This window comes from Hibiscus syriacus, unplaced genomic scaffold, assembly GCF_006381635.1.
Source record: "Hibiscus syriacus cultivar Baekdansim isolate YM2019G1 unplaced genomic scaffold, ASM638163v2 tig00110940_pilon, whole genome shotgun sequence".
Classification (NCBI taxonomy): Eukaryota; Viridiplantae; Streptophyta; class Magnoliopsida; order Malvales; family Malvaceae; genus Hibiscus; species Hibiscus syriacus.
This window is the reverse complement of record NW_024062923.1, coordinates 3,452,491-3,524,579: the sequence shown is the minus strand read 5'-3', so window position 1 is coordinate 3,524,579 and position 72,089 is coordinate 3,452,491. Positions and strand designations below refer to the sequence as shown.

The 72,089-nt window shown below is 36.2% G+C and overlaps 3 protein-coding genes and 1 pseudogene across 6 annotated transcripts; 3 read left to right on the top strand and 1 right to left on the bottom strand.

Moving 5' to 3' along the window:
* The first annotated feature begins 11,627 nt into the window (after positions 1-11,627).
* On the top strand, positions 11,628-20,244 carry LOC120147744 (glyceraldehyde-3-phosphate dehydrogenase A, chloroplastic-like). Of its 2 annotated transcripts, XM_039161052.1 has the most exons (6): positions 11,628-11,646; positions 18,423-18,492; positions 18,568-18,681; positions 18,756-19,060; positions 19,174-19,418; positions 19,604-20,244. In XM_039161052.1, exons 2-6 carry the CDS (start codon positions 18,451-18,453, stop codon positions 20,104-20,106), a joined length of 1,209 nt encoding a protein of 402 aa, XP_039016983.1. In that variant the 5' UTR covers positions 11,628-11,646; positions 18,423-18,450; the 3' UTR covers positions 20,107-20,244. The 2 variants fall into 2 exon arrangements, with proteins under 2 accessions (XP_039016983.1, XP_039016982.1); XM_039161051.1 differs by lacking the exon at positions 11,628-11,646 and having other exon boundaries at positions 18,361-18,492.
* A 465-nt stretch (positions 20,245-20,709) lies between these two features.
* Positions 20,710-32,988, bottom strand: LOC120147746 (OVARIAN TUMOR DOMAIN-containing deubiquitinating enzyme 12-like). 3 transcript variants are annotated; one of them, XM_039161053.1, is made up of 10 exons: positions 32,909-32,987; positions 32,108-32,344; positions 31,669-31,742; positions 30,404-30,458; positions 30,218-30,292; positions 22,503-22,576; positions 22,310-22,358; positions 21,640-21,724; positions 20,946-21,002; positions 20,710-20,859 (listed from the first exon to the last, which is right to left on the bottom strand). In XM_039161053.1, the coding sequence occupies exons 2-10, from the start codon at positions 32,270-32,272 to the stop codon at positions 20,816-20,818; spliced, it is 678 nt and encodes a 225-aa protein (XP_039016984.1). In that variant the 5' UTR covers positions 32,273-32,344; positions 32,909-32,987; the 3' UTR covers positions 20,710-20,815. The 3 variants fall into 3 exon arrangements, with proteins under 3 accessions (XP_039016984.1, XP_039016985.1, XP_039016986.1); XM_039161054.1 differs by lacking the exon at positions 32,909-32,987 and having other exon boundaries at positions 32,108-32,279; positions 32,317-32,338; XM_039161055.1 differs by lacking the exon at positions 21,640-21,724 and having other exon boundaries at positions 20,715-20,859; positions 32,909-32,988.
* Positions 32,989-35,689: 2,701 nt separating this feature from the next.
* LOC120147745 lies at positions 35,690-37,173 on the top strand (annotated as a pseudogene).
* Positions 37,174-42,314: 5,141 nt separating this feature from the next.
* Positions 42,315-60,897, top strand: LOC120147747 (N-alpha-acetyltransferase MAK3-like). Its single transcript, XM_039161057.1, has 4 exons — positions 42,315-42,561; positions 42,652-42,772; positions 59,553-59,608; positions 60,563-60,897. Exons 1-4 carry the CDS (start codon positions 42,328-42,330, stop codon positions 60,716-60,718), a joined length of 567 nt encoding a protein of 188 aa, XP_039016988.1. The 5' UTR covers positions 42,315-42,327; the 3' UTR covers positions 60,719-60,897.
* The last annotated feature ends 11,192 nt before the right edge of the window (positions 60,898-72,089 follow it).

Below are 72,089 nucleotides of genomic sequence, written 5' to 3'. Positions count from 1 at the left end.
GTAGAAGAGGGCAATGGTCCGAACCCACTGTATTAAGATGTAACACCATCTTACCAGGTAATACACTAGCCCAACAACTATTCATAAGGCAATGATCTAAATGTTTATAAAGATTCCCTCTTCTCCACGTAAATTTTGACCCTCGATAATCGACCTCATTTAAACCTATCTCAAAAAGAAAATCAACAAATAATTGGCTTACCCCTGAACCATGACTTGAACCACCTTCCCTCTCATCTGGGCGTAGGATGAAATTAAAACTACCTCCCAGAATCCACGCTTCATTTCCCCTGGCATAAGGTTCATCAAGTGTTTCCAAACCATTTTCCACTTCTCCACTTGAGGGATAGCATAAATAACAGTAAAATACAACCATCGCTCTTCATTATCCGACCAGCATCTGCCATGAAAAACTGATTTGAGATGGTTATAATCTCCACATTTAATCCTTCTTGCCAAAGAATCCAAATCACCACTAAACCCGTGCACTTCAACTCTGAATGAGTTATAAAAACCTAAATTCCGGATGACTTTATCCGCAACAACTCCACTAATCCGAGTTTCCAACAACACAAAAATTTCAGGACGACTCTCCCAACAGTGTTCCCATAAATAACGTCGAAAGTTAGGGCTCCAGCATCCTGGCAATTCCAAAAAAGAACTTTAACCATTAAGAGATATATGTGAGAAAACACCATTACTGAGGAATGTTCGGATTGACATTCTCCCTCTCGAGAGTACTGTCTTCTTCAAGTGCTGTAATTGACGATTCTACTGCATGCATGGATGTTTCCTCCTTTCTGTTTTCGCGTGGGACTGATGAGGCATCTCCATGCAACGTTACCCTATTTGTATTCTTCAGCCAATCCGTGAACACTGTCAGATAGAATCTAAACTCTTTTTTTCCTCACTTTGAGACCTTTATTCTCTTCCCCACATCTCTTATAAGTCCCTTATTACGATTACTCCTTTTAATGATATTATCCCGACTATCATCCGAGATATTAACAACCAAGTGACCCCCACAAGCTGTAACTTGTCGATTTTTCGTGACTTGAGGAATCACGCCTTCCTCCATTGCTATCACATTAATTTGTTTTAGTGCCCGACTTTCTTTAACATCATCCTTTCGAACACTTTGTCAGCCTGTAGTTGTTCGCCTGCTAGTGCCAGCCCCCTTTTGAACACTTTCCATTCTCTCTTTTCCTTTGGCAATATTCTGCACCCGAAGAGCATAAACCTGAGCATTCCTCTTGTTAATAGCTACTGCTGGAACCTCTGGAACTACTGTAGTATCTTCCTCATGATCATTATTCATAGCATTTAATACAGCAAAGCGAGACCCTTAAGCTTCATCCCGACTACCCTTAGGATTCTGATCAGCAATTTTCTTCGATCTTTTACGTGTTTCATCTATCATCCATGGTCCAAAGCCAGCTTCCACGCTGCCTACCGTTTCATCTAGCACCACGCTAGGTTCAGTAACTAAGCCTTCTTGTCCTGTATTCCCTTCAATAGAACCGCAATTTCCTTCGAATGTCCATACACTCCACATTGGAAATAGATTTGTTGCAAACCTTCATACTCAATTTTTTGCCAAAAGCCATCAATCTTAAGACATGGGATTAGTGGCTTATTTAAATTCACCAATACTACCAAGCGAGCAAATCGGCCTCTCTTTCCCGAATTTGTGCTATAATCAATTTTCACAACTTGACCAATAACCATAGCAATACGACGAAATATCGCTTTAGAATAGTATCTATATGAAAGACCCGATAATCTCACCCATACAATAACTTGTGATGGATGTTTTTTCATTGTGGAGAACGTACGGCTCCATGGTTGCATCGTAAGATAGCTCCCGAATATTGTCCACAACCCTTCCATCAAAACATGAATATAATCCTGCTCGCTCTCAAACTTCACCAGAAAATAGTCCTTCTCTAAATCAATAAGTTGATATTGTCATTGCGGTTGTCATAGAACTCTAATACGATTCAAAAATGTTTTATAACCAATGGCACGTCCGAGAAGTCGAACTATTATCGAACGTCGCATGCTATAATCAATTCTGTCGTGAGCATGCTATAATCCATTGTTGTCCACAACACACTCACCATCTAGAACCTCCACATTGTCCATAACTTTGAGCGTCACCACATCAACCATCCCCTTTGAGTGACCCATTACTGCACTGGCATAGGACTGTTTATCCTGATTCCAACAACCTTATCAACGCTGTCAGTATTTGACTGATCTTCCATAACAGCATGATCTTCCTCCATACGATCTACCTCCGCCTTATTACGTACTTTTTTGGTCACACGTTGATCTTCATCCGGGAAGGGATACCCCGGTCTTTCCAAGTGCGGCGATGCCAGCACTTCAGGCCCAAGGAAAATTTCATATTATTTTAAAAATATTTTAACTTTTTATATCTTTTTTTTAAATTAATGATAATGTTAATATGTCAACATAAAATAACACCACGTTGTCATTAAAAAAATCACATCAATAGTTTTGTTATTTTAATGGTGATGGTAATGCTATTGAGAAATAATAAGAGATTTTTATAGTGAAAGTATTTAAAATTTTAAAATTTAGTATTTTTTAATATATCTTATTTAATTTTTATGATATCAAATATTTTAATATAGTTTATTATATTTTTTTTAATTTTTAATATTTTAAATGTAATAAATGTTAAAATTTTAAAAAAAATTTTATAAATATAATTTTAGTTATCTTTTTTCTTAAAGGTTAAACAAGCCTTCAAACTCTTTTTTTAAAAATTATGTTATCAAACTTTCTAAATTTCTTTTGATAAATCTAGGTGAATATAAGGTAATATCTATTCAAAAATAACTTTAAATCATTTAACAATGAACACTCATATCCTTGACATATGTAGTGATAAACCCGAGACCTCAAGAGATAATAATAAATCCCTCAACCACTGAAGTTGTTTGGTTCATGCAAACTCTCTAAAAATTAATTAAACTCATTTGTCATGTAATTCATATGCCGACTACCACTTAAGTATTGTGAATTGTCATATCAATAATGGTATATTACTATTGTAACAATTAAATAATTTTTTCTAGTTAAAGGAGAACATAATGAAAATTTGAAGTTTTAAGGCTCAATTGGATAAATTTTTGGGGATGGGATAAATTGATAATTTAATAAAAATACGAGGGCTAAAATACTCCTTAAGCCTTTATAATTTTGTTTTGAATGTGTGACACCATTTATAATATTACTTATTTATATAAATATTATTGTTTAATGATTGTAAACTATATATAAATGTAATTAAATATTAATCATATTCAAATATTTTTCAATTATTTATATTGATAATAAATTATTTATTCTTTAGAAACAAGGGAAATGCCAGCAATTTATTTAGAGAAAACAAACGGTCCAGCTATGAAGCAACAATACCAAAGCAATTAAAGAATAACAAAAGAGAAAATAACCTCAGTGACTAAAAATCCCATATAATATACGATTTTAACCAACTTTTTCCGGATTTGCCAAAATGACCAACAAAATCGCAATGCGATCGCTAATTCGCAACGCGATCTCCATTATCGCAAATTCGCGTTGCATTTTCGCAATGCGATAGTTGAAAATCGCGTTGCGATGATCTACAGTATCGTTGCGATTTTCCCAATTCGCAATGCGAATAAGTAAATCGCAACGCGAATTGGGAAAATCGCAATGCGAATAAGTAAATCGCAACGCGAATTGGGAAAATCGCAATGCGATACTTACTATCGCAATGCGGTAATAAAAAATCGCAAACGAGATACTTACTTTCGCAACGCGATACTGACTTTCGCAACGCGATTTACATAGCGCCATTCGTATTAACGCGTATTTTTTTTTCAAATTCCAAACACGTATTTTTTCTTAATAAATCGGAAAATGAACCGTCCACAATAATCGCAACTCATAACCTCAAACCCAAAAACACAACACTCAGTCCCATCTCCATCTCTCACTCTCTACGGCGAAATCCGTACCCATCTCCGAAGATTTCCGTCCCATCGCCGGCGAAATCCCTCACAACCATTCACAGTCAAAATCCCTCACAATCATTCAGAAATGGAAAATCAACCTCCGAGGGTTAGTTTTTTTATTTTATTTTGAAAATTTTGCATTATTTTAGGTTTTTCATATTGAGATTGATGATAAGTTTACTGGTAATTTCAATAATAGATTAACCATTTCACTTAGATTTCTTATTAAATTCATTCGATTGCTGCCAATACTGCTAAACTGTTTAGCCTGTGAAGTTAGTATTTGTCTTTGCTTTGTCTTTTGGTTGAAGTAATGCAGAAGAAGAATAGTTTCGAGAATGAAAATCGCAACGCGGAAATAACTATCGCAACGCGAAATAAAAATCGCAACGCGAAACCAAAATCGCATTGCGATTTTCATTTCGCGTTGCGATTTTCATTTCGCGTTGTGATTTTCATTTCGCGTTGCGATTTTTATTTCGCGGTTGCGATTTTCATTTCGCGTTGCGATTGTCTGGTCGCGATAGTCATTTCGCGTTGCGATTCTCTCGTTGCGATAGTCATTTCCGCGTTGCGATTCTCATTATCTCGTTGCGATTTTCATTTCAACCAAAAGACAAAAACAGTGTTGCAAATTTTAGTTTCAAGAATAAACTACTATTTATGTTTATTGTTTTGTTTTTGGTATATCTTGACAGTGTAATTTTTGGTATATCTAACTTGGTATGTTTATTGTTTTTTTGTAGAAATTTTTTTCGGCTTCATTGACATTAAGGAATAAAGTTAGCCTAGCCACTACAATTGCTTCGAAGCTTTCACCTGCACAAAGAAAATTGTTTGAAGAAACCTGCTTCTGGCCATGGCTGAGAGTACAGCATCCGGGTGGAGATGCTAGTTTGACCCATTTGTGGCTTCAGACCATGACTAGCGATCTACCCGATAGTATACAACGTGGTGAGGAAGAGATATGGTTTCATTTTCCACCGGCGTATACTTGTTTTGGGCGGAAGGAGTTCTGCTTAATCACTGGTCTATGATTCGGACACGATGATGTAGGCCGGTACACTCGTCATATCACCCGCCCATCATGGTTATCCAGGAATTTTCCTGATGAGTCAATAGAGAAGCCGAACTTACACGTCGACGACATGAAGAAATTGTTTAATAAGAAAGATGGTTTTACTCGGATGAATGACGTCGATGTTGTCCGAGTATGCCTTCTACTACTTTTGTATGCCGGCTTTCTAGGCAGAGAGGCCAGACAACCTATTCCTCAGGAGCTAATATTATTGGTAGAGGACCTAAATGCATGGAATCTATTTCCGTGGGGTTCGTATATATGGAAAGCTACCTGGACTAAGTTGTCGTCTGCCTTTGATGACCGCAAAAGTTTGCGGGGCGATGGGTCGAAATACACTTTGTCAGGCTTTGTTTGGGCCTTTAAGGTAAGAATTTCTATATAATGTTTTCAAAATTATAATTAATTATTTAACAATTACTAATGTTTGTTATTATATTGTTTGTAGATTTGGATATTCGAGGCTTTCCCCAGCATGCGGACATATGCATTAAAATCCTCAGATGATATTCCTAGGGCTATTTCCTGGAAGAGGAAACGTATGTTGGATTGGGAAGACTTAATACCATATGCGACAATAAATAATGTAAGTTAACACAAATACTATCATATATAAACAAGTTATTAATAGTAGACGTTTAACTTTGTTTAGTTTTTATATTTTTAGGAGGCCAACACTCCATTAATGAGACTGACACCCACGGAGGCTGAGCTTGCCACTGATTGGTGGCAAGCTAGTCAGCATTTTTTGATGGCACGAATGATGAGCAGCCTCCACTTCCTCCACTTCGAGAGCCATCACCTCACCCAGAGCCATCACCTGATCGACCCGACTATACACCTCTACAACGAGAGCCATCACCTATCCCGTCACATCATCGAGTCTCTTCTCCACCATCACCTCATGATAGGCGACCGACAAAGATGCCACGACTTCTATCTCCCTGTTCTCCACCTCCACGGGATGAGTCAAGGGAGTTACGTGATGAGGTCAATGTCTTGCGTGAGGAGATCGGTACTCTACGCGATAACGATGGTGCATGGCGTGTGGAGGTGTCTACTTTACGTGGTGAGGTTGCCGCTCTACGTGAGATGGTAGTATCGTTGCAGAATGAGGTTCATACTCTACGCAACGAGGTAAGTTTAAGATTTTCCATATTTAACTTGATGATAAATTTACTCGTAATTTCACTTAAATTAACCATTTCACTTAGATTGCTTAGTAAATTTATTCGGTTGCTGCCAAAACTGCTAAACTTTTTACTTTAACACTGTGAAGTTAGTATTTGTCTTTGTTTTGTCTTTTGGTTGAAAGTTTGAAATATATTTATCTTTGTTTTCACTGTTTAAATATCATGTCTGTTTATTTACTGATATTTGTATTTTTATTTAGCGGACCGATAAGGTGGATGCTTTACGTCGGGTTTTTCTTGCACGACAGAGTTCACGCATCAGACGGCGTGCACGTGCTATTAAGTCTCCATATACCCCAATAGTGCGAAGACACCGCAAGAAGAAGCCCGACTCGCCTATCATCCCTCAAGAGTCCACTCCTATCGTTGAAGAGGCCCCTATCATTCCTCGAGAGTCCCCTCCCACCGTTCAAGAGGCCACTGTCATCGTTGAAGAGGTCCCTCCCACCATTCAAGAGCCCGATTCACATGGCGTCATATATAGGATTCTTGAGAAACCCTCTGACGTGCCGGACATGATGGATTCAAGTTGGCTCTCGTATGAGTTACCGGCCAGTACCATACCGGTATCTGAAGAGGAGAGGAAACAACTACCAGACACAATTCTGGATAACACCCTTTGGGCTAAGACCGCAGTTGATTTTATCTACATGAGCGAAGCCAGGGGTGTTTCACTGACATATGCAAGCTCAATGATGATATCTATTGTTGCTTGATCGGTCTTGGTGGGGCGTATTATTAGGGGTCGAAGACAATGGCTATTTCGATGGAGGGTAAGTCTTATATTTTTCTTATATTTTCATTTGATTAATTTGTTTAAAAATTAATTCACTATATATGTTTTTGAAACAGCATATCGATGCGTGGTGTCACGTCTACTAATAATTAGGAAACTTAAGGAAAATAAAAGAAATACACGGTATACAATAATGCCGACGGCTTTTAACGCAGTTCACTTGAAGAATCAATGAGATGAATCATTTGCGTTGGGCAATGGACAAGCTAAACTTTATCCTGCATGGTGGGAGGTCGATAAGGTTAGTGTTTATTTTAGATTGAGTTTAAAGGTATTCATAAATAAGTGCGCAATGAATGAATTATTACTTATGATTGCAGGTGTTTATCCCTGTTTTGGAACGTAACCATTGGCTTCTCGTCGAGCTTCAGATCCCATCCCTTAAGGCAATAGTATATGACAGCATGATAAATTACATATCATTGGCTGATTTAAGAGATATTATTAAGGGATGGAGCTCTTATTTGGGTAAATACTTGGATGCGATAAATTATTGGACTCGTTCTGGAAACAAGAAGCCAAAGAAGCTCAATATTACAGTTAGCAGAGACGAGACCGCACCACAACAAACGAAAGGACCCAGAGGGGATTGTGGTCCTCTCGTATGCTTGGCGTTGGACCGTTTGATCATAGGAAGTATAAAGTATCTACCTCCCACCGATATAGATAGAGCTGCAGTAGGCTTGTGGTTTCGACATTATATGGCTAGATCGATATATACGAGACGCTGCCTACCTGCATCCGCGTTATAAAATGTCCATAAACAATTGGTATGTTTATAGGCTTGTGGTTTGAAAATGTTTGGTTAAGTACCTAGAATTCAATAATTTGCTGTTTGTAGGTTTTAGATGTGTAGAAAGTGTTGTTTGAGCAAATGTTTGGTTTATGCAGGTTAATCTCAGAAGTGAGCTGCGTGAAAATGATGTATGGCTGCAAAAGTTGATTCAATAGTATAAGTGTTATTTCTCTAATAATTATTGCTTATTTTTTTATTGTTTAATTGATTTGTAAAAGGTGATTTGTAAAAGTTGATTTGTTTAATTGATGTTAACATAATTCTTATTTGTGCTTGTTTAATTGATTGAAATGTAATGGTTGTTTTTTGATTTCAATCTGCATTATGTTTGAAGGCAAAAAGTACTATCGCAATGCGAAATGAAAATCGCAACGAGAGAATCGCAACGCGAAATTAAATTCGCGTTGCGATTTCATTTCGCATTGCGATTCCCTCGTTGCGATTTTTATTTCGCATTGCGAAATTAGCGTTGCGATTTTCATTTCGCATTGCGATTCTCTCGTTGCGATTTTCATTTCGCATTGCGATAGTAATTTCCGCGTTGCGATGGACATTAAGATGATTGCCTATTAAGTGATAACAAGGAATAGATCATAGCAATTTTCAAACTCAAGTTACTAATACATGCCTAATTGAAAATGTTAAAAGTTCACACATAAAATCTACATAATACAACGTTTGCATTTAAAAATCACCTAAGTTAACAGTCCCAAAAGGTGAAGCCAGTTGTGATTGGGATTTTAAAGATGATTGTGATTTTGATTGCCTTTTTCTTGACACCATATGAGCTTTGGATTTTGATGATGATCCATATTTTGGTAGAGGAAAAGATGATTGTGATGGCACTGGTGATCTACATATCAACCTTGTATGACCACTTTCCTTGCACCGACTACATGTCGATCTCTTATTCTCTTCACCCTTAGACGGTATACGATCGTGACTTTTTGGTCGGCCAGGTAGCCTTCTGTCCATGGCTGGTGGCAAAACTGTTTGTAAGTCATCTGGTATGTCCCACTCAGAAGGATGTGAAATAGGGTAGACAATCTCGGCATAAGTCTGTCGATATACTTCTGTAGTGTAGCAATCCATAGCGTATGTGCTTGAATCATCTTGGTTTAGATGAAGAGCAACTTTTATAACATGGCCACATGGATAACCAGATGTTTGTCATTTCATACAACTACACGTCATTGCATTTAGATCGACAAGCCCATTTAAGTTATTATCCAGTACTTCAAACAAAGTGTTTGAACATGGTTCAACTCTCCATGACGTTGATTTCACAACACGTTTCGTTATCTTTTTTTCAGTCCATGGTGTAACACGATGTTCCAATGTTCCTGTAAATTTAAATAAATAATACTTAGTAAAATATATGATAAGTTACGAATTCAAAGAAATAATACCTGCATGGTTTCTTTTCTTGTAGTACCACTGTTGAATAGAGGCTCGAAAAAACTCCATTAACATAGTAATGGGTAATTTCCGGGAATGACGACTTAGAGCGTTAATTGATTCTGCACTATTAGACGTCATGAAACCATATCTTGCTCCAAGTTGATGTACTCTTAACCATCTTTCAAACCCGACATCTTCTAGTGTTTGAGCACACTGAGGCAAAACACGTCTTAAACAGTTTATATGCTTATTGAAATCCACTTCCCGATAAGCCTTTACAGCCTTCCAGTATGTCCATTTGTGCTTTTTTATACCAGCAGACCTTCATTTTAGATTTCTATACAAATGAACACCACAAAGTCCATGAAAAGCATCTGGGAAACACCTTCTAACAGCGTTGTCAATTGAGTTTGCCCTATCGGATATGATTGTCAGATTGCTAATAGGACCTATGCAATCCCTAAGATGCCCCATAAACCATGTCCATGAATCAGAGGTTTCAGATTTGCCAACCCGTAAGCTTGGCAATATCCCATTGTTAGCATCCATGACTACTGCTATAAGTTTACTCCAAGGTATCGACCTTTCAAATGTGCTCCGTCAACTATAATAACTGGGCGCATGCAAGTAATAAACGAACGAATCTACAAAATATACACAAGAAATATAATCATTTAAATGTGAAATGCATGTAACTAACAGAAATGAGTCAACAGAATTATATTGATTTACTAACCGCAGCACCAATGGTGATAAACAGCAACTCAAAGCGTCCATCTCTATCTGTTTTGATATGAGTTACCGACCCAGGATTTTTCAGCTTTAAATTGTGACAATAAGCCGGCAGTTGGGCAAACGATGCTTCTGGCGACCCCCTCAACAATTCCAAGGCATAACATTTGGCTCTCCAAGCTTGAGAATATGATATACTAATCTTGAACCGAGCATTCATGTCAGTCATAATTTCATGTCCCCGATATACCCTGCCATTCAAAAACATTAACTCAGCCAGAAAACCACCCAACACCTTTTTGTTTGCCTGTCTATGGTGAGGAAAAACTTGGGTTCTTGAACATGTATGTTTATCAATAAAAGTCCTAACTTGAAACATTGCGCAATCTTTTATCCTCTTTGCAATCATACGCCACGTACAGTTTTTGTCAATCGTACACCTTGTTTCGAAACGATCTTTGCTTGATTTGTTAACTTTTAGTTGATAGCCATCTTCCACACATTTCGTATACAAAGCTATCTTCAAGTCTTCCTTTGTATCAAAACAATCATCTTTCTTGATACGAATAACTTTTGTGTAACAATCAACTGCTTTCTTTGCCAACTCTTCTTCCGGTAACTGAAGTAATTGGCATATTACAGTTATACTCCCGTGGCATTTTCTTTTCTTCGGGGAATTTTTCTTCTTCTTTTTCTTCTTCAGGATTATATGAATTACAGAATGGATGTTCAACATGTTCATTCACAGTCGTAACTTTCTCCTCATTATCATCAACAACATCTTCCTCGGCAACGGGTGTTTCATCATTAAAATTCGGGTATTGACCAATATCAAAATCATTACACGCAGGGTCTGTTTCTTCTTCTGAAACATCATCAAAATCCGTGTATTGACCAATATCAAAGTCCGGGTATTGACCAAGATCAAATTTCGAATACTGACTAGTACTCACAATTTTTCTCTTGGCTCATCATCGTCTAATTGGTCAAAATGAAAACCGGAATTTGGTGCTGAAAGTTGATTTGGATTTGGATTAGAGAAAGGCTGTGGGTTTTTTGACCCACTTAGTTGATTACTACCCGCTACTGACCCAACAATACTACTTCTAGGTTCAACAACATACAATGTAACATCATCACTTGAAACATTAATATAAGCAATGAATCGTTCAACATCTTCATTGTCGGTTAACAAATAAACTTTACCATTTCACTGATAAGATAGCCTAAATCCACTTAGGGGCTCTAAATTCAATTTCTTTGAAACACGTAACATTAGGGTTTCATAAGTTAACTTCTTTAATGACAGTTTTAGTTGAAGATTCATGGGTAAAGGCATATATTGTAAACACCATGAACATTCTCCCATGACCCTCCAAACACAAATCTATCCAAACATGATCAACATTAGATGATTTCATGGTTGTAACTAAACAAACGAGATGCGAAACTAAGACCTGTTGTCGGATGGGGAAGGATGTCGTTGGATATTTGAACGAATGTCCCGGAGAGAGTGATAGATGGAGATGGAATGAGTTGCGATTTAGGGATTTAGGTTATGAGTTGTTGCTGCTGCGTATATATATACACTCAAAATTTGGCTTGCGAAACTAAAACCTGTTGCGAACTTTGAAACTCGCATTGCGATTCTGTATTATCTCGTTGCGAAAGTCAGAATCGCGTTGCGAAAGGCAATCATTTGACCATTGCAATGCGAAATGCAAATCGCAACGATAGAATCGCAATGCGAATGAAAAAGGCAACGAGGATTAACATGCATAAACTTTTAACAATTATTATTGAATTCTAGGTACTTAACCAAACATTTTCAAACCAAAAGGAGTATATATGTTAACAAAACTTGCATTATGTGTATTTTATGTGTGCACTTTTTAACATTTTCAGTTAGGCATGTATTAGTAACTTGAGTTTGAACATTGCTATGATCTGTTCAGTTGTCATCACTTATTAGACATTCATTTGACTATCGCAACGCGAAAATGGCTATCGCAACGCGAAAATGGTTATCGCAACGAGAAAATCGCAATGCGAAATGAAAATCGCATTGCGATTTTCTCGTTGCGATTTTCATTTCGCATTGCGATTTTCATTTCGCATTGCGATTTTCATTTCGCATTGCGATTTCCATTTCGCGTTGCGATAGTCTGTTTTGCCTTCAACATAAAGCAGATTGAAAATCACAAATCAACTATACATTTCAACACAAATTATGTACACATCAATTACAAATCAAGATTTACAAATCATCTTTTACAAATCAATTAAACAATCAAAAAATAATAATTATTCTTATTTCTTCATCAATTATTGAATCAATGAATCAACAACTTTGTGACCCCGTACATCCATTTCACGCAGCTCACTTAAGGATTAACCTGCAGAAACCAAACATTTGCTCAAACAAGACTTCCTACACATCTAAAACCTACAAACAGCAAATTATTGAATTCTAGGTACTTAACCAACCATTTTCAAACCAAAGGAGTATATATGTTAACAAAACTTGCATTTGACTTACCAATTAACAATGGACACTTTCATAAGGCGGATGCAGGTAGGCAACGTCTCGAATATATTGCTCTAGCCATATAATGCCGAAACCACAAGCCTACTGCAGCTTTATCTCTATCGGTGGGAGGTAAAAACTCTGTGCTTCCCGTCGTCAAACGCGCCAAGCAAAGGCATACGAGAGGACCACAATCCCCTCTGGCTCCCGGCGATTGCTGTGGCGCGGTCTCGTCTCTGACAACTGTGACATTGAACTTCTTTGGCTTCTTGTGTCCAGAATGACTCCAATACTTAATCCATCCAAGAATTTAGCCAAATGAGAGCTCCATCCCTTGAAAATATCTCTCAAATCAGACAGTGATATGTAATTGATCATGCTGTCATACACTATTATCTTCAGGGATGAGAGCTGAAGTTGGACGAGAAGCCAGTGACGACGTTCCAAAACAGGGATAAACACCTGCGATCATAAGTAATAATTCATTTATTTGCGCACTTATTTATTAACACCTTTAAAAAATTTAAAAAATAAACACTAACCTTATCGACCTCCCACCATGCAGGATAAAGTTTAGCTTGTCCATTGCCCAACAAAAATGATTCATCTCGTTGATTCTTCAAGTGAACTGCGTGAAAAGCCGTCGGCATTATTGTATATAGCGAATTTTTTTATTTTTCCTAAGCTTCCTTATTATTAGTAGACGTGACACCCACGCATCGATATGCTGTTTTACAAAAAAATACATATATTAGTGAATTACATTAATTTTTAAACAAATTAATCAAAATCATATATAAGACAAATATAGTCTTACCTCCCCATCCAAATAGCCACTGTCTTCAACCCCTAATAGCACACCCCACCAAGACCGATCAAGCAACAAAAATATTTCATCGTTGAGTTTACTGATGTCAGTGTAACACCCTTGGCTCCGCTCATGTAGATAAAAATCAACTGCGGTCTTAGCCCAAAGGGTATTATCCACAATTGTTTCCGGTAGTTGTCTCCTCTCCACTTCAGATACCGGAAGGGTACTAGCCGGTAACTCATACGAGAGCCAACTCTCATCCATCATGTCCGGAACTGGTGGGGGTTTCTTAATACTTCGATATATTACCCCATGTGAATCGGGCTCTGGAATGGTGGGAGGGACCTCTTCAACGATGACAATGGCCTCTTGAACGGTGGGGGGGAATCTTGAGTGAGAATAGGGGCCTCTTGAACGATTGGAGGGGACTCTTGAGGGATGACCGGTGAGTCGGGCTTCTTCTTGCGGAGTCTTCGCACCATTGGGGTGAACGGAGACGTAATAGCACGTCCACGCCGTCTAATGCATGAACTCCGTTGTGCAAGGAAAACCCGACGTAAAGCATCCACCTTATCGGGCCGCTAAAAAAAATTAATACATAAATCAGTAAATAAACAGACATGATATTAAACAAAGACAAATATGTTTCAAACTAGCATTGTATTCACCCAAATCATTATTCTATCATAGTTCACAAAATGCTCAGATAACATTCCAGAAGTAAGCACTTATATAAACATTTAAAAGGACAACATATATAAACATTCCAGAAGAAGAATAGTTTACTTTCGCACAAAACTTAAAATCGCAACGCGAAATGACTATCGCAACGCGGAAATGGCTATCGCAATGCGAAATGAAAATCGCAACGCGAAATGAAATCGCAACGACAAAATCGCAACACGAAACACAAATCGCATTGCGATTTTTTTCGCGTTGCGATTTTGTCGTTGCGATTTCATTTCGCGTTGCGATTTTGTCGTTGCGATTTTCATTTCGCATTGCGATAGCCATTTCCGCGTTGCGATAGTCATTTCGTGTTGCGAAAGTAAACTATTCTTCTTCTGCAAATTGAAACTTGAATGGATTGCATTACTTCAACCAAAAGACAAAAACAAAACCAAAACAAATACTAACAAAAACAGATTGGCAACAACCGAATGAATTACGAGTATGAAAAATCTTAAACTTACCTCGTTGCGTAGAGTATGAACCTCATTCTGCAACGATGCTACCATCTCACGTAGAGCGGCTACCTCACCGCGTAATGTAGACACCTCAACACGCCATGCACCATCTTCTTTGCGTAAAGTACCGACCTCCTCACGCAAGGCATTGACCTCATCACGTAACTCCCCTAACTCATCCCGTTGAGGTGGAGGTGGAGAACAGGGAGATAAACGTCGTGGCATCTTTGCCGGTCGCCTATCTTGCGGTGATGGTGGAGAAGAGGCTCGATGATGTGACAGAATAGGTGATGGCTGTCGTTGTGGAGGTGTATAGCCGGTCGATCAGATGATGGCTCTGGGTGGGGTGATAGCTCTGGGCGAGGTGATGGCTCCCGAAGTGGAGGCTGCTCATCAACCGTTCCATCAAAAAAAACGCTTACTAGCTTGCCACCAATCAGTGGCAAGCTCAGCTTCGTGGGTGTCAGCCTCTGTAGAGGAGTGTTGGCCTCCTAACAATATAAAAGCTCAAACAAAGTTAAATGTGTACTAGTAATAACTTGTTTATAAACATGGTAGTATTTATGTTAACTTACATTATTTATTGTCGTATACCGTAGTAATAATTGCAAGGTTCGTTTCCTCTTCCAGGAAATAGCCCTGAGAATATTATTTGAAGTTTTTATTGCATATGTCTTCATGGCGGGAAAGGCCTCAAATATCCAAATCTACAAACAATATAATAACAAACATTAGTAATTGTTAAATAATTACTTATAATTTTGGAAACATTATAAAAATTCTTACCTTAAAGGCCCAAATAAGCCTGTCAAAGTGTATTTGGAACCATCGCCATGCAAACTTTTTCGATCATCCAAGGCAGACGATAACTTATTCCATGTAGCTTTCCATAAATACGAGCCCCACGGAAACAGGTTCCCGCATTTAGGTCTTCTACCAATTTGATTAGATCATTTGGAATAGGTTGTCTGGCCTCTCTGCCTAAAACGCCGGCATGCAAAAGAATTAGAAGGCATACTCGGACAACGTCGACGTCATCCATCCGAGTAAAACCATCTTTATTATTAAAAAATCTTGTCAGGTCTTCTACGTGTAGACTCGGCCTCTCCAGCTCAGGAAAAACCTGGGATAGCCATGATGGGCGGGTAATGTGTCTAGTGTACCGACCTACATCATCGTGTCCGAAGCGTAGACCGGTGATTAAGCAAAACTCCTCCCGCCCAAAACACGTATACGCCGGTGGAAAATCAAACCATATCTCTTCATCACGACGTTGTATAGTCTCTGGTAGATCTCTAGTCATGGTTTGAAGAAACAGGTGTGTCAACATCGCATCTCCACCGGGATGTTGTACTTTCAGCCATGGCCCGAAGCATGTATCCTCAAACATTTTTCTTTGTGCAGGTGAAAGCTTCGACGCAATTGTTTTGGCCAGGCTGACTTTATTTCTCAAGGTCAATTGAGCCGAATAAAAGTTCTACAAAAAAAATAAACATAAATTAGATATACCAAAAACTACACTGTGAAGATATACCAAAAACAATAATAAACATAAATAGTAGTAGTTTATTCTTCAAACTTAAATATGCAACACTGTGAATTTCGTATTTGTCTTTGTTTTTTGGTTGAAGTAATGCAATTCATTCAAGTTTCAATTTGCAGAAGAAGAATAGTTTCTGAAAATGAAAATCGCAACACGAAAATGACTATCGCAACGAGAGAATCGCAACGCGAAACTAAAATCGCGTTGCGATTTGCATTTCGCGTTGCGATTCTTGGTTGATTAATAAGCAATCTAAGTGAAATGGTTAATCTATTATTGAAATTACCAGTAAACTTATCATCAATTTCAATATGAAAAACCTAATAATAATGCAAAAATTTCAAAAAGAAAATAATTAAAAAAACTAACCCTCGTTGGTTGATTTGGTTGATTTTCCATTTCTGATTGTGAGGGTGGCTTTGAGAGATTTAGATAGACGGATTTCGCCGGAGATGGGGACGGATTTCGTCGGAGATGGGTGAGAGAGTGAGAGATGGAGATGGGACTGAGTTGTGATTTTAGGTTTTAGGTTATGAGTTGCGATTACGGGATATACTGTGGACAGTTCAGTGTTCCAATATATTAATATTCATGTTTGGAATTTAAAAATAAAATACTTGGCCAGGATACTAATGGCGCTTTGAAAATCGCATTGCGATTATGTAAATCGCGTTGCGAAAGTCAGTATCGCGTTGCGAAAGTAAGTATCTCGTTGCGATTTTGTATTATCGCATTGCGATAGTAAGTATCGCATTGCGATTTTCCCAATTCGCGTTGCGATTTACTTATTCGCATTGCGATTTTCCCAATTCGCGTTGCGATTTACTTATTCGCATTGCGAATTGTGAAAATCGCAACGATACTGTAGACCATCGCAACGCGATTTTCAACTATCGCATTGCGAAAATACAACGCGAATTTGCGATAATGGAGATCGCGTTGCGAATTAGCGATCGCATTGCGATTTTGTTGGTCATTTTGGCAAATCCGGAAAAAGTTGGTTAAAATCGTATATTATATGGGATTTTTGATCACTGAGGTTATTTTCTCTACTTTAAATATCTATTTTGACCAAAAAAAATACTTTAGGTATCTAGTTTGGCCAAAAAGATAGGCTTAAGTTCTTAATTTGACTAAAAAATACTTTAGATAAAATAGATGAAAAAATAATATACTTTAGGTGCTAATTTAAAATAATATACTTTAGGTGCTAATTTGTAATATTAGCCTTTTAAAAAAACCCTGGGTTTTAATTTATTCAAGGTATTGTGATAAGAGTATACATAGATTGAAATTAAATTAATTATTAAAAATATTTAATTAACATTAATATTTATAATAACTACAAATAAATAATATATACATTAGATAAGTTAGATCCTAGATAATTATTGTAATTATAAAAAAATTGATGAAATTTATTAAAGATGGAATCTCTATTTAATGGAGGTTAATTCAAGTGGTAAACAACTTGATATTACTTAGGTAAATCTCAAATTCAAGTCCTTGTATTTTTTTTTACCTCACCGTTAATTCCTTACATTAGATTGCACTAATTTATAGCCACATGGGACAGAATTAGAAGTTACCAATTTATAGTCAAAGGTAGGGATGGCAACGGGCCGGGTTCGGGTCGGGTATTGGTCCCCCCGTCCCCGTTTAAAAAATCGGTACCCGTCCCCGTTTAAAAAACCGCGGGGATTTAAACGGGGATCCCCGTCGGGTAATCGGGGAAAACCGCGGGGAAACGGGTATCCCCGTTTAGCATAAACGGTTATTTAAACGGGTATTGGGCCGGGTATTGGGTCGGGTATTGGGCCGAGAATCGGGCTGGGTATATATATATATTTAAATTAAATATATAAATATATTTTTTATTTAAATTAAATTTATTAATATTATATATATATATATATAAATAATTATTTTTAATATTTATCGGGTCGGGTATCGGGGCGGGTAATTGGGGCGGGGATTACCAAACCCGTCCCCATTTAAAATAAATGGGTTTTCTCCGTCCCCGTCCCCGTCCCCATTTATCATCTCCGAACTCAACCCATTTAATTCGATTTTTAATTTTTTCTGTCAGATTCAGATTTTTTTGCCATCCCTAGTCACAGGGAGCAAAATGCACCCTGAAAGCCCCATACACCACACGTTTGAAAATATATCAAAGAAAATTAGGCTGGATTGAAGTGTAACACATAAGCACAAACGTCAAATCACATCCATACATTGAATGAGATCCTATCCATAATCTCACCCTCTCCTTTCACTCATCCACCTCCTCAATTCTACATTTGTTCTTATTATTCATAATCAAAACCTTTGCCTCGGCTTCCTTCCTCGTTCATCATGGCGTCGGTTACTCTTTCTGTAGCCAAACCAACCCTTCAGGTTCAATGCTGCTCAGTCTTATTATCAGTACTTCACTTTTTTACTAATCAAATCAACCTTTCCTTTTTCTTTCAGGCAAATGGAAAGGGTTTTGCTGAATTCTCAGGCCTACGCAACTCTGGTAGCCTTCCCTTTTCCAGGAAAACCTCGGATGACTTTCACTCAGTCATTGCTTTTCAAACATCTGCTGTGAGTTTGATGCTCCTTTGTACTGACTTTCTGGTTAAGTTTGTTCCTTTAACTTGTGTGCATCTTGTTTGTAGTTGGGAAGCAATGGTGGATACCGGAATGGGGTGGTGGAGGCAAAGCTGAAGGTGGCTATAAATGGGTTTGGTAGGATTGGAAGGAACTTCTTAAGGTGCTGGCATGGACGTAAGGACTCACCACTTGATGTCATTGCAATCAATGACACTGGTGGTGTTAAGCAGGCTTCTCACCTTCTCAAATATGACTCTATCCTTGGCATATTTGAAGCCGATGTCAAGCCTGTTGGTGACAATGCCATCTCTGTTGATGGCAAGGTCATCAAGGTCGTTTCGGATCGCAACCCCCGCAACCTCCCATGGAAGTAAAAATTTATTATTCTCATATCTCTAGTTCTACATTAAAATGCATCGTATTTGCATATAAATTAACAATTGCTTGTAATCAACGTGTCATTGTAACTGAATGTTGATGCAGAGACTTGGGGATTGATCTGGTGATCGAAGGAACCGGTGTGTTTGTCGACAGAGATGGTGCAGGAAAGCACATTCAAGCAGGAGCCAAGAAAGTGCTCATAACTGCCCCTGGAAAAGGCGACATCCAAACCTATGTTGTTGGAGTTAATGCTGATGCATACAACCCAGATGAGTCCATTATCAGCAATGCTTCTTGCACCACCAATTGCCTTGCTCCCTTTGTCAAGGTTCTGGACCAGAAGTTTGGTAACTCCCTGTGCATAAAATTTCTTAATATGCCTCAGCTTTTAATCCGCGCTTCTTTAGATGGTTGGACTCAAGTAGTACGTATGACAGCAGATATTGTGCTGATGTGCCAATTACAGTAGATATAGTTCAGAGGCAGAAAATGTAGACGAGCAATAATGGGGAACTAACATAATACATGGCAGGTATCATCAAGGGGACCATGACTACAACTCACTCATACACTGGTGACCAACGGTTACTTGATGCTAGCCACCGTGACCTCAGGCGTGCTAGAGCTGCTGCTCTGAACATTGTCCCAACTTCAACTGGTGCAGCCAAGGCTGTGGCACTTGTACTCCCTACTCTCAAAGGCAAACTAAATGGCATTGCTTTGCGTGTACCAACACCAAATGTCTCGGTTGTTGACCTAGTCGTCCAGGTTTCGAAGAAGACCTTGGCTGAAGAGGTGAATGCTGCTTTCAGAGAAAGTGCAGAGAAAGAGCTTAATGGTATCCTTTCTGTATGTGATGAACCCCTTGTTTCAGTCGACTTTAGGTGTTCTGATGTGTCCTCCACCATCGACGCATCACTCACCATGGTCATGGGAGAAGACATGGTTAAGGTGATCGCTTGGTACGACAACGAGTGGGGTTACTCTCAAAGGGTCGTAGACTTGGCTGATATTGTTGCCAACAACTGGAAGTGATCGGAAATACTTGTATGCAACATGATGGTTAATTTTTGCTCATCTTATTTCTTTTCGGCTTTCATCAAGAATGTATAAATTTAATGTTGGACTATATCTGACATGTTTATGCAATAAAAATCTTGCTTTGACATTGAAGGCCTGCCTCCGTTCTATTTATGCCATTGCTTGGTTGAAGGAAGCATGTAATATTGTCAAAAGTGCAATCTTTTTTAGGGTAAACTACGAATAGTTAATCGTCGACAACATTTTTTTTTAATAGTTTAGAGTGATTACAAAGAATGTATTATATGTTTAGAATTTTTTAACCTATAATAACGTGTGCACACCGCTGCAAACACTGCTACTCGAATCCAATTCTTAACATTCCCTTTTACCAATGAGGTTACTCAATGGATTCACATTGACAAACATGTTTAACGTTATTTTTTAGGCTAAAAATTGTTTCACTGCAATTCATTGTGGAATGAATAAAATTTGCTCTTACAGAAAATAAACCCCTAACAGAAAACAATGATATATATATATTATTTCAAAAAGGAAAGAAAAGAAAAATAACATGGTGCATCTCAATCTCAAAAGCACCATAGATCTTTACAGTGATAAAGACCAAAAAGAACTATCACCTGTTACAACAATTAGCATAGTGTAAGTTGTACTATTTTTTTCAGCTGCAAAGACTGCAATAACCTCCCCACCATTCTGCTCGTTAAAACAACCAATGTTTCTTCTTTGGCTTCTGAACCGGGGCACCTGGAAAAGATGGGAAACATTTTATCCTTTGAATATCCAAAATGCAGACAGGCCAATTCTAAAATCATGTCTTCACCATAACAAACCTTGAATCGCATATAGTGAGTTGTAGTGCACCTCAGACCAGAAACTCAACCACAATTCTGCATTAATAAACATAACAGATCAAAACCATAAGAATATATTCTTGAATATCCAGATTTTTGAACCGATATCCAGAAGATATTGATAGTTTGAATGATAACAAGCTTAAAAATATCAGTGTAACACATGTTACTTGTTTATGCATAAATGCTGGGAGGATTCTCCAAGTCGGGTTAAAAAACGAGAAACAAAGTCAAGTTAACCAATAACCAAACAGTCTCGATGAAAAAAATGCTTTACATTGCATGGATTAGGAAATAAAAAAAGCTGTTGCACAAGGATGCTATCGGGATGGAAGAATAAAAAGCCACTCTTACAAGTCAGGAAGTTTGTTGAGCATTCTCAAGTTGAGACAAAAAGTATTTGGAAAGTAAGAGTTTATGTGCAAGCATGATTATTTATTGGAAAATAGGCAGACCGCTGCAGGCTGCATATTTGGGACCTTGATCTTCAAGCATACTAAAGTGCACCCATGAAAAGCACACACAGAGTGATAAGGACAGGGAGAGCATGATGAATAACTACTTGAAAAGAAATAAAATAATAATAACAAAACAGTAACATGTATGAAAACAGAGGGTTTTTTTTTTTTTTTTTCCAAAAAGAAGAAAAAAGAAAATCTATTTCCATTCTCACCATATTTAGGAGCCTGGCCTTGTGGCATTATTTCAATAAAGCAAGTATCTCTGAATGATGTCAAAAGGCATATTTTTACTCCAAACTGCAAATACACAGATACCACATATTACACACTGATATGATGGACTAGGATCAAGCTCAACTGAGTATCGAGGCATTTTACTTGGAGTACTGCAAACTCAGAACACATTCACAATACTTGGAAGAATTGATTTTTTTTAAAAGGGATTATCACTTCAGATGCTTCTAACAATATTTTCACAACTGCATCATCATTATCAGATATTTCTACAAATCAAAAAAGAAGTCAACATCTAAGACATCTTCAAACATGTTGGATATATTAAAGGCTAAATTATAAAATATAGACGAAACTTATCAAAGAAACACAAATTTGACTGGAGAAGTCACAATTAATGCTTTTCACTGAAATCTGAGAAATTTGCATAACAAAAAACTTCAGCTGGAATAGTATTCACACCATATCTGTATGTTGATTTCCAATTCATTAGATTGTGCATGGAGGGTTAAAGATAGAGATACAACAAAGACTGTCAGCTTGATTATATGATACGGAATTTAAACTGTTAAACATCATGACTACCTTATAGAAGAGTAAGTTAAAAGAGGCAGCAAATATGATAGTTTTTTATGATGGAAGACAAACCTTATCAGAAGCTGCTTGTAAGGTAACATGGTCACCCCATTCTCCAGATCTACACAAAAGGTTAATTAGATTTGCAAATTCTTCAATGTGAGAAAAAAATCAAGTTCAACTAAACTCTAAAATAGAAGCATCAGTTCAAATAACACTTTCACATCAAAGGAGCAAGTCTAAGACCCTTAATGATTAAACATACTTCGCCATTTTCTTGCAATATTTCTTGTACTTCATTGGAACATATCCTTCATACAAGTTACGGTTGTCTTTAAGCTGGAATAGGAAAGAGTTAACACAAATAAGAAAAAAGAAGTAATCATTTAAAACTAATTACTTAGCATTTCTTTTCATCCCATCTCTGGGATATCTTTCACAAATATAAAACTCCAGAAATTTATTTTTCATAGAATTCATAGTGAACTTCAAACAGTTGACCAAATAAGTTCAAGAAAAAAAAAATAAGGATAAGATTGATTGTAATGTATGGAAAGACAGGAATGTTAGTATGTATGCTGTAAGTGGCTAAATGTCTTTATACTGGGATGGAGAAGGTTCCATCACTATGTTATGAATTAGGTACAGGAGGAGGAGCCAGAAGAAGTTGCAGCAGAATCTTTTCCATAATTCTCGAGGAGACAGACACTACTGAAGTAGATATTTAGGGGAGCACTAGGAAGAAAAGTGCTGCTCTTGATGGAGAGAACAATTAAATGAAACAATATGGAGATATATACAACTGATAACAAGATGTTGAAATTTCTACCGGGTTTTATACTATTTTTTCTCTAGGACTATAGATACAAAGGTTATGAAGTTAATATCTCATCTCCTATTGTGAACTCACACCAACAACTTAGGTGAAAATTTTCAATCCCTACAATGTTGCAACATGATCAAAACACTAAGCGATTAAGGGCCTGATATTTGGTTTCACATAAAATATCTGTTGGAAATCCTTAAATTAAGGAGATTCTCTACCTTAGTTCTAGGAATTTCCTTGTAAATATTAGGCATGATCTAATTACTGATTTTTAGGGATAGGCATATTATTAGAGATTATTTCCTTGTAAATATTAGAGATTATTTCATTTTTTATTTTTTTCTGCTATGTTAAAAAGGGTGTACTCATATTCGAAGAAATAAGAGACTTTTCTTCTTCCTAAATTTGTTCATGGTATCGAGAGCCATAGGATTCATTCGATCCTACTCATTTGTCTCTCATCTCTCTTCCTAAACATTTTTTTTTCTTTTTTTCTTCTCTCATGGGTGATATCAATGAAACCCTCTCTAATTGTAACATCCTCAATATCAGGCTAGTGACCTAAAGGTGAATTTTGAAAGCATTGTGTTCAATTTCGAAATAAGTTAAAAGTTCAGAATTTTAATTGGAGAATTTTGAGGTTGGATTTAATAGTAAAGTTTGAAAGTAATAAGGGTATTATGGTCTTTTCTAAGAGAAGATTTTTATTTCTCTTTTAGGGGATATAAAAACGTGGGAAATGAGGGAAATGAGTTTCCAGAGTTTTCTTCTTCTCCTTTCTTCTTCAAGCGTGGAAGCCAAGAGCAAAGGTGAGAATTTTTATTAGTTGATTATTATTTGAATTCTAAGTTGGTTTTGATTCTTTGGAAAGTAAGAAAGCTTAAAGAAGTCTAAATATAAGTGAAAACTCAAAGATGAAGAGGTTAGAAGAGATTAAAGAAAATGGGTTTTTAAGTGAAATTTTGAATAAGAAGGTTTAAATGAATTTGGAGGATGAATTTGACTTGTCATCTATAAGAATAAGAAGTTAGAAGTGTTAAAATTAAGTTTGGATAACATGGAAAATTGGATATGATTATTGATTTCCATATGAAAGATGGAATTTAGAGGTTAAAGATGAGATAAATGAATATTAATGAGTTTAAGTATGTATATGTAAGTTAGGAATATGAAAGGGATTGAAATATGAAGGATTTAATCCAAAAAGAATGAATTTTCGGGTTCAAAAAGAGGATTCTGGGCAGAGTGCATCGATGCATATTCATAGTGCACCGATGCATCAAGGTTAAAACCCATAAATTGTTTGAAGGTGTATCGATGCACAAGTAGTGCATCGATACACTCTTTTAATCTAAAAACATCGAATGCAATTGGTGCATCGATGCATAAGGCATGCATCGATGCATCCTAGTAATAAACAAACATCGAATGTATTTTATGCACCGATGCACAAGTAGTGCATTGATGCACCGATAGGGAATGCATCGATACACTGTGCAGTGCATCGATGCATACCTTCATTAAAAGATGAAATGAGCTTTTCTTTTAGCCTAAGAAGTGACAATTTAGAAGATATCAATTAGTATACTGATATGTATCAATGTATTATTATGATGTAGATATAGAATAAAGCTTGTTCCGGAACAATCTAAGGATTAAGATTGATTTAAAGCAAACAAGGCTCAGGTGAGTGTAAATTATTTAGTATATGAGGTTCAATGGAAAATAAGACTTGCGATAAGTCTATTTCCAATAGTGAAAAACATGAATTCATAGAAGTATGTATTGGTTATAATTTATATGTGTGCATGAGTATATGTGTTATTGATATGAATATGGTAAGTAAAAGGGATTAATGGTGATGATAAGAATAATAATAAGGATAATGAAATGATAGGTATATGTGAATATAGGTATTGATGTGTTTTTGTATGTATTGTAAGATGATATGTTTATATGATAACATGATAAGATGACAATGATTTACATGTCATATGAACTCATATGAGAATTGACATGAACTACGTGATTACATGTATATATGAATGAAACCATGAGCTTATATGAATATATTATATGGTTACATGAATATGTAAAAGGACATAAAAGATAATGCCCATGTTATGTGTCATGAGAGCTAGGGGTATAGTTGGCATGCCAAGAGTCGAGGGTCTATGTGGTCCTTCGGGACATATATTTTTTGGAACATGTGTGAAATCTGGTGAGATACATACTTGATCCTTGGCATATGTATATTATTCTTAAGGAATGATATGTGGTCCTTCAGGACATATATGTATTCTTTGGAACATGTGTGAAGTCTGGTGAGACACATTCTTGATCCCTAGTATATGTATATGATTCTTAAGGAATGATATGTGGTCCTTATGGACATTATTATATGGCACTACGGTGCAATTCTACGCGGCACTCCGGTGCAATTATACGTGGCACTTCGGTGCAATTATATGAGCTGTGATGACAGCATTAGTGCACAACCTCTATGTACTAACATATCTTTAGTTCTCACATGTGTATCATGGGCTATTAAATAGATAATATTAATAAAGTGATATGATAATATGTTTGTTTCCTTGTAGAATTTCATGTGTGATATTGATTGTACAAATGGTAACTTATAAGACCATATGATGAAAGGAATCAATGATAGTAATAAAATAAGAAAGAAATGAAGATGATAATATAGTTGCTTGGGTGTACGTGTTTTATGATAGTATATATATATATGGTTTACATGACATGATATGTATATGTGCAATTGGTTATGGTATATGTTATATGATATGGACATAAGAGATCATAGGAACATGAGATAAGAGATATGAATGATAATGACATATATGTATGCATATATTCGTTACATGTAAAAGTATGAGTGGTATGAAATGATAGTAGTAATTGTTTAGGTATGATTATTAGTTACCGTTTACCTTATATGTTTATATGCCTCACTAAGTCTTTGACTTAGCGTGTAAGTGATTTACACGTAGGTTTCGAGAAGAGTAAAGAGCAATGTGGAGCAAGACAGGTCAGTTCTCCTTACTAAAAGTCAGATCAGAAAAGAGGTGAATAATATGTATTTTAGTATATAAAGTTCTAGTTGGCATGTTTTCAAAAGAATATATTGTTTAAGCTATGAATAGTTTTATAAATGTTTCGAATAGTTATATGTAAATAAACAAGTGAAATGTACAAGCTCTGATTGGTTTTGTAATAATGAAAATGTCTTTTATGTAAATTAGTCATTTATATGTTATAAAAGTTTTAAATTACTCACTATTTTATACAAGTACATGTTTTAAAAGGTCAATGTGACACCTCGGATTCGTATCTGGGTCGGATACGGGTTGGGGTGTTACACTAATTCCGGTTCAAATAGGCCATTGTGTAGCCACTGTAACCGGGTTTGACATACCAAGGAGAAATGCTTTAAACTCCATGGTTATCCTGAAAAAAATCAGAAAGAAAACAAGGCAACAATGATATCAACTACTGAAGAAGATGCCCAGGATGTTCGGCTCACCAAAACTCAACTTGAGGCTCTTCATAAACTCCTCGGGACTCCTACAACCATTGGATCACTAGCTATTCAAGGTACTGCCTTAAATACTACACATGAACCAATCTGGATACTAGATTCGGGTGCATCCAACCATATGACAGGTAATATAAGTTTGTTTCACTCATATTTACCTTGTCATGATCACTCCCGGATTCGCATAGCTGATGGATCTTACTCCCCAGTGGCTGGAATTGGAACGATCAGACTCACTGAAAATTTTTCCATTGATAAAGTTTTATATGTTCCAAATCTTTCTTGTAATTTACTCTCAATTAGCAAGCTTACCAAGGATGAGAAAGTACTTGCTGAATTTTCTGCTTTCGGTTGTGTGATTCAGGAACAAGAATCGGGGAAGATGATTGGCACTGCTAAAGTTGATGATGGCTTATATATTTGGAATAAAATAGTTCACAAGGAGGAATGGCCTTATCTACATCGAAAGAAGAATCTATCATGCTATGGCACCGTAGACTAGGACACCCTAATTTTACGTACTTGAAAAAACTATTTCCTCTACTATTTCTAAATAAGAAAATAAGTTCCTTGAATTGTGAAGTTTACCAACTGTCTAACATACTCGTGTCCCTTATCCTTTGAAACCTTATGTTCAATCTCAACCTTTCTCTTTAATCCACAGTGATCTATGGGGAGCCAGTCGAGAAAAAAATGTCACAGGGGCTAGGTGGTTCATAACATTCATTGATGACCACACTACAGTTTGTTGGATCTATCTTCTCAAAGAAAAAACCGAAGTCTCTAGAGTCTTCCAAAGTTTTCATTCAATGATTCAAACTCAGTTCAATTCCAAATTCATACCCTTAGAACTGATAATGTGAGAGAGTACTTCAATTCTATCCTAAGCCCTTATCTTTCTGAGCAAGGAATCATACATCAGAGTTCTTGTTCTGACACCCCTCAACAAAACGAGGTTTTCGAGAGGAAAAACAGACACCTTTTAGCCGTGGCTCGTGCTCTTATGTTTACTATGGGTGTACCGAAGTATTTATGGGGAGAAGCTGTTCTCACTGCTTGTTATCTTATAAACCGACTCCCATCAAACGTATTAAACTTTCAAACACCTTTACATACTCTTCAAAAATATTTCCGTTGTTCCGTGCTCCTAATCTCCCAACCAAAACTTTTGGTTGCAAAGCATTTGTCCACAATCATCAACCTAACCGATCTAAACTTGATCCTAGAGCTCACACTTGTGTTTCTTGGATACTCACCTACACAAAAGGGGTACAAGTGTTATTCTCCAACCCTAAACCGGATGATTGTGTCCCTTGATGTTACTTTCTTTGAAAACGAGCCATATTTTTCAGCCTCTAATCTTCAGGTGGAGATATTTAGTGAAGATGAGACATTGAACAACCTTCTCAATATACCTCAAGACTCTATCAATCCTACCACCACTACTGAAAATCCTACAGCCACTGCTGAAAGTCCTACAACCATTGTTATTCCTGATTTGAACCCCGTTTTACTCGACTCCTCTTGCAGCAACAAGAAACAAGGGCGATTAATCATACAAATGAAGAAAAACAACCCTCTCCTTATGAAAACAACAAGAAAAACTCAGCAGCTTCGTGTATATTCTCGGAAACATCAGCTGCCAGAAACTGAAATAGCAGTGCCAATGCCATCTTTACCCGAGGACTGTCCTGAGGAAGAAGTCTCACCTCCTTCGCCTTCCATATATCTTCCAATTGCAATCAGAAAGGGCACGAGAAGCTGCACTCAACATCCCATTTCTCGGTTTGTATCCTATGGGAACTTGTCTAAATCCTACAATGCCTTTATTTCTAATATTGACTCTGTAGAAACTCCAAAGAACATAGAAGAGGCTCTTAAGTCAACCAAATGGAAGCAAGCCGTGTTGGAAGAAATAAAGGCTCTTGAAGACAATGAAATGTGGGAAATATCTAAACTACCTACTGGAAAGAAGACCGTGGGTTGTAAGTGGATTTTCACTACGAAAGTTAAACCAGATGGGAGCATTGATCGATACAAGGATAGACTTGTGGCCAGGGTTTCACTCAAACATATGGGTTGGACTACGAGGAAATATTTGCACCAGTGGCCAAACTAAATGCTATTCGAGTGCTGTTCTCAATTGTTGTCAATTTAGATTGGCCTTTGATCCAATTGGATGTAAAGAATGCTTTTCTCAATGGAGAATTAAACGAAGAAGTCTACATGGATTTTCCGCCCAGATTCGAAGGAAGCAAGGGCCTAGTATGCAAGTTGAAGAAGTCTTTGTATGGACTAAAGCAATCCCCCAGGGCTTGGTTTAATCGTTTTTCCAAAGCCATGACGAGTAGACAATATATTCAAGGTCAAGCTGATCACACCTTATTCTACAAACACTCAGCTAATGGGAAGTGTTGTATTCTCATTGTATACGTTGATGACATAATATTGACAGGAGATGACTCTATTGAAATTGAAAGACTAAAAGAATTCTTAAGTCTTGAGTTTCAACTTAAAGACTTTGAGAATCTTAGATATTTTCTTGGAATGGAGATAGCAAGGTCAAAGACAGGTATTTCAATCTCTCAAAGAAAGTATGTTCTTGATCACTTTCTGAAGTCGGACTGTTGGGTTGCAAACCAGCTGAGACTCCCATGGAACCCAACCTTAAATTAGGAACTGATAAGGATGGAGAAGAGTTAAACAGGGGGAGATATCAAAGGTTAATGGGAAAACTTATCTATCTTTCACATACTCGTCCAGACATAGCGTTTGGAGTAAGTGTTATTAGTCAATTTATGCATGCTCCTAGAGAGAAACATTTGGAAGCTGCCTACAGGATATTGAGATATTTAAAAGGGACTCCGGGTAAGGGGTTGCATTTCAAGAAAAATGTAAATCGAAGCATAAAAGTCTACACTGATGCAGACTGGGCAGACGCTATTAATGACAGGCGCTCCACAAGTGGTTATTGTAGCTATGTTTGGGGTAATCTCGTGACATGGAGGAGTAAAAAGTTGTCGGTTGTGGCACGTAGCAGTGCTGAACTGAGTATCGAGCTCTGTCCCAAGGTATATGTGAAGGAATGTGGCTACAACGGCTAATGGGAGAACTAAAATTATTCTATACAACACCTATAATACTGAACTGTGACAACCAGGCAGCAGTTAATATAGCTCACAACCCTGTACACCATGACCACACCAAGCATGTGGAAATTGATCGCCACTTCATTACAGAGAAAATTAACAAAGGGGAAGTTTGTGTTTCATATCTACCTACTCGACAACAAGTAGCAGATGTGTTAACCAAGAGCTTGAGCAGAAAAAGGTTCGAAGAAATTATGGGCAAGCTAGGTTCGATTGACATCTACACTCCAGCTTGAGGGGGAGTGTTGGAAATCCTTAAATTAAGGAGATTCTCTACCTTAGTTCTAGGAATTTCCTTGTAAATATTAGAGATTATTTCCTTTTTTATTTTTTTCTGCTATGTTAAAAAGGGTGTACTGCTATTCGAAAAAATAAGAGACTTTTCTTCTTCCTAAATTTGTTCAATATCTACAGCCAAATCCAGTAGTCAAGCCACAAAGACACAGTACCTGTTTAACAATATCTTTCCTTATATGCTTGTGATACTTAGAGGACCTGTACATCTGATCTGAGAGTGCACGAAACTGCAAAACGAAGTTTTGTGATTTGAATAAATAGTCATAAAGCTTGACTATGAAAATGAGGTAAAAGATCGGAGAGAAATTAACTTTCACCATTACATGGTATTACTGTACCTGACAGTTCCCATCACCAGTGACCTTCACTTCACATAGACCATAAACTTGGAGCCTGAGAAAAATGAGGGGTTTACCAAATATTTTATTCAAGACATATACAGAAATCTAGCAGCCTCTAAGAAAAGATATTCAAGCATGAGCTTAATCACAAGTTTCTCAACCACATTCTAAAAGAAAAAGAGGTAAAGCTCCTTGTCCATTAGACATAGGAACAGACATTGAGGATTTAAAAGTTAAGTTCCAAGGACAAAATATGTTGTAGTTACAACCCTTCTGAGTCATATGCACCTGCTTATGGTGTTGCATGAACTTTAATGTTTCCTCCATCAATATGCAATACTTGGGTAGGACCTGAGAATCGTATGCAAAAAGTTGTGCATGCTTGGAGTTGGAAATGCTTGCACGTTTGAAGGGTAAATCTTAAGATTAATATATATTGTATTTAATGTAGTATTACACGTGTAGCAGAATACGTATTATAGGACATTTATATTTGTATATATACCCATAATGTTGATGAATAAAAATATGAGAAAGCATTCTATTTCAAAATTCTACATGGTGTCAGATGTTCTAAAGCAATTTTAGGGTTTTAAAATTAGGGATTTTTTTGGTTGTTGGGTGTCCAAAACAGTGGCTTACTGCCGTTCTTCAAAGAGACTGCAAAGCGAGGAGCACACAAGAATTCAGGTGTACAAGTCATCTTAAATATCTAATCTCTCCTAAGATACACTAGCATAGTAACATATACTTGGAAAGAAAGAGAATTAATTCATCTAAAGCCATTATATCAAGAGAGAGAGTTAATAAGGAAGAATTCTGGAAGCAATGAAGACATAAATTAAAGTGCAACTCAAAGGAACATGGCTTAAATAGCATGCATGTGTTTTAACATAATTTCTCACCAGAATATTTATTACTTTATCATCAAAATAATTCTTTTCATATAAACATTTAGATTCCATTTGGCAGATAGTAGTACCATATGAAAGAAATCACTATAAAGGAAAAGCAAAAGGTAAAAGGAAAGCATTATAGTAAATTTATAATGGATAAATGATTAAAATGTAGCACGAATTCACTAAATCGGTTAAATTCTTCAATTTATCAATAAATACGAAATAAAAACCACGGCGCCTTCCAATTTTTCAACTACATAGATATGTATATCGATAATATGTTTTATCGTCTTCCAAATGAATGAAAATTAGTACCATAAGCTTTTAAACCATGTTTTCGGTACTGTTAAGTATAAGACATACCTCTCCAGAAGACGTTGGTGATCCAAACTTGCAGCATTTATGCTGGGAATATATGAGTTTATTTGTGGGATGTGCTGAAATTTCAAGAAATTTTCATTTAAAAGAGAAGAATTGCCAATCGATATCAATAAAATGTAGCAGTACAGAATAAATGTAATAAGCAAGAACTGTACAGATATGCAGAATGGATAAATGATAAAACAGGAGATCATCAAATGCATCGTTTCTCAGAGGTAATGAATGCTTAATGAGAACTGTGAATATTTCTTTTTGTTGAATTTAAGAGGGAGGGGGGAACAAAGATAAAACCTACTAAAATTAGTTTTAAAATGAATTCAGACAGACAAATCTATGAAGAAAACATAAACTTCACAAGTTAAGGGAAGCTAAATAGAATAAACAAGAAAAAAGGAAATAAATGGAAAGTGGAACAGCGTACAGGAACAGGTGCAAGACCAGAAAGGCGCCTAGCAACAGCACCATCTAACTTGGAATATTCTTCTGATAACATAACAGCAATCATCCGGTCATCCTCAGTATCCGGATGACTGCTCCAAGAGGATGAGGTAGAACTTTCACCCATGTGCTGAGCTCCATTCCACATGGTATAACTCAAGCCGAAACAGAAAACTAGTCCTCGGTATAAAACCAACTAAAACAGGTGCAGAATACTAGACTGCAAGAGCGAGAAGCTTAACACAATGAGTACCATTCTTAGAAGCCGAAGTAAAGACATAACAATATGTTTGATTGTTGGAATTCATTCAATTACGATCACATGATAGTTACATTATGGAAGACTGATAGGTAAAAATTAACAAGCAAGAAACACACACAAAAAATCCATGCAAGTGATTGGTCAGGATTGTAATTATATTGTTTTTCATAATAAAATCAAACTCGGGCATCATTCTTTTAAGCAATCTGCCTGCATATAGCAATTATTTAAAGGAAACTCCTTGTCTGAAAAATGGTATTGATCTAACAATGAAATTCAGGGATTAAGGGATTAAGGAAGGAAGTAAAGGAGAAGGACATTAATAATTAATAATGAAGGATACATTCGATTCAACAAAAACAAAAACACGGCAACATATATCTAATCTATAACATTTTTCACCGAAGGATCTGCCGATGCTCAAAAAGAAAAAGTAAATACCAATTAAGACACAAGAAGACATACATCATCAACATCAAGCTTAAAATCTGGACCGAAAATGAACAAAAGAACCCAACTTACTAATGATAAGAATCACCGGAGATACGCCGTTGCAGCGGGAGTCGAAAGATCAAAGATGGGTGGGTGATTGCTGTTGATTCCGAGTCTTGAATTGAAGAAACTTATTTATTTATTCATTCTCCTTCCCTGTGACTGCTTCCACGAATGTAACCAGAAAAGAAGAAAATATCTTACTTATTCTATTCTATTTTATTTATTTGCGGGTTGAAAAAAAGGTGTATTTCCATAGTAAAGGCCTTAATGAGTCCTCTAATAGGTTGAGGATGGCGGGGGGTTTCCGTGTTGGTAGTTAGTGGTTGGCTTTCGCGGTTTATGCGCAACAAGACAGCTCCACTCGCTCGCCACCCGTGTCGTTTTCAGTTTTTTCTTTTCCGTCCAACAAAGATGTCTACTTTTTTCTATCATTATCACTAGAAAATCAACCACGCTATATCGGTGAGAAAATTAATTTCTGTTTTTGTTTTCATTTGGTGATAATATTATATATAGAGATATACGATGGAAAACGAGTCTAGCAAAGAAGAACATTATGAAAAGGGCAAGAAATAACGAGAAAAAAATGAAAGAGAGGATTTTAAAATGAATATGGTCAATAAAATAAATAATTAATTAAAAAAATCAAACTTTAAATTGAACATGTGTCCACACTAAATATACTGTACATCTACGGTATGAATGGCTAATAAAGTTAGATATTTTTGTTTTGACCAAGATTTCTACAATAAAATTAATTGATACTTATTTCTATATGTAATGAGATAAGGGGAATGTAAGATAATAGGTTGCCCCAACGTCAGGTTGAGAGCAATTTCTATAAAAGACCTCCAAATTATAAAATGCCCTCAGTGAGACTCGATCCCATGACCCCAAGACTAATAGCCTTGTGCTCTACCAATGAACTGGATGGTCATTTCATCAGAATTTCTACAATGTCTATATCAAATTATCTTAGACACTTGTGTTCATGTATATTATTTTCCTCTGACACAGACCGTTTTCAATAAGAAAATCAAAGGAAAAAAAACTAATTGTCACTTATCTAGTAGTAAGTTTAATTTTGAACTTGTTTGTCATAATTTTTCTTCTTCGAGCCTTTATTTGATACTGAGATGAGTTCTAACCGTTCCAAATAGTTAAAGAAGCATCACTCCACAGTCCACGATCATTATTCAATATCCGGTCTGCGCTCACTCAAGGAAACACCACAACAACATCGCCCCACACGGCCACAATCACCACCAACCATTGAACCTAACACATCTGCTTAGGGATGCTACTGTTTTAGCTTACACCCTTTCAAACCTAACCAAATGACCTTTAACGTCAACGTTAAAAAACTTCTATGAAATTAAGATACCAAAACGGGAATGGTTTTAGGTTTTACGTTAGATAGACTTCAAATTTTATTATAAAAAACTTCGTTGAATTTCAGTGTTTGCCGATTAACAAATCAACTAATAATAGTAATGTCTTATTACTTTTATTTACGTTAATGAAATGAAAGTACGAAATACCATCCTTGTCCATAAATAAAGTGGAAAATACAACTTATTAAGGTATATTAAATAAGGGTAAAATAAACGAATGGTCTCTCGACTGTAAATATTGTTTTGTTGAGTCATCTGATTATTAAAAATTACAAAATCTCATTCGACTATAGGGTATTACTTTGTCAAGTCTCTTGACTATTAAAAGTTATAAAATAACCACTAAACTATTCATATGTTCTAAACTCGTCATTTTTTGTTAAAAAATTAACGGTATCTAAGCTGAACGCATGGACGGAGCCAAGATTAAATACTGAAGGGGGACACAATATTAGACTATTTAAAATAAAAAAATAACTTATTAAGTATTCATACTCAAAATTCAACACGAACCAAGCGACTTTAGCGATTAAGAGATTGTTGTTATTTTTTATGTGTCAAGTTTAAGCATTGCGTATGTAAGAGTATGAGCGTTTATTTGCGAATGGTTAAGAGTCTTTGCACAAATATTACTTTGTATTCATCCCAAATTTATATATAAAAAAACTCAAAATTCACAAGACAACATCTAATTTGTCTAATATTTAAACTTACAATGACTTAAATTGTTATTAGAAAAAAATTGAGAACATGAGTTTATCATTCTTTAGTTCGCCCCTTACTCGATTAAATATTTAATAAATTCTTAAATTTTTTAATTTTAATATTTATTTTTACATGAATTAAAAACTATTAGACCAAATTATATTGAATATACTAAATTTTTAACAGGATTCGGACCCCAATAGAGCTCCGCCCCTGGCTAGACATTAACATATTGACTAAGATATAATAATCGTTTGAGATTCAAGATCAAATTTTATCATATTTCAATCAATAAATTAACATTCAGTTTAGACGACAGTTAATATTTTAAAAGTGATAATAATTTAAAATATGAATAATCAATGTGATATTTTTATAACTTTTAATAATAGAAATTTAATAAAATAATGATTTATAGTAAGAATATCTGTTTATAATTTTTAATAATTAAATAACTTAATAAAATAATACCCTATAATAATTACATGATTTGTATATAATAAGACTAAGAATGAAGGTAGTAAGATGCGTGTGTTGGACAAAAATACTAACAAAATTAATGAAGATGTGGCTTCACAGCTACCAAATTTTAAGCAAACCTTCCCACACCCACGTGGCCTCTCGCTGCCCGTCCATCCAACTTACCCAGCGTTCTTTTTCTCATATAAGTAACCCAGCCATCTGGTCCACTGTAACTTGCCCTTCCATCTTAGTCTTGTTCTTCTTTTTCCTGCATCTCTTTTGTTTGATAGAGATATTACGTAGACCTATCTTCTTAATATCCTATAATATCTCTGGCGGATCCGATGGAAAAAATTAACGTGGAGGAGATCAGAAAGGCACAAAGAGCCGAGGGTCCGGCAACCATCCTCGCCATTGGCACCGCCACTCCTCCCAACTGCGTTTCCCAGGCAGACTACCCGGACTACTACTTCCGTATCACTAACAGCGAACACATGTCAGACCTGAAACAAAAATTTAAGCGCATGTGTACGTACTAATATAGCATATACATTTAATTGCACTATACATATCTGTTATTGAATTTATGTTTTTGTCTCAATAGGCGACAAATCAATGATCAGGAAACGATATATGTATCTGACCGAGGAAATATTGAAGGAGAATCCAAACATGTGTGCGTATATGGCTTCTTCTCTTGACGCGCGCCAAGACATAGTGGTGGTGGAGGTGCCCAAGCTGGGGAAAGAAGCTGCTACAAAGGCCATCAAAGAATGGGGTCAACCGAAATCCAAGATTACACACCTTGTTTTCTGCACTACTTCAGGTGTAGACATGCCTGGTGCAGACTACCAACTCACCAAGCTGATTGGACTGAGACCCTCGGTGAAGAGGTACATGATGTATCAGCAAGGCTGCTTTGCTGGCGGAACTGTGCTCCGACTCGCCAAGGATTTGGCGGAAAACAACAAGGGAGCTCGTGTTCTCGTGGTCTGCTCCGAGATCACAGCTGTCACTTTCCGTGGACCATCTGACACGCACTTGGATTCCCTAGTGGGACAAGCACTTTTCGGTGATGGCGCTGCAGCTGTCATCGTAGGTGCCGACCCTGATACAAAATCGAACGTCCGTTGTTCCAGCTTGTATCAGCCGCTCAGACGATCTTACCGGACTCGGATGGAGCCATCGACGGACACTTGCGTGAGGTGGGACTCACTTTCCATTTGTTGAAAGATGTACCGGGCTTGATCTCGAAGAACATAGAGAAAAACTTAGTAGAAGCCTTCTCCCCAATTGGCATTAAGGACTGGAACTCAATCTTCTGGATCGCTCACCCCGGTGGCCCTGCAATACTCGATCAAGTGGAAGCCGTATTGGGTCTTAAAGAAGACAAACTCCAGGCGACACGCCGTGTGCTGAGTGAGTTTGGCAACATGTCGAGTGCATGTGTGTTGTTCATCTTGGACGAGATGAGAAAGAAATCAGTGGAAGAAGGGAAGGCCAGCACCGGTGAAGGGTTGGAATGGGGTGTTCTTTTCGGATTCGGACCAGGTCTCACCGTGGAAACTGTCGTGCTGCATGGTCTCCCCACACATGCAACTCACTAACCGATCTATCGTTCAACGGTTGAACTAAAAACAATAATAAATGAGAAAAAGAGCGAGAGTTATTGTTTGGTGTTGGGGAGAAATCAAAAGACAAAGCAAAACACATGAAGCCTGTGATATGGTTTTTTATCTATTTTTATATTTGTAAAGCGTATGTGTAGTTATGATGTGAGTGTGATCACCTATCCCCTTAAATAACTAAGAGAAGGTTCACATTTTCCTGGAAATGCAGTTAAATTGGAACGAGTCCTTTACCTGCCGAATGCCTTTACAAATAGCATTTGAAGGTTGGGAAAAGGATTTTGCATCTGTATTCTGTAACCCTCCAATTGCATGTTATTAATATCAGTTTGTATGTGCTGTTGGCTTTTCTCATCCTCTTCTTCTCAAGTCAACATTTATAAATGGTAATAACTGATATCGTAGTTTGGGACCGAATACGATTATGAGATGATAGCTGGCTATCCCAACCAAACCTATGCTAATTCCTTCTTTATTTCTTTGTCCAAGAACTATGTTAGAATCAGCTAGATTGATTCAAATGGTAAGTAGTTTACTATCGTTTAAACAAGATCTTAAGTTCGAGTATATATACATAGAAAATTCCTGTTGAGAGACTCACCCATTAAAACTAGGTGTGTAACATGGGTCGGTCCGATTAACCAAGGCAAATCCTTGGAACCAGTTGGGTAAACAAAAAACAAAACTAGGCTAGAATATTATTGCAATACAAAATGGTTTTATTTTTAAATTAAAAAATATATATCTATAATAATGTGAATATGTAACACCCCAACCCGTACCCGACCCGAATACGAGTCTAAGGTGTCACATTGACTTTTCAAATTTGACTCTTGACAAACTTCAAAGAAAATTTAAAACTTTCATTAAAATAAAAGCGGTTTATTTACATAAATTGACCAAAATAACCAAAATCGATCCGAGCATATTCAACTCAATTAATTAGTACAATCCAACTATATTCAAAATAACCTAACACATTTAAATTATATATTTTCTGATATGAAATTTTGTAAGGAGATGCTGACCTGTCTTGCTCTTCTTCGCTTCTCTTCTTGATTCTGTAACCTACGTGTGAAACAATCACACGCTAAGTCTATGACTTAGTGAGGCATTAAACTTATAAAGGAAACTCTAAATGCTTAAACATGTATGAACATGTCATCTTATAATGCCACATCAAAACAATATAACATATATATAACATACTATACACATATACATATTATGCATTATTTTAAATCTCTAATCTTATTCCACTATTAATTTCTTATCATTTATATCTTATAATTATATCCTCTTATATCTATTCTTTTACTCAACATATTATTCAATTAACCAAGCAATACAAACATTATCATATAAATCATATCAGATTATCTATTAAGAAATACGTGCATACATATAAATTATCGTTAGTCACATATCATTTAATCACATAGCACATATACTTAATCTGCTTAATCATATACTATACCTATACCTCATCATGTCATTGCTATAAAATTTATCATATCACAATATATATTTGTTATTATCTCTTGATTAGCCTATGTACATATGTGAGAACTATTGATATGTGAGTCTCTACACTAATGTTGTCACCACAGCTCGTATAAATGCACCGAAGTGCCACGTAGAATTGCATCGAAGTGCCGCGTAGAATTGCATCGAAGTGCCATATAAAATGTCCCTAAGGACCACATAGAAAATTCCTTAAGAATCATATACATATACAAAGGATCAAGTATGTGTCTCAAAAGACATCACACATGTTCCAAGGAATACATATATGTCCCGATGGACCGCGTAGACCCTCGACTCTTGGCATGCCAACTATACCTCTAGCTCTCAAGACACATAGCATGGGCATTAATATTTATGTTTGTCACATATTCACACATTCATATCAAATAGACATATAGATCCCTTTCACATAGCTTATATCATACCTTCATGTAGTCACACATCTCTTGTCACATGTCTTATTATTACATTTTTATAATATCACACGTAGTCAAGTAGTTCATTTCCATATAAATCACACATACACGTAGATCACTTGCACATAGAACATTTTCATAATACTCACATATCACATAGCTTATACTTGTTCTTATATCTTCTCATAACATATTCTCTTATAATTTTCTGTCATATCATTCTCACCATTTTATTTCACCTAATTCATAGTCATGTGGCTTATCTTATATACATATATTCATATACCTTATAATTACCTAGTGTACTCCATTTCACACATAGTCACATAATTACGAAATTTACTTACACATAAATCATTTCCATACCTAAATCATATAACACCCGATTCTTCCTCATAAAGTTATACTATATATTCTTATAATCTCATATTATCCTATAAGTAAATACTTATCTTGTCTCATTTTTCCATTTATTCTTATAATTATTTATACCATAACATGTAATTTATATCACATATCTAATATTATTTGTATAATAAGTTAATCTATTTATTTAGTTAAATTTTACATAACTCCTATACCATAATTCTCTTTAAGTATACTTCTTCTCTATAACACTTATCTTATAGTTTGGCATCATCATTTATACTCAATTCCCTTCACTAATATATTATTCTCATATTACTCTATAGTCTAATCTTATTTAACTCATCACCCTTCTCATGTAGTCATATAAATCTATTATATTGATTCTTATAATTGATCACATTTACTATGTAACATGTATGGTCACCTATCATATAACTTATTTCACATTCCCATGTAATCATATAGATCATTCATATTAATTCCTATAACTTATCACACTACATGTATTCACACAAATCATTTAATACATACTATAATATATATCACATATACCCAAATCAAACATATGGATATGATCAGAAATTCATGCATTCTAATATAGGAAATAGACTCGTCGCAAGTCTTATTTCCTTTAAACATCATAAACTAACTTGTATGCACTCACATTGGCCTCACTAAGTTCAAATCCCCTTTTATGATTTTCCTCTCTTTCGATCGAATCTTAACTTAATGATCATCCCGGAACTTGTTCGTGCTCGATATCTACATGTTTATACATTGATCCATATCAGTATCTAATTGATGTATTCTAATCTATCATTTCCTAGACCAAAGGAAATACCTAATTCTATTTTCCCTTGAAGTGCATCGGTACATTCTACAGTGTATCGATGCATCTCTTAACATGTGCATCGATGCAGTACACCATGCATCGATACACAATTTACATTCGATGTTTCCATTTTAAGGGGTGTATCGATGCACCCCCTATGCATCGATGCACTCACTGCATTCAATGTTCATTTATTTGAGAGTGCATCGGTACACAATGAATGTGCATCGATGCACACAACCCAAAAATTCCAATTAGAGCACGAAATTCACTTTCTTTTTAGCTCAACTCTTCATATTTCATTCCCTTTTATATTCTTAACTCACATACACATATTCAAACTCATTTCTATTCAATAATCACTTCTTTAACCTCCATATCCTCTCCTCCTTATGAAATTCAAGAATCATACCTAAATTTTAACATGTTACAAATCCAATTCTAACACTTCATACATGTTAATTAGATTGATGACAAGTCAAATTCACTCTTAAACCTCATTAAAGAAACCTGTTTCAAGATTTCACTTATTCCTCTCTTTTCTTTAATTCCCTCTATTCCCTTCATCTTATTGTTTCAAAACAATTTAAGCTCTCCTTAAGCTTAATTATCACTTAATAATCAAAACTCAACCTTAAATTTAACCAGAAACTCAAAATCAGAAAACTCACCTTTAGCTCTTGGTTTTCACGCGTGAAGGAAGAAGAAAGATGAAGATAACTCTAGAAACCACTTTGTTTCCTCTTCTCTTCCACGTGTAATATATATATAACCATTTTTAATTATTTTCCCTGCAAATGACCCTTTTGCCCTTCAATTCATCTAATAATTACTAACATCTTTCAAGTAATATTTCCAAATAATCATTGAACTATTTTATTTTTCTACTTTAGTCATCAAATTCTGAAACTTTACGATTTAGTCACTAACTCATAGTTTAGAATGTTATAGAATATGTGATTAATAAATACAAGTATAATAAAATTGTTTTATTAACATTTAGTTGTTGAAACACATTTGTTTTTAAACTTTTGAATTGAATTACTGATTTTAAGTTCAATGATAAAATGCAAACTTTTTATCAAATTAAATAAATATTAGTAACAATTAAAATGTTATAAAAGAATAAACTTAGAATTTCAGTAAAAAAATATTTTAGTATATATATATATATATATATATATATATATTTACTTTCCAATTAAACTAAACAGGGTTTTGGGTTTCACAGCTCACTTGGGTATTTGCACAAACGTAATTGTTGAGCTTCATGCGATAAGAATCAGGTTGTCAACTGCATGAGAGCATGGTTACAGGAACATGGAGTGCGAGGTGGATGCTCGGATAATTTTACAGCTGATCGAGAGTGGTGATGTCGCTACTCATTTTTTGAGGACAGTTATAGAAGATATTTGAAGCCTAAAAGTGTTGTTAGATTCTTAAATTTCAACATATTTACCGTAGAAGGAAATTTTGTGCTGATATTCTCTGAAGAAGAGCTTGTTATCTTTAATTCTCTGCCTGTAGAAATCTCGTCCTTGTACGCTGATTGCAGGGTGGTTCCTTTCCGAGAGGCTTCACCGTGAGTTAGCATGTTACTGTTTTCCCTTTGTAACCAAAAAAACGTATATGGTATATATTGTTGACAATTTGAAAATGAAAACATAATAATCACAATATCAAATCAAATCAAAACAAAATAAAAGAATAAATTGTTTTTATATCTTATAACTGAATATTTAAATATTTAAAATACATTTATTAAAATTTTAATAATATAATATTTTGTTTTAATAAGTAACTAGTGTTTATTAAAATTATTAATAAATATATTTTATATATTAAATAAAATTTTTACGAGAATAACAAATATTAATGATTTATTTTATATATATATATATATATCAATAACGTATTAACTGTAGTATAACTTATGTATAAGGTTCGATTCCCTTAACCCCGTTTACATTTCACCATTTCTATTTTCTACTTCCATTTATTTATTCGAATTAAAAATTTTAATTAAGTGATTAAAATATAACTATCTCTATAACTCAGTGAATACACATGTAATTTTTCCATTTATCATAAAGGCTTTTAATCAAAGAGATTGATGCTTCTGTTCTGCTGCAGCAGAAAGAAACCCAGAGAGGGAGAGAGAGAAAGAATGGAAGGAATTCCCGAAGATAAGGCGGAATTTGATGAAGCGGAGATAGAATATGTTAGCTATGGAGGGGAGCATCATCTGCCTCTCATCATGAACTTGGTCGATCAAGAACTTAGTGAGCCTTACTCCATCTTCACTTACCGATATTTCGTCTACCTTTGGCCCCAACTCTCGTTCCTCGTAATATCTCCCCCACCCCCTTACTTTTAGCTTTTGCGCTATGGGTTTTATCCAAAGTTCCTTATTTTTCACGCTTTAAAATAAAAGCAGGCTTTTCACAAGGGTAAATGCGTGGGAACTGTGGTATGCAAGATGGGGGAACATAGAAATACTTTCAGGGGCTACATTGCCATGTTAGTTGTAATCAAGCCTTATCGTGGAAGAAGAATTGGTAAATATATATGTAGATGCTCGGTTTTGTCCGGAGGCTTCGTATCTAGTACACGATATAAATTTGGACCAGGGAAAGCCCAAATGAGCCCAAACCTGTTGGAGGCCCAGCTCAAGACCAATGGACAGCAGTTGTATGCAGAAAAAGAAAGAGATCAATGTTGGTTTTAGAAGTTGAAATAATCAAATAGTGGGAATTGAAAACTGTAAAGAGTCAGTTTGAGGGTATTAACCACTAAAAAAGAACACTATAGAGCAGGGGAGGATTCTACACACAAGAGGAGGAAAAGCACAAAAGATTTTTTTTCTCCTTTTCATTCGTTTTTACACACAAAATAACATATAAAAACATGTAAATAATATTTTTCCGGTATTCAAAGATCAATCGGTGTAACAATGGTCTTCCTTATCTTTTCCGAAAACAATACAAGCAATCCATAAACAGGTTATTTTCCTTGTTTTTTTTTCTTCTTCGAAATATTCAGTAATGCTATGTGCGGTCTATTATTTTGCATTCAAAACATAGAAAATAGAGAGAAATTTACCTAATCTATTTGTTGTCGGAGTCGGGGCTTGCATGCGTATGAGAGGCTCGGTTTTAATTTTAAATCTAAGTAAAGAGGGAATGTGTTGTTGGTCGGTTTCATGTTTAGTCTGGGCATTTGGTTCGATGCGTTATGAATCGGTAAAAGAGAGGGGTTTGGACAGAGAGTTTTGAGTGCCATGGAAATCTCATCGGGGCTTAGCAAAGGGTGTGACCATGGTGGTCACCATGGTTTTTGTTTGAGCTTTCTGTTTAGCGTAGAGGATGAGATGAGCAGAGAAGAGAAAGGGAGTAAGAGGCTGCATTTTTTTTGCTTAGGTTAGGGTTACCATTTGTGCTTAAGGGTAGTATTTATTTTAAGATTTTAGGTCTAATTGAACTGTACTCCCTCAAAAATTGCATGTTTTAATGTTTATATCATGGCTCTGTGTTGTTTTTAATATTATTTGAACATTAGTTCGTAACTATTATATATGTTTATATTGAATATATTTTAATTATTATGTTATGCATTTTTATTTATTTATTTGCACAATAGTGCGTAAGTGTTATATATATTATATTAACTAAGCTTTAGTTATTATATTGTACGTTATTTCTATATACCCTATATTGCATACGTTTAATTTACATATTATATTATTAAATAGGTGCATGTAATTTTTGTATGAATATGTTACTTTGCATGATAGCTCTTTTTGTATTCTTCAATGTATATGTGATCATATGACATTTTTTCTACAATTTGTATGGTACCCTCATGGGCATAACTCGACCTATTACATAATCGGACTAAGGGTAATACCCTTTTAATTTAAAATTGTTTCGAGTGGCCTGTCTTAACTGATTAGAGGGCCGTTTTGACAATTTTAAATTAAAAGTGTATCCCAAAAGTGAAACCAAAAATTGATTCGTCACCTAAAATTTGGGAATGAAAGAAAAGGAAATGTTCGTTTATTTAAATTTATCGAGAAAAGGTTGTTATAACTTTTAAGATCTGATCTCGACATTTGTAAATAATCGAACATTCTTTATCTTTCTAAAACGACTTGGTAATTTTAATTTAATTTATTTGAGTGCTTTTGAATGTTTTAAATTTACATTTTTATTTTATGGGATCAAAAATCAAATTGAATTCGAATTTGTAAAGTTCAATGCAAGGACGTTAATTAATCGATTAGGTACCGATTTAGGGCGTTGTGGGGGTGCTAATCCTTCCCCACACGTAACCGACTCCCGAACTCGGATTTTGGTAACGCAGACCTTAATTTGTTGTTTTAATTAAAATTAATTTTTATTTAAAATAGCAAGCATTTTTTGATGTCCAATCACACCCTAATCAAAGATTGGTGGCGACTCTTCGAACTGTAATTTTTGATCGTAAAGGAAATCCAAAATTTTTCGAAACGAGAGGTCTTGTAAACCACATTTTGTTTTTAAATTAAATAATTAAGAATTAATTTGGTTTTCAAAATCTCACCTTTTCACTTTTAAGGAAAAAACGTTTCGACAGCTTGGCGACTCTGCTGGGGACTTTTTTTTAGAGAGTCATGCCGATAGTCAATTAATTAATTGTCTTTGAAATTAAAAATTACAAATTCGTTTTAATTTGATTTTTGATCTCTTATTTGGTTTTTAATAAGTTTTGTTTGTATTTTGATTTTTTTTAATTTAATTCGATTAACAATTAAATAGTTGTACTAATCTGTTTGCTAATGGTTTCAGAATAATTGTTTGTTATAGGAATTGATTTTGAGTGTTTTTATTGTTTGTTTTTTTCTTTTCCTCACACACTGCACAGCTGCATTATCATAACATGAGCTAAAACCCCGCTCCGTCCTATTTAAGTAGGAGTGAGAGACTATGCCCTCGTGTGGTTTTCACCTCCGCATGGGATAGTGGATCGCTCCTGGAGCTCACGCCTTATGGTCCTCGTGATGGTAATCACCTCCGCATGGACATAAGGAGGTGTGTTCCCTCGAAATTGAACTCGATCCCCTAAAGCCTATGATGGGCCAGGATTGAGGGTTTGGCAGCCCAAGGGGGAACCAGCAAGGACAATTCGAGAACCTATTACTTTAGAACCTAACCCGGCATATAGTGAACGTAGAGCCTGAACTTAGGTTGAGCCAAACCCGAACCTTAAGAATCCCGTGAGGAGGGTACACAAGGAAAAGCTTTGTTGAGTCATTTATGTTCGTTTTTTTCGAATAAATGCATGCGAACTAGATATCATGCGGTTAGGTTTATTTTTTGAACAAGCATGCGAATTAGATATCATGCAGTTATGATTTATTTTTGTGAATAACAGCATGTGGGTAGGATTCTTGAACAAATTATTATCCCGATTTAATTGCTTTATGTTTACTAACCGATCTTTTGTTGTTTTTGCCTTGTTTCTTTTCTGTTTTGCATTGCATTGTCCATTACATGGTGTTGATTTGGGGTCGATGTCCATATAGAAGGCCAGTAATATGGAACGAACGGTTCAGAAAGAGGTTGAGGACAATGCAGATGTTCTGAGGTGGTCGGAACAATCCCAGTTGACCAATGGAGACAATGTGATGCCTGGATATGTGTCAGAGTTATTTGGTTACACTCACATCAACGTACGTCAGAATGATCTGAGTGAGCTAAGAGAGATATGGGGAAGATGGGAAGCAGCCGATAAGGAGATGTTTTATCAGTTGTACGTCGATATTCCTTGTCTTCTAGATGTTCCTATTGACCGAAAATGTTTAGAGCATTGGCACAGTTCTGGAATCCGGCTTATAGCTGTTTCACATTTGGTAGGGTGGACCTGACACCAACAATAGAGGAGTATCAAGCTTTGGTCCGTTGTCCGAGGTCCCAAATGGATAGAATATATACCAAGCTGCCAGTCACTCCTTCGTTTAAGAAGAAATTACTATTGATGACCGGAATGAGTGAAGATTGGGTAATCAGAAACATTAAGAAGAAGGGAGACAGTGAGTGTATCTCTTGGGCTGCTTTGAAAGAAGTAATTGATCATCATCCTGATAAGAGAAAGAAGCTTGACTTGTTTGCTTTAGGGATTTATGGGCTCGTTATTTTTCCAAAGGTGCTAGGATATGTAGACGTATCAGTCGTTGACCTGTTTGAAAGATTAGACAAGCGCGTGGATCCTGTTCCAGCTATTCTAGCTGAGACGTTCCGGTCTTTGAGTTCTTGTAGACGCGAGGGAGAATGACGCTTTATAGGATGTGCGCCTTTGCTGCTAGTGTGGATTCTGAGTCATTTCAAACATGTTGAAAGGGCACCAGGACGAGTATTTTTAGACGGTTTCTCACCTTTGAAGGATTTTCTTTCTAAAGAGTGGACTAAACCTTTGAAGGATTTTCTTTCTAAAGAGTGGCCTGGGGGTTTTACTGAAGAAAAATGGATGGTCATCTTCAAGGATATTAGAGATGGTGATATCGTGTGGCGAGCTTCGTGGAATATCTCTTCGGATATACTTTACCGATGTGGAGAGCGAGATTGGGTTCCTTTGCCAGGTATATGGGGTTCTGTTGGGTATGCACCGCTACTAGTTTCCAGACAGTATGATCGAGGCAGTTCATCCCAGCCACGTGGGACTTGGTAGGGTCGGATTTTGCATTCAAAGGAGATCAGTATAAGGTTAAAGTTAAAGGGGTTGCTGAGGCTTGGAAGCAAACTCGTCGTGTGAATCTGTTCACTTATGATCTCGAGTTATCTCAAGAGTACGAGCAGTGGAGAAGCGGTCGAGTAAACGACAACATCCCGATAGTGAATCCTGAAAATATTCAGCCGGTAGAGGAACAGTTGAGAGTGGTGCCATCTCCATTAGAGTTAGCCAAGCGCGATTTCGAAGCAGAACGGAGACAATGGAGAATGACTTTACAGAAGCTAGAAGATGAAGTGTATCAAAAGGGATTGGAGATTGACATTCAGAAGAGTAGAGCAGATCGAATTGAAAAAGTAGAGAAGCAACTTCGGCTGGATTTTGACGATCTTCGGTCAACTTATCAGCGAATGGTAAAAGCTCAGGCAGGTTCTAGCTCGAGTAAGTCTGTCGAATTGAGGCAAGAGGTGGCAAGCCTCAAAAGAGTAGCCGGAGAGAGTCAAGAAGAGCTCAAACAAAGCAGACACCAAGTGAAGATTTTATCGAAAGAAAATGATTCTTTAGAGCAATGGTTACAAAAGAGTCAAGCCCAGAATGAGAAGTTGAAGGGGAAAATTTCAAGTTTAGAGACTGTATTACGACGATACCGAAGCGGGGAAGGTAGCTCGAGCCGTGGGGAGGTTGAAAGTTTGAAGAGACAAGTGGGCGAGCTTGAAGCCATGGTTCAAGTGAGCTATTGATAGTTCCCTATGAGGGGGATATACAGTGGCATTTTCGATGGGAGCGAGCTCAGGCGAGAGTTAAGCAAAGAGAGGACTTTATTGCTTGTTACCTAGAACACGCGCGGGGAATAGCTCAATATTTGGTCATTCTATATGAGGAAGCTGCTGATGTGACTGAAGAACTGGATCCAGAGGCTGAAGAAAATCAGAAGATTGTAGAGTTGCTAGCACATGTACAAGAAATAAGAGAGATGGTGCAGATTTATTTGTGATATGTTTCAACTTTGTAATTGAATGTCGTTCTAATATAAAGAGTTGTTCTAAGGAGTCGTTCCAGGATCAACACCCTGCATTTTGCATATGCATTTTTAATACATTTAAATTTTTGCATCGTATTTTATTCATTCATAATCATATATCTCATATTCATTAATAAATATCAGCGATAACAAAATGACTTTGTGACAGAGTAATACTGGAAAATCCCAAGCATATCTACAGAACCAGGAAGAAAGTTATGGAAGACAAACTTGCCCAAATTGAGAAGGCTCAGTTGGAGTTACAAGATAATATCAAGAAAATGCAAGAAGATATGATGAATGCCCAAAAGGAGATGTTGTTTTGCGAGTATGTTGGAAGGAAGAAATCCAGAACATGGGAAAAGCCCTATGCCAGAAGGTGTAACTGAGGACCCACTTCATTATCCAGGGTTAACCCCAAAACAATCTCAGAACGTTCAAGTGACCCCTGTTCATGTCGGGAAGGTGCACATTAATCCAATCGGTGCTTCTGTTAACGTACAGCCTGGATCTAGTTCGTATCAGGAAGAACATCAATATCATCAAGTTCCGGACCTTGATGAAGAAGCCAAGAAGGACCAAAACAATCTGTTAGAAGAGAAATGGAAGCAGTTAGAAAGAGAGGTCAGAGCCATGAAGGAAGATACCAGTGTCTATGGATTTGACGCAAATGAGTTAAGTCTAGTTCCTGATCTGGTCTTGCCTCCAAAGTTTAAAGTTCCTGACTTTGAGAAGTTTGATGGTACTAGGTGTCCCTCTGCGCATATCACGATGTTTTGTAGGAAGATGACCGGATACATAGGGGACGATCAATTGTTGATACACTGCTTTCAGGAAAGCTTAACTGGCTTGGCAATCCGATGGTATAACCAGCTGAGTAGAGCTAATATTAAATCATGAAAGACTTGGCTAAGTCTTTTCTTGAGCAATACAAACATGTGAAAGATGTTAGGCCCAACAGAATGATGTTGCAAGGAATGGAAAAGAAGTCTAACGAGAGTTTTAGACAATATGCTCAAAGATGGAGAGATGTAGCAGTGCAAGTCCACCCGCCATTGGAAGAGGAGGAAACAAATATGCTTTTTGTCAACACCTTAAAGGCTCCTTTTTTCTTGCATCTTATCGGTAATCCTTATCGAAGTTTTGCTGATGTGGTTACAGCAGAAGAAATGATTGAAATGGCGATTAAGAGTGGAAAGCTCGAAGGAGGAGAGTCTAATAAGAGACCACCAACGAGGAAAAAGGAAAGCGAAGTCAGTAATGTGAGGCAGTACGATTCTAATAACATCACTGTTTCCCGTCCTCAAGGAGCAGGGTCATCAACACAAAATGATAATAGACAAGGGGCAAGGGACCAGAGGAGAGAGAGACCTCAATTTGATCCAATTCTGATGACTTATAAGGAATTGTTTCAGATTTTGTATGATCGACATGTGGTTTCGCCGTATCACGTGACACCAATACAACCTTTTTTTCCCAAATGGTATGATGCTAGTGCTCAGTGTGAGTACCATGCAGGGAACCCTGGGCATTCCATTGAGAATTGTACTGCTTTTAAGAAGGTTGTCCAAGCTTTGAGAACGAGGAATGTCATCAACTTTGGTGACAGTGAGCAGCCAAATATAGCTCATAATCCGTTGCCAAGCTATGCAGGGGCAGAGTTAATGCGATTACTGAAGAGAAAGGAAAGAGAATTGTAAGGAATGTTAGTGAGGTGGTATCACCCATGAGTTGGGTATGGTGCCAAATGGTCAAGGTAGGATTGTTGAAGCCCAGTTTGATGGGTGAACAGTTTAACAATGGAGAGGTATGTCTGTATCATAACAGTGAGGGACACAATATTCAGCAATGTCCTGACTTCCTATCTTTGATACAAGACATGATGGACAATAAAGAAATTGAGTTCTTTAGAGAGATTGCTGAAGAAGAGGAAGCGGAAGTTTGCGCTTCAGAAGGATCGTTTAAAGGGGTATACAATGCCAGTTGTCTCCTAATTATTACTCCCAAAAATCGAGTTGCTGAGAAGGTAGCCCCGAAAATGGTTATTACACCTCCATCTCCATTCCCATATCGGGATAATAAACAAGTGCCTTGGAGATATGATTGCCAGATGGGAGATGTAACAAAAGAGAATGAGGAAATAGATGAGGTGGGACGCTTTACTAGAAGTGGTAGGTGTTATTCTCTTAATCCACCTAAAGAGTCTGAGAAGAAGGTTGTAGTTGATAAGGGGAAAAAAGTTGATGTGCAGATAGAAGAGGATAAGCCTGTTATCAATGAACCAGTAACCGAGAGTGAAGCGGTAAAATTTTTGAAGTTTCTGAAACACAGTGAATACAGTGTTGTGGAACAGTTACACAAGTTGCCTGCCCGTATTTCTGTTTTATCATTACTTTTGAGTTCAGAGGCCCATAGGAATGCTCTGTTAAAGATTTTGAACCAGACTTTTGTTTCGAAGAGTTGCCCATTGAAAAGTTGGATCGTTTAGTTTCCAATGTACAAGCTGATAATTTTTTATCTTTTTCTGAGGATGAAATCCCTTCTGGGATGATGGGTAGTCAGAAGGCTTTGCACATTACAGTTAAATGTAAAGGGCATGTGTTGTCCCGGGTCTTAGTTGATAATGGTTCACTTTGAATGTGATGCCTTTAGTGACTCTAAAGAAGCTTCCATTAGATAGTACACTTATGAGAACCTGTCAAAGTGTGGTTCGAGCTTTCGATGGGACTAAAAGAGAAGTGTTGGGCAAGATTGATGTTCCTCTGAATATTGGACCAGCAACTTATGAAGTAGAATTTCTCGTAATGGCATTATGCCTACGTACAATTGTTTGTTGGGAAGGCCTTGGATTCATCAGGCCGGTGCAGTTCCGTCCACATTGCACTAGAGACTGAAATTTGTGATTGATGGAAGGTTGGTATGTATTCATGCTGAAGAGGACATTATTGCTTCTGTTTCTACTACTGCTCCGTATATTGAAGTTGATGAGCAAGCCGTCGAGTGTTCTTTCAGATCGTTGGAGTTTGTCAATTCTACGTTTGTGGCCGAAGGCAGGAAGATACCAAAGCCTCGATTGTCATACTGTACCAAGATGGGGCTCAAATTGACTCTTGGAAGAGGAGCGAAAGTAGGAAAGGGGTTAGGTCGACAGTTGTAAGGACCGGTGAATCCAATATGCCCTGTTACTAAAAGAGATCGATTTGGTTTGGGGTATCAGCCAACTCCGAGGGATAAGTTGAGGGGAATTAAGAAGAGTCAGGAAATGAGAAAGGCCAGATTGGCTGGTGAAGACCTTAGTTGGGAACCCATGATTTTCTCGCCGTTGAGCAGTATTTTCATATCTGGGGGACATATGTTTCAAGGGAATTCAAGGAATACTGAGGTGATGGTTGAGGATGCCTTGAGAGATTTAGGCATTAACGCTATAACTGATGATGAATTTGAGGAAATGAGAGATATGGGCATTTATCCTGCACCGCCGGGCTTCGTGTTGAATAATTGGACCGCGGAAGAACTGCCTGTAGTTTACAAATCTTTTACAGAGTAATGCACTGGAACTTTCTCCCTGTTGTTCATACCCTGGGGCAATAGGTGATTTTATGTAAAGGGTTAAGCTGTTTGTTTTTTCTTGCTTTCAATAAAGGATGCATTCTGTTAGTTCCAAATGGAAAACATTCTCCCATGCATTTCATTCATTCATTCTTTGTTGTATATATGTATGTATTTATTTCTTTTTATTTATTTTATATGGGAAAAGATCCTCCCATATGTATATATATGTATATATGTATATATATCTTCTCTTTCATTATTTTTTCAGGAGCTCAGATATCAATAATATGAATGCCAATGACTCTGACCCGGAGATTGATTTCGAGAAGCCTATATGTCAAGGGGAAATCGAAGATTGTGATGATGATGAGGGATGTGAATTACCTTCTGAATTGCTGAAAATGGTGGAGAATGAAGATAAGCAGATTCTACCTCATAAAGAGCCTACTGAGATTTTGAATTTGGGGACAGATGAAGATAAGAGAGAAATAAAGATTGGTACCACTCTGTCAGTTGGAGGTCGATATGATTTGATATAATTGCTTCAAGAATACAAGAATGTGTTTGCTTGGTCATACGAAGATATGCCGGGTTTAGATACAGAGTTGGTTGTTCACAAACTGCCAATAAAGCCTGAATGTAAACCGGTACAACAAAAACTGAGAAGAATGAGACCTGAGATGCTGCTCAAGATTAAAGAGGAAGTGAAAAAACAATTTGATGCCGGGTTTCTTAAAGTGGCCAAATATCCTGAATGGGTAGCTAATATTGTCCCAGTACCGAAGAAGGATGGGAAAGTTCGAATGTGTGTTGACTACAGAGATCTCAACCGAGCTAGTCCAAAAGATAATTTTCCTTTGCCACATATAGACACACTAGTGGATAATACTGCTGGAAATTCTTTATTCTCTTTTATGAATGGTTTCTCTGGCTACAATCAAATTAAGATGAACCCTGAAGATATGGAAAAAAAGGACATTCGTTACCATGTGGGGAACGTTTTGTTATAAAGTAATGCCGTTTGGACTGAAGAATGCAGGGGCAACATATCAAAGGGCCATGGTGACGTTATTTCATGACATGATGCATAAAGAGATAGAAGTTTATGTCGATGATATGATTGTCAAAGCTAAGACAGAGGAAGAACATATCGGGAATTTGAGAAAGCTTTTTAAAAGACTAAGAAGATGCCAGTTAAAACTCAACCCAAATAAATGTACTTTTGGGGTGACATCTGGGAAGTTATTGGGATTCATAGTAAGCCAAAAAGGAATTGAAATAGACCCAGATAAAGTAAAGGCTATTCAAGACTTGCCAGCCCCACGAACACAAAAAGAAGCCAGAGGATTTTTGGGGAGATTGAATTACATAGCTCGGTTTATTTCGCAGTTGACTGAAAAGTGTGATCCCATATTCCGCCTTCTTCGTAAGAATAACTCAGGGGAATGGAGTGAGGATTGTCAAAGAGCTTTTGAAGCAGTGAAAAGATATTTGTCGAGCACTCCAATCTTGGCGCCACCTATCTCAGGCAAACCATTGATTTTTGTATTTGTCGGTTTATGAAAATTCAATGGGGTGTGTGCTGGGGCAACGTGACCAAACTGAGAAGAAAGAAAGGGCTATTTATTATCTCAGTAAGAAGTTCACTGAATGTGAGACAGGATACTCACCCGTTGAAAAGTTGTGTTGCGCTTTAGTATGGGCTACCCGAAGGCTTAGGCAATATATGTTGTATCATACTACTTGGCTTATATCCAAGCTTGATCCCTTGAAATATCTAATGGGTGTGCCTGCATTATCTGGAAGATTAGCTCGTTGGCAGATCTTATTGTCCGAGTTTGACATCCAGTATGTAAACCAGACGGCAATTAAAGGAAGTGCTATAGCGGAATTCATTGCAAGCAGGGCTTCGGAAGAATATGAGTCGTTGAGCTTTGATTTCCCAGATGAAGATTTAATGGCTATTTCGGTAGAAGAAGCAGTGGCATCCACTAGCAAATATTGGAAGTTGAACTTCGATGGTGCTTCAAATGCCTTGGGATATAGAATCGGGGCAATTTTGGTATCACCAGAAGGAGAGCATTATCCTTTTACCAGTCGGCTTAATTTTGATTATACAAACAATATGGCCGAGTATGAAGCTTGTGTTCTGGGTATTAGAGCTGCTGTTGATCACAAAATAAAAATGCTCAAAGTGTATGATGATTCAGCTTTGGTAATTTACCAACTCAGAGGAGAATGGGAGACAAAAGATCCCAAGCTTGTAGAATACCGTAAGTTGGTAATGGAACTTGTTGAAGAATTTGATGAAGTAACTTTCAATTACCTCCCCAGAGAAGAGAATCAAATGGCAGATGCCTTAGCCACATTGGCAGCAGCGTTTAAGATGAACGATCATTCAAATATGATGCCCATTGAAATGAAGGCTTATGAGTATCCAGCCCATTGTTTTAATATCGAAGAGGAAGAAGATGGAAACCCTTGGTATTATGATATCTTGCAATATATAAGGTATCAGAGTTATCCAGAACAGGCCACTGAGAATGATAAGAGAACCATTAGAAGAATGGCATCAGGGTATGTGCTTGATGGTGAGACCCTATACAAGAAAAGTCTGGATCAGGTCTTGTTAAGATGTGTTGACGCGAAAGAAGCCAAATTGATTCTTGAAGAAGTGCATGAGGGAATATGTGGTACTCATGCTAATAGGCATGCTATGGCTAGGCAGATTATGAGATTTGGGTATTATTGGTCAACTATGGAAACAGACTGTATCAATTATGCCCGAAAATGTCACAAATGTCAGATTTATGGAGATAGAATACATATTCCTCCTCATCCGTTGCATGTAATGACAGCTCCGTGGCCATTCTCAATGTGGGGCATGGATGTTATTGGACAAATTTCGCCCAAAGCTTCAAATGGTCATCGCTTCATTCTGGTAGCCATAGATTATTTCACCAAGTGGGTAGAAGCGGCTTCTTACGCAAATGTTACCCAGTCTACAATATGCAAATTTTTGAAGAAGGAGATCATTTGTAGATATGGTTTACCAGAGAGGATTATCTCCGATAATGCGTTTAATTTAAATAATAAGATGATGGACTCGGTCTGTAAACAGTTCAAAATAAAGCATCATAATTCCTCCACTTATCGCCCAAAGATGAATGGGGCCGTTGAGGCGGCCAATAAAAACATCAAAAGGCTCATAGAGAAAATGACTGAGACCTATAAGGATTGGCATGAAAAGTTGCCCTTTGCTCTGTTTGCTTATCGAACTTCAGTACGAACGTCAACTGGGGCAACTCCATTTTCTTTGGTTTATGGGATGGAAGTGTTTTACCTATTGAGGTGGAAATTCCATCACTTCGGATTTTGTCAGAGGTAAAGCTCAATGAGGCAGAATGGGTCCAAGCTAGGTATGACCAGTTGAATCTGATTGAAGAAAAGAGATTGAAAGCTATTTGTCATGGTCAGATGTACCAAAGACGTATGATACGGGCACATGGTAAGAAAGTTCGTCTTCGAGAATTCCATGAGGGAGATTTGGTGCTTAAAAGGATTTTGCCTATTCAGAAGGATTTCAGAGGAAAATGGATGCCCAATTGGGAAGGACCTTATGTTGTCAAGAAGGCCTTTTCTAGGGGAGCTCTAGTTCTAACTGAAATGGATGGATCAGAATTACCATATCCAGTGAATTCTGACGCTGTTAAAAGATATTTCGCTTGAAGAAGAAATAAAAAAAAGAGAAAGAAAAAAGAAAAAGAAAAAAGGAGGAAAAATGAAAGAAAATGAAAAATGAGAAAAAAATGAAAAATGGTTAAAAAAAAGAAAAAAGAAAAATATAAAATGTATGAAAAACAAAAAGAGAAAAATGAAAAAAAGAGAAATAAAAGGAGGGTTCAAGACGAAAACCCGAAAAAGGCGTCTTGGAACCAAAGGAGGTCTCAAGTTGAAAACCCGCAAAGGGTGACTTGAGTTGAGTTTGAAATTCAGAATTCGTGCATGGTGGAGGTTCTGAATCAATTTTGGAAGTGGAAAGGGCTCCTGATATAGATAGTAACAATGACAGTTGGTGATCAGGGATGAGACTAAAGATTAGTGAGTCTCTATTGAAATTACCAAGAGGAATTGAATGTATATGAGATTCAATACTGGTTTAGGGCATCCAATGATAGAGATTTAGGGAGTTTAGAAGTAGCTCCATACTCTTAAGTATCACAATTTTGGAGATCTTTTTGACAGAAGCTACACTCGAGACATTCTAACGGCGTGCCAGTTCAAAAGCATTTGCATTATTGATATTTGAAGACGCCTACTCTTTTGTTCTTTTACTGTTTCCAGTAAAAAGTTTTCCATAAAATTACCTAAAAATTCTTTGCATTATATAAATAAAGAGATGTATTTTCTTGTTCGTTTCCCTTTTGTAAGCATCTTATTTTGAAAAGTTAAAACATATAGCTTAACTTGAAGTACATGAGATCATTTTGTATTATTGTGAAAAAGGTTTTGGAAAATGCAGGTATTCTGAAGTTGACAATGGTTTAAACATGTAAGCTTGTGTGGCTACGGGAAGCTAAAACTTTGGAGTTCGTAGAAAATTTCAGTCATTAATTAAGAAGTTGGTTATGGGTACTGGTGGGTTTTCAGGAAAGAAAGAAGTCAAGGCCCTGTTAAGCTGAGAAATATGGAACTGAGATTGTTAGCTGGGGTGAACTAAACGTTCTGTGCCCAAGATGAAGCCGAGTTCCATCAAGATCAAAAGGAGATAGAGTTCCTTCGAAAAAAGAAAGTGCATCAAATTGCATATTTGCATACATTTAGGCATGAATAGGATCATGGCACTCATAATTGCATGATGACTTAAGTATTTGTAGGTTTCTCAATGATAGTTGAAGATTGAAGATATTGAAGCATCGAGATGAAGATAACTGGTCTTGAGATTTTGACAAGAATGATGTTCATACGAAAATGGAGTCAAAGCAGAATCAAATATCCAATGGCTTTCAGACAAGTTTTCATGATAGAGATGAATTTTTAGAGATCTTATCAAATTCTAAATTTTTGAATATAATATTTCCAAGCATATGTTCATGATTGATAATGTTTGATTTTCAGGTTTGACCTTCAAAATAAGTAAATTTTAAGCCTTCACGAAAGAGAAGTGAAGCAATTAAATCTATAAGCCTTCACGAAAGAGTAGTGAAGCAAACTCGTTTGTTGAAGATTGAGTCCTATACTCTCTGAAGGAATAGGGAGCGGACAAGTTCGTTAAAGATTAAGTCCTATACTCTCTGAAGGAATAGGGAGCGGACAAGTTCGTTGAAGATTGAGTCCTATACTCTCTGAAGGAATAGGGAGCGGACAAGTTCGTTGAAGATTGAGTCCTATACTCTCTGAAGGAATAGGGAGCGGACAAGTTCGTTGAAGATTGTTCGAGTTCTATACTCTCTGAAGGAATAGAGAGCGAACACGTTTTATGAAGATTGTTCGAGTTCTATACTCCCTGAACGAATAGGGAGCGGACCCGTTTATTGAAGATTTTCCGAGTTCTATACTCTCTGAAGGAATAGAGAGCGGACCCGTTTTATTGAAGATTGTTTGAGTCTTATACTCCCTGAATGAATAGGGAGCAGACACGTTTGCCAAGGATTGTTCGAGTCTTATACTCCTTGAAAGAAAAGGGAGCAGACCCGTCATTAGAAGATTTTTTAAGTATCACTTATCCCGAAGTAACAGTGGAATAGTTTAATCTTTTGAAGTTCTCATGACCGGACAAACTCGATCATCTTTTGATCTTTGCTCTATTCTCGTTACATGATAATGAGTAAAGAGGGGCAGCTGTAGATGCTCGGTTTTGTCCGGAGGCTTCGTATCTAGTACACGATATAAATTTGGACCAGGGAAAGCCCAAATGAGCCCAAACCTGTTGGAGGCCCAGCTCAAGACCAATGGACAACAGTTATATGCAGAAAAAGAAAGAGATCAATGTTGGTTTTTAGAAGTTGAAATAATCAAATAGTGGGGAATTGAAAACTGTAAAGAGTCAGTTTGAGGGGTATTAACCACTAAAAAAGAACACTATAGAGCAGGGGAGGATTCTACACACAAGAGGAGGAAAAGCACAAAAGATTTTTTTTCTCCTTTTCATTCGTTTTTACACAGCAAAATAACATATAAAAACAGTGTAAACAATATTTTTCCGGTATTCAAAGATCAATCGGTGTAACAGTGGTCTTCCTTATCTTTTCCGAAAACAATACAAGCAATCCATAAACAGGTTATTTTCCTTGTTTTTTTTTCTTCTTCGAAATATTCAGTAATGCTATGTGCGGTCTATTATTTTGCATTCAAAACATAGAAAATAGAGAGAAATTTACCTAATCTATTTGTTGTCGGAGTCGGGGCTTGCATGCGTATGAGAGGCTCGGTTTTAATTTTAAATCTAAGTAAAAAGGGAATGTGTTGTTGGTCGGTTTCATGTTTAGTCTGGGCATTTGGTTCGATGCGTTATGAATCGGTAAAAGAGAGGGGTTTGGACAGAGAGTTTTGAGTGCCATGGAAATCTCATCGGGGCTTAGCAAAGGGTGTGACCATGGTGGTCACCATGGTTTTTGTTTGAGCTTTCTGTTTAGCGTAGAGGATGAGATGAGCAGAGAAGAGAAAGGGAGTAAGAGGCTGCATTTTTTCTGTTTAGGTTAGGGTTACCATTTGTGCTTAAGGGTAGTATTTATTTTAAGATTTTAGGTCTAATTGAACTGTACTCCCTCAAAAATTGCATGTTTTAATGTTTATATCATGGCTCTGTGTTGTTTTTAATATTATTTGAACATTAGTTCGTAACTATTATATATGTTTATATTGAATATATTTTAATTATTATGTTATGCGTTTTTATTTATTTATTTGCACAATAGTGCGTAAGTGTTATATATATTATATTAACTAAGCTTTAGTTATTATATTGTACGTTATTTCTATATACCCTATATTGCATACGTTTAATTTACATATTATATTATTAAATAGGTGCATGTAATTTTGTATGAATATGTTACTTTGCATGATAGCTCTTTTTGTATTCTTCAATGTATATGTGATCATATGACATTTTTTCTACAATTTGTATGGTACCCTCATGGGCATAACTCGACCTATTACATAATCGGACTAAGGGTAATACCCTTTTAATTTAAAATTGTTTCGAGTGGCCTGTCTTAACTGATTAGAGGGCCGTTTTGACAATTTTAAATTAAAAGTGTATCCCAAAAGTGAAACAAAAATTGATTCGTCACCTAAAATTTGGGAATGAAAGAAAAGGAAATGTTCGTTTATTTAAATTTATCGAGAAAAGGTTGTTATAACTTTTAAGATCTGATCTCGACATTTGTAAATAATCGAACATTCTTTATCTTTCTAAAACGACTCGGTAATTTTAATTTAATTTATTTGAGTGCTTTTGAATGTTTTAAATTTACATTTTTATTTTATGGGATCAAAAATCAAATTGAATTCGAATTTGTAAAGTTCAATGCAAGGACGTTAATTAATCGATTAGGTACCGATTTAGGGCGTTGTGGGGGTGCTAATCCTTCCCACACGTAACCGACTCCCGAACTCGGATTTTGGTAACGCAGACCTTAATTTGTTGTTTTAATTAAAATTAATTTTTATTTAAAATAGCAAGCATTTTTGGGTGTCCAATCACACCCTAATCAAAGATTGGTGGCGACTCTTCGAACTGTATTTTTCGATCGTAAAGGAAATCCAAAATTTTTCGAAACGAGAGGTCTTGTAAACCACATTTTGTTTTTAAATTAAATAATTAAGAATTAATTTGGTTTTCAAAATCTCACCTTTTCACTTTTAAGGAAAAACGTTTCGACAATATACATTCATTCTATTCGTTTCTTTAAATGGGTTGGATTCTTTTGATTCGAAGTAGAAAAATTGTGTATCGGATGGTTTCCTGTCAACTGTTATTGCCTCAATAGATATGTAGTCACAAAATTCATGTAAAACGAAGATGCTGAATGTTGATGCTTTTGCTTATGTTGCAGCCACTGAGCTCGTTACCAGATCCATCAGAATGATGATGGAATCGGGATGTGAAGAGGTACTGTATCTTTCATCATTTGTCCTGGTGATTTCATTTGCAAAGATGAATATCGAAGCTCATTGCTGTATCACCGATCTGAATTTTGAAATGGGAGTACGGTTTAAGTATGAATTATGTCATAATTGTTAATCTCATGCTGTTTAGGTAGCATAAGGTGCAGTGCTAATGTTTTTTTTTTCACTTGAATTATTTAGTTTTTTCTGAATATGAGTTTCATCTTTCATATATGTTGATGCACATGTATTTGTACACATTGTGAAACCAGTTAATTCTGCGGAGATAGCACCTCTCACCAATCAGTTAACCTTGTTTGTGTGTTTATAGACCAGGGCATTGTCTATTTTTGTGCCTGGTATTTGTAGTCTGAACTCTGGATTGATGATTTTGTCTATTTTTATGCCTAGTATATGCCGTCTGAACATGAATCGGTAACCATCTCTATGACCAAAGTGAAGCTTGAACTTGAATCATAAGCCATGTTATTGGATCAGCATCGCCCCAACCTTTATCTTTTCTGCATTCGAATTTTATGCTCTTTTTCAAAAACTTTGATAGTGGTTGAGATATCATAACTCTGATTCATGTTCAATTGGTGATTTCTTCAGCATTTCTCAACCTAATAACACCTTTCAGCTATATTTGGTTCATCAGTATCTATGCCTACGTATAAACTATACAAAGTAAGAATGTGTTGATTCAAAAAGGAAGGTATAAAGGGGTCTAAAATGATGTTACCGTTTACCAAGAAATATCTGCTGCAATTGGCAAAATTCTTCTAAAACATAAGAATTTGCAAAAACATAATGTTCCGAGTAATTTCTTCACCTTCTTAAGTAGATGGTATCGCTAGCATTATTATATGCCTGTCAATATAATTGCAAGTTCAAAATACATGGGAGGTTCATGGTGATGACGGTATTGACCATCTTGACATTTATTATGTTGTTGAAGGTAACACTGGAAGTGACAAATAAAGGAGCACTGGCACTTTATGGGCGTCTAGGGTTTATCAGGGCAAAACGGCTTTTCCACTACTACTTGAATGGCGTTGATGCTTTCCGGTTGAAGCTTTTGTTTCCTCCTCCTCCTCCTTGCCAAGAGTTATAACCTTCACTATACACTTGAAGAATGTGCAGTGCTGATGTATTACTAAGGTTAGTGTTTTAAACTACAGATTTCATAGTTATGGTTGTACTTTCCATCCTTAGATTTGTTCTTTACTGTATCCCTTTATAAAATGTTTCAGTGTTCTGCTATCTGGTTCTGTTAGTTTAAGGCCTTTTTTTATATTTTCATTTAATACTCTAAAAATAATTAATAAAGTTTTCAACTCGTCTTGATAATATATTCTAATGTTCAAGGGTGCCCATGTAGGTGTACACAATACTCTATTTTGAAAAGATATGTCTAACAAGATTTGTTGTTTAAGTTCATTCGAGGGATTAATATGGCATGCCAACAGAGTAGTCTTACTAGTTACTTGATCAAAAAGATTAGTTTTTGTTTAGATAGTTGAACGGATAAACGTGGAACACTCATAGTTCATATAAAAGAACCCTCTAAGTTTGTATTTTCTCAAGTGAGTAAATTAGTTTAGCAATTGAGTAAATTAGTTCTTAAAAATGTAATTAATAACGGTGTTAATTGATTTCACGGAGGTGTGTCTATCTTAGAATCTTTAAGGTTTAAAATAGTGTTATATAAAAATGTCTTAATTATGTTGACCTAAGTGGTTAAGGGACTCGTTATCATTTTAGAGGTCACAGTTTTGAGCACCGTTAGGGGTAAGGCGTTCATAGTTAATTGGTTGAGAGTCTTTGAACAAATACTGTCTTGTTACCTTAGATGTAAAAAAATACTATTGTAATTTTTTATTATAATTTTAGATATTTTTTAATAAAACTAATAACTTCTACTTGTTTAAAAATGTTTTTAGTTCGCATTATATGTAAACTTAATTTTTTTTTTAATTTAATTTGATACCTGAGTTTTTAAAAGTAAGTTTGATAGAGTTGATGTGTATAAAAATGAAAGGGATTTTTTTTATGCTTCTTTCTCTTTGTTCTCTTCTTCTCTCTCACCAGCCCTCAAACCAAGGTCATGTGGCTCGTGTGCTCTGACCGAAACACACCAAAGGCAACAAGCCGGAGCAAGGGCCGGTAAAACGAAAGGGATTTGACACGATGTTTTTTTGTTGTTGAAAAAAAGTGATAAATTGGTTATGATATGTCTACTATGCACATCGTATAGATAATTTATATTCAGTTTAACAGTACCTAAAATTCTTAATTTCTTTTAAAAAAAATTCAGATCTTCTGAATTTATTTTGTACTTATTGTTGCTCAAATAAGAGGAAAGCCGAGTGGCCTAAGAAAATCTAAAAGGAAGTTGAATCGAAGTGAAGATACTTGTTTTTTTTCATTTAATTACTATTATTATTATTATTATTATAAAATAAATAATTATTTACAAATGTTATTACAGGCCCAATCAAGACTAGACCGACCCAGTTACAAAAGACTCAACTGGCCCAAACCTAACATAAACCCTAAAATCCATTTAGGGTTTGATCCCAACTTCAGTCGCCACTCATCTCTAAGCCGTTAGATCAGATCTTGATCCAACGATCCAAGGACCTCTAGATGCAAACCCTAGGGTTATGATACCCTAGAGACCACGCGGTGCCGCCTCTGTCTCCAGCTATCCCACGTCGACATTCTAGCTGTCGCCGCCCTCAAAGAAGCCTCCAGAAGCGTCACTGAGCCATCCACATTGTTACCCTATGGTGCACCACCATAGTTCGGTGACTCACCGAGCGCCATTCCATTACCCGTCCGATGAACGTCTCGACGAGGCTATAAAGCCTCGGTTCACCTGCAAACAAAAAAAACCCACGACAGCAACCCAAGAGAAAACAGAAAGTAAAAAAAAGAGATCCAACAGCCACAGAGAAAAAAAAAGCAATCCAGCAACCACAAATCACCAAAACAGCAAGGAAAAGAGAGAAGAGAAACTTACCGAGGGAACATGGTCATCAGAGCCTTCTTGCGCCGTCGGAAAGCCAAAGGTCAAAGGTAAAAAAATTAGATCTACGCATTTTAGTAGTATTTTAGGCTAAAAAAACCTCCGGATTTAGCTTTAGGGGAAACTAGGCTTTAATTTGGGGTGGGTTTTGTAATTTTCGGCCACCGGATGTGGTGGCCGGTGGCGGATTTGGCGGTGGCCGATCGGAGATCGTTTCCCTCCGGTGAGGGAAATTAAGAGAGAAGGGAGAGAGCTCTTCTTCTCTCATTTTTGAGAGAGAAGAAGAAGAGAAGAAATAAGGATGCTGGCCCTTCGGGCCAGCCGTTTGGGGAAATATATATCCCTTCCCGAACGACGTCGTTTTGGGAAGGGTATATGCGTAATTTACACGTATGGACAAACCCTTTCCACAATCATCTTAGTTTTGTAACATTCCATTTTAGTCACTGAAATCATTTCCTATATATCGTGATTTAGTCTTTTAATTTTATTTTCTTATAATTTAGTCCTGACCGAATATTTATATAAATAATTAAGGTAAAATATGTATTTAGTCCTTACTCTTTCAATAATATTTATTTTAATCCTGACTAGTAATTTAGGTACATATTATAATTAATCCCTTAAACTTTATTAAAATTTATTTTAGTCCCGTATTAATTTTTTAGGGTTAAACTACATTTTTAATGTATATACTACATAATATTTATAACTATGGCCATTAATTGTTTATATTCTATAATTTAATAATTAAATTTTATATAATTTTGACCATAAGTTTTATATATTTTGTGATTTAATTCTATAATTGTAATTTCTTTTATATTTTAGTTATTTATCATATTTTTTATTATTATTACTTAATCATATATATATATAAATATTATTTATTCAAAATCTTATTTATAAATTTAATATAGAATACTTTTTATTATAAGCATGTTTTAATTTAATATTAAAGAAAATGACTGTCTTAAAACACCTAGAAGTCCGTTTTCTGATTTTTTTACTCTATAAAATATATATTAATTTTTTATTAATATTTATTTAATATCGAAGAAAAGTGATGTCTTAAGGCACCTAGAAGTCCTTTTCTGATATTTCTTAATAAATAAATATTTTATTTATAAATTAATAGATTTTATTAAAGATACTAATAAATTTGAAATAATAAGATTATAAATTAAATATATCTTTGAAATTTTAAATTTCCAATAATAAGACAATTTATAATTAATAAAGTACCAATTGTGGGCGTTATAGGGGTGTTAATCCTTCCCTAAACGTAATCGACCACGAATCCTGTTTTACTAAAATTTTTGGTTATACGCAGATCAATTTTATCTTTTAAATTATGTTTTATTCAAAACTATTTTAAAACATTGTTTTTCCAAGTATTTGACCTACCTAACCCTAAAAGGTCAATAGCAACTCCCAAAATTTTTTTTAAATCAAAATCATTTTTATCCACATTAATTTTCTCCGTCAAGTAAAAATTCGTGCCCGGACGAAAACCGGTGACGACAGCTTGGCGACTCCGCTGGGGACTGGTCAAGCTTTTAAAAATAATTATAAATTGTCTCTATTAATTATAAATTAAAAATTCATATATTTAATTTATAATTCTTTCTTTTCAAAATTTTTATATATACTTATTATTTTCATAGTATTTATATATATTATTTTATTAATATTTCATTTTATTTGCAAGTATTTTATTTCATTATTTATTTTTCTGTCAGAGGTTTGAACATTTCTCCTCACACACAACACTTGCATTGCATAACATAAAGCTCTATAATTAAGTTTGTCCCTTTTAAGTGGGAGTGAAAGCGACGTCTTCGTGAGAATTTATTCTCCGTGTCAGACCTAGCAAGTAACTTTCGGGGTTCATATGCTCTATGTCTTCGTGAGAATTTATTCTCCGTGTCAGGCATAGAGAAATATCCCCTCGAATTGAACTCAATCCACTTTAGTCTGTGATGACTAGGATTGAGGGTTAGCAGCCCAAAGGGGCACAAACAAGGACAATTCGGGTACCTTTATTCTTAGATCTGAAACCCTGCATATAATAAACCCTAGAAACTCTTCCGATTTGAAGTCATGAAGAAATTTTGTCCAAAATAGGTGTACACACAGGAGAAATGAATTTAACTTTTCCTTTTAATTTATTTATTTGTTTTCTTACTGAATAAATTGCATGTGAATTTAAATTATTTAAAGTATGAAGAAAGCATGTTTAAATAAAGATATTTAGGTAGACCTTATTATTAAATTATTTTTTCCTTTATTATGTAAACTAATTCATTTTTTTTTGTGTTCTTTATTTCTTCTGTTTGCATAGCATCATACATGATAAAAGGCATTGATCCTCGTGTTAATTGTCTCATTGGAAAACCTTCATCCATGGATAAAAAGTGTTTAAATCAAATAGTTCTAAACTCAGAAGTAAGACAGTGGGCTGAGGACTTACAAAGACAAGGGGGAGACAGTCTGTAGGATGACTATGTATCTGAGTTAGCTAGTTATGCTCCAGTTTCGCCAAAAAGAAATGATATGCAAGATTTGCGAGGCATTTGGGAGAGTTGGGACTCAAACAAAAAGTTGCAGTTTTATCAGACTTACGGAGACATCCCATATTTGCTCTATGTCGAAGTTGATGATGACTTACTTCGAGCCCTAATTCAATTATGAAATCCAGGGTACAATTGCTTCACTCTCAATAAGGAGGACTTGGTTCCTACTATTGAAGAGTACACAACTTTGCTACATATAGAAGGGGTTTGGAGAATCGAATTTATTCAAGGTCAATTAAAACTCAACCTTTTCGAGTTAAATTAGCAAAGATTGCCGGAGTACGAGAGGAATGGGTGGTATCCCGTACAAAACAAAAGGGCGAAAGCGAAGGCATTACTTGGACCAACATTAAAGAACTTATTCAGAGTCATCCAGACACTAAAGTACGATTCGATCTCTTTGCTCTGGGTATGTATGGTATGATCATCTTCTCAAAAGTATTGGGATATATTGAAGCTGCAGTAGTAGATTTGTTTGAGCAGCTACCAAAAAGGGTTAATCATGCTTCTGCAATTCTAGCAGAGACTTTCAGATCGTTAAACGCTTGTAGAAAGCTATGAGGTGGACGATTCTCAGGGTGTGTCCAATTGTTATATGTCTGGATCCGTAGCCATTTTTGGAGGACAGAAAAGGTTTCATACTGGCGCTTTAATACGGACTACTCACTATTGAAAGAATTTCTGGAGCAAGAATGGCCGAAAGAAATTACGAAAGATATGTGGATTAATGCCTTTCAAAATCTGCAAAGCGATGACATTGTTTGGCGAGCCCCGTGGTAAATCCAAAGGGAATTCTTTTACAAATGTGGTGATTACAACTGGGTAATGCTGCTCGGATTGTGGGGAGGAATCGGATATGCACCACTTCTGGTCATAAGACAGTATGAAGGTCGTCAATTTGTTCTTGTCACTGCTGGATTACATTCGTCTGAGTTCGCATTCCACAGAAAAAATTATAAAAGAAATATCATGGAGGCCTTTACAGCTTGGAAAACAACTTTTTGTATCCGAGCTAAAGCAGCAAAAGAAATGTTAACTCCTGATTATGAGGAATGGAGATCTGTCAGGAAAAATGAAAATATCCCTCTACCAGACCAAAATGAGGATATCTCTATGGAAGATCGCATTAAGGTGGTTCCATCAGAGATTGAAATCCTGAGAGCTGAGTTTGAAGCAGAAAGAGAAGGTTGGTCGAGAGAATTAGAGCAAATGAGACGAGATAAAGCTATGTTGGGTGTTGACATTGACTTTCATTCATCACAATGTGCAATGTTGAGAGAAAACAAAGAAAAAGTTGATGGTGAATTCAGAACGTTAAAGAAAAAGTACCAGGAGCTATTCAAATCCCGGAGAGCATCAGGACCGAGCCGATCAACAGTACAGATGACCAAAGAATTGAACATCGAGAAAAGTCGAGTTGAAGATTTGAAAGGAAAGAATAACCGTCTACTTAAAAGCCTTGAGAAAGGAAAGCAGAAAATGGAAAATTTTGAGGTTGACAGAAGAGAGCGAATTATAAAACACAAAACTGAACACTGCGAGATCATGAATGAAACGCAGAGAGAAAGGTATCGAGCCAAAGATTTAGAAGAAATAAAGAACGACATGCTTGAGAAATTTGAAGGTGAGAAAAATACCATGTTCAAGGGATTTGAATCTGAAATGAACCATCTGATTGACGAACTTGAAGTTAGGAGCCAAAGGATTGAAGAGTTCGATGTTGAAAAAGAAAAATGGGAGCTGGAAAAGAAGAATTTCAACACCAAACTTGAGGTAGAGCAAGAAGTGGCTAGCAATTGGATGAAAGATGCAGAAACAAGAATGTTCAAATCCAGAAGCTTAATCAAAAGACGCAAGAAGCACGAACAAAACTTGAAGAAGATCTGGATCAGTCTAGAAACAAAAACTCGGAGTTTAATGCTTACATTTTGCAACTTGAAGAGTCATTATATCAAGAAAAGGTTCGTCTAGGACCTAGTGATCGTAAAGAAAGTAATGAGGAGAGTGCTTCACTGCGAAGACACATTAGAGATATTGAAAAAACTCTACACAATTGTCAAGTCAGAATCACTGAGTTAGAGCAAACTCTCGAAGGAACTAATGAACAATGGAAAAAATCGACTGATTTCTATGTAGAAAGAACTGAAGAAAGAAGCAATATGGTATTCGAGGCCATGGTACAAATGAGCGAAGTTGCCAGATATGTTGGGGAGCTAGCTGTTGAAGCAAAAATAATTGAGCATCACGTTGATCCAATTTCTAAGTTCGGAAAGAAGATGTCATGGCTAATGAAAGAAATTATAGAGTTTAATAGGAAAGCTACGCCTTATATGTAGTTATGAACTATTATAAAGAAACTTTTGTATGCCGATGAAAGTTGTTCTATGACAGTTAACTTTTTGGGATTAATACCTTTTGCATAAATGCATTTTGCATACATTCATTATTCATTGCATTATTTTCTTAATGTATAATTTTTATTATTAAGATAACATTCATTAATTAAAATTTGAAAAAATAATATCAAAAGAATTTTCAATCGCAGTTATTCTGGCCAAACGAGAAATACAACATCACTACGGTACTAGACAAGCTACTAAGAAAATTATGGAGGATAAAATGCAACGTATTGAGGAACATCATAATAAAGAACAAGCAGAGATGAGAATGAAGCTAGAGAAAATTGAAGCCAGTATTGCAAACTCACAAGATAGCATGATGCAGAAAATAGAAGACATGTTTAAAAAGCAGGCTATCATTGGAAAAATACATGAAAATCCTGTATCTTTCGACCAAGAACCTATGTATCCTCTAGGTTTCCCACCAGAACCAATTTATCACTCTGGTACTACACCTATACAAATCAATGCCCGCACATAAGCACTTCAAGAGGCCAAACCACATGAAAATCAACAAGTGGATCCTGCATCTTCAAGCAAAAATCCACTTATATCAGATGTGAAAATAGGGGATTTTAACGCTGAGCATCTAATCCCAGATTTGAATGAGCTGAATGAGAAAGAAAAAGTAAATGAAGAATTGACCAGATAGATCAGGAGCTTAGAAGAACGAATGAAATCCGTGGAAATAACTGAATCATTCTATGGGTTTGACGCTAGTGAGTTGAGTTTGGTTCCAGACCTAATCCTCCCCATCAAGTTCAAAGTTCCCGAATTTAATAGATATGACGGTACCACATGCCCTTCATCCCACATTACTATGTTTTGTCGCAGAATGACAGGATATGTGAAAGACGAGAAATTGTTAATTCACTGCTTTCAAGATAGTTTGACAGGACCAGCCTTAAAATGGTATACTCAACTGACCAAAGCCAACATTAGATCCTAGAAGGATCTGGCTAAGGCATTTCTAGAGCAATACCGCCACGTGACAGATATGGTCCCTGATAGATGGACTCTCCAAAATTTGGAGAAAAAGAATAACGAAACATTCAGACAGTATGCTCAGAGATGGCGTGACACAACAGCCCAAGTTCAGCCACCTCTATCAGTAAAAGAGGCCACAATAATGTTTGTCTATACGTTAAAAGCTCCTTATTTAAGTCATCTAATGGGGAATACAACCAGAAATTTTACAGATTTGGTCATTTCTGGAGAACTCATTGAAAATGTCTTGAAAAGTGGCAAAATTGAATCAAATGAGGGGTCTAGTTCCAAAAGACCTATGTACCAGAAAAAAGAGAACGAAGTCAACAATGCAAACTCTTACAACAAGGATTCTTCGAAAAGTGTTACAATAACCCAGCCAAGGGTTAAGAAAGAAGAAACAAACACTAATCGAGTAGAGTCAAGAGGATCTCGAAGGGAAAGTGAAAGGTTGTCTTTTACACATTTACCAGTAGCCTATGCTGAAATCTATGATTCACTGTTAAAATAAGATGTCATACGGCCCTATCCTTTGGTTCCCATGCAACCATCATTCCCTCCATGGTATGATATAAAAGCGTACTGTGTTTACCATGAAGGAATTACGGGTCATTCTATCGAAAACTGTTTGGCATTCAAAAGGGTGGTCCAAAATTTGATCAACACTGGAAATTTAGAATTCAATTCACCAACTACATCAAATCATCCGCTGCCAAATCATGGAGATAAAAACATAAACGCAATCCAGGAAGAGAACAAAAAGAAAGCAAAAACTGACGTTTCTGAGATTAAATCTCCTTTTGTTTGGATATTTTAACAACTCTCCTTATCCGGTATAATTCCACAAGAATTTAGGCCAAAGCATAATGAAGGCAAGAATTATTGTGAATATCATCAAGAGAAGGGACATGAAATGCAACTATGTCCTGAATTTAGGGATTTAGTGCAAAAATTGATTAATAACAGAGAGATAGAATTCTTTGAAGAAGAACCAGGGAAAAGAGAAGATGATGTTTGCTCATCAGAAGATTCTAAACCTAATCAGAGAACAAGTGATCCCGTGATATTAATGTGAAATCATCCACAGTGAATTCTGCATCAACAAAGCCGAAAGTGATTATCACAACTCCTTTACCATTTCCATATAAGGACACCCGCAAGGTATCTTGGAATTATACTACCAATGTTTCAATGGTAGGAGGATCTGTTTCTCTGGAAAAATCAGAAGAGAAAATACAGAGTGTGGATTCTACTTCTGAAGCAGTGAGTGAAGTCAGATTCTTTATAAGAAGTGGGAGATATTACTCTCCCGAAACATCAAATACATAAGAACAGTGAAAGAAAAAGGAAAAGCCATGGTAATACCCCAAAAGGTATTTGATGATGAATCCCCTCCAACATTCAATGAGCCTGTAACAGAAAAACAAGCGCAAGGATTTTTGAAATTCCTGAAACATAGTGAATATAGTGTGGTTGAACAACTACATAAACAACAAGCGCGAATTTTTATTCTTGATCTATTGATGAATTCAGAAGCACACAGAAATGTCTTGATGAAAATGCTTAATCAAACATTTATCCCTGAAGATATATCCCTCAATAAGCTTGACAGAATTGTGGGACATATAGCCACTGACAATTACATAACGTTCACGGATGATGAAATACCTGAAGGCGGAATGGGGTCAGTAAAAGCTTTGAATATTACCACACATTGTCATGGTTATGTTTTGCCAGGAGTATTGATTGACAATGGATCCGCTCTTAACTTGATGCCTCTGGTCACACTTCAAAGAATGCCGGTGGATAAATCGCACATGAAAAGTTATCAGAATGTAGTGCGAGCTTTTGATGGCACTCAAAAAGAGGTGCTTGGGAAAATGGAAATATCGTTGTTGATCAGACCGGTCGTGTACAATATTGAATTTGTGGTGATAGATATCCACCCTACATATAATTGTTTATTAGGGAGGCCATGAATTCATTCTGCAGGAGCTGTTCCTTCTTCATTACATCAGAAATTGAAATTCGTTATTGATGGACAACTAATATGCGTAGGAGCTGAAGAAGAAATCATTGCGTCTATAACAAGTGATGTTTCGTATATTGAAACCAATGATGATGCTCTCGAATGCTATTTCCGAGCTTTTGAATTTGTCAATGCAACCTTTATTGCAGAGGGAAGCAAAATTCCACATCCCAGATTGTCTGATTGCACCAAGATGACTGTACGACAGACTTTAGGCATCAGAGCTAAAACTGGGAAAGGTTTGGGAAAGAATCTTCAAGGGAGTCCTGTAAGTATGAAGATGAAGAAAGATCGTTTTGGGCTTGGATTCAAGCCAAATTTTCAGCAAAAGAACAAAGAAATGAAAAGAAGATGCAAAGATAGAAAGGCAAGGTTGAAAGGAGAAGAAATCCCTTGGGAACACATGTTTTTCCCGCAGTTAAAGACCACATTCAGATCAGGAGGAACAGCTTGTTGATGCTTTTAAAGAATAAAAGTTGACAAAAAATCAAAGTATAGTTGAAGAAGCTATGGAAGGATTATTTATCAACATGATCATGAATGACAACAAGACTGGCAAATACTTGGCTAAAATTCGCCCTTGTTTTCCTGGAGAAACACTCAACAATTGGACTGCTGAAGACCTCCCTGTAGTTTTTAATATTAACACAGAGTAATATTCAGAAATAATCTTTATGTTTAGCCCAAGAATATGAAAACTTTTTGTTATCTTGTAAAGGAAATTATGTTAAGTTCACCTAATACAAATATAAGAAATTTTCTTTAAAATTTTCAAATGGCAATCATTCTTTACATTCTTTACATTCATTATTTTTCATTTATTTACTATATCCTTTCGGAAATATGTCCGACTTAAATTTGCAGGTGTCACAATGTTAATAGCATGTTTATTCCTAAATTTAATCGAGAGATAAATTTAGAGCAGCCCATATGTCTGGAGGAAATCAATGAGTGTGAGGATGAAATAGAATGTGATGTTCCTACTGAATTTTTAAGACTGGTAGAAAAAGAAGATAAACAAATTTTACCTCACAAAGAAGATATTGAGACTGTAAATCTGGGAATAGATGAAGAAATGAAAGAGGTGAAAATTGGTACTACTCTGACAATCCAGATAAAACAAGAATTGATAAATCTCCTTCAAGAGTTCAAAGATATCTTCGCCTGGTCTGATCAAGATATGCCTGGTTTGAGTACAGATATAGTGATGCACAAACTTCCAATCAGTCCAGAATATAAACCGGTCCAACAAAAGCTCAGGCGAATGAGGCCAGAAATGTTGTTGCAGATCAAAGAGGAAGTGATGAAGCAGATTAATGCAGGTTTCTTACAGGCAGCCAAATACCCAGAATGGGTAGCCAACATTGTTCCAGTACCAAAGTAAAATGGGAAAGTTCGAATGTGTGTGGATTATAGAGATCTCAAAAAGCTAGTCCGAAAGATAGCTTTCCATTACCCCACAT

What these genes read in the sequence shown, in the direction of transcription:
- LOC120147747 (XM_039161057.1), top strand. Translation starts at nt 42,328, where the DNA reads ATGCTTCTGTTCTGCTGCAGCAGAAAGAAACCCAGAGAGGGAGAGAGA. An exon ending in GGCCCCAACTCTCGTTCCTC is followed by an intron (nt 42,562 to 42,651) that starts GTAATATCTCCC and finishes AAATAAAAGCAG; the next exon opens with GCTTTTCACAAGGGTAAATG. An exon ending in TGGAATCGGGATGTGAAGAG is followed by an intron (nt 59,609 to 60,562) that starts GTACTGTATCTT and finishes ATGTTGTTGAAG; the next exon opens with GTAACACTGGAAGTGACAAA.
- LOC120147744 (XM_039161052.1), top strand. Translation starts at nt 18,451, where the DNA reads ATGGCGTCGGTTACTCTTTCTGTAGCCAAACCAACCCTTCAG. An exon ending in TTGCTTTTCAAACATCTGCT is followed by an intron (nt 18,682 to 18,755) that starts GTGAGTTTGATG and finishes TCTTGTTTGTAG; the next exon opens with TTGGGAAGCAATGGTGGATA. An exon ending in GGTTCTGGACCAGAAGTTTG is followed by an intron (nt 19,419 to 19,603) that starts GTAACTCCCTGT and finishes AATACATGGCAG; the next exon opens with GTATCATCAAGGGGACCATG.
- LOC120147746 (XM_039161053.1), bottom strand. Translation starts at nt 32,272, where the DNA reads ATGTGGAATGGAGCTCAGCACATGGGTGAAAGTTCTACCTCATCCTCT. An exon ending in CTGGTCTTGCACCTGTTCCT is followed by an intron (nt 31,743 to 32,107) that starts GTACGCTGTTCC and finishes TTGAAATTTCAG; the next exon opens with CACATCCCACAAATAAACTC. An exon ending in GGAAAGATATTGTTAAACAG is followed by an intron (nt 22,577 to 30,217) that starts GTACTGTGTCTT and finishes TTCCTATTCCAG; the next exon opens with CTTAAAGACAACCGTAACTT.